The sequence below is a fragment of the Rattus rattus genome, chromosome 3 (assembly GCF_011064425.1).
Source record: "Rattus rattus isolate New Zealand chromosome 3, Rrattus_CSIRO_v1, whole genome shotgun sequence".
Taxonomy (NCBI): domain Eukaryota; kingdom Metazoa; phylum Chordata; class Mammalia; order Rodentia; family Muridae; genus Rattus; species Rattus rattus.
In genome coordinates this window covers 213,394,992-213,467,080 of record NC_046156.1, presented here as the reverse complement: position 1 = coordinate 213,467,080, position 72,089 = coordinate 213,394,992, and the positions used below count along the sequence as shown (strand labels likewise).

The window sequence follows — 72,089 nt, the reverse complement described above, 5'->3', positions numbered from 1 at the left end:
TGATAGAATTAAATAACCACTTGCTTATAAAAAAAACTTAACTACCGTTTAAGCTAAAATATCTGATAATTTTAAGGGATACCTTGAATGAAATCATCATACATATTTTTTTACTTATTTATTATATTTTACTTATAATTTTACATATTGTTTATTATTTTATGAATAATGCATGCATTGTTTTAGAGATTTTTACAAGCTGTATACTTTAACTTAAGTAGCCAGGTCCATGTCATACAGCACTAGAACCAAAAGGACCCATGACTAATTCCTACAAGCATAGAACCATAGAAATCCTTGGCTGGAAAAGTAACTCTCTTTCTCTTTTTATAGGCTTCATACACATCAGTCCTCGGTAACACTACATGAAAAAATGTTCATGACCTATAAGACAGGATTTTGAAACTACTGTTATATGTGCTTATACACAAGAAGGGGATGTGTACCCACAGATAATACAGAAAATAAACGTCCTTTTATGAAAGAAAGAAGAAGCAATTTATACTTTTAAAAATGGAAAGATTTGACAAAATACCATACAAAGATAAACACTACGAACCAAATGGGATTTGGCATAAGTCTAATTTGCTGTATCAACAGAGAGACTTCGCTAGTTTGGGCTAACAGAGAATGGTTTTTGAGTAGAAAGCAAACAAGTGCACTGAGGTAGTACACCAATCACATTTGTTCCAACATTGACCTTATAATAATTAAAAATTGATGCTTGCAACATAATACAGCTGTGCAATCATATTTAAACCTAATCATTTCATAGATAGCGGAAAGTTGCACAAAAAGGTCAAAAACACTTTAATTTCATGACAGTAAATTTACTCTTTATTCCCAAAGTGAAAATGTCTAATTTCTAAAAGAGCAAACCAATAATTACTTATTATAAAGCTATTTTAGTCAATACTTAATTTCGCTCTATTGATTAGTATTTAGACATTTAAATGTACCCTACGGCAAGAATATGTGTTTACAATACTGCTCTCCCTACTGATATTTGTAAGTATTACCAGTATTGATTTGAGACATGTTTCAAAAATGTCAAACTTAATAGTAATCATATAAAGGGAGTTTGACTCTTTTAAAACTGGAATTTAAATTTAAAATATTTGAATAGTGTTATCTTCAAAGATCTCATTGCATCATGATAATTACTTCTGCCACTATAAACTCCAAATAAGTGTTTGGTTGAACTGCATTATAAATCCTACCTCCTCCCAAAACCAACATGGAATAAAAGATAAAAATTATCAACTTTACCGTTCACAAATAGAATAAAATGACTTTTCCTTATTGCATGTGCTTCTGTTATAAATGAATGGCTGGGATATGATCTCCCCCTTAACTTGCACTCAGTGTAACTTTGAGCTCTTTGCAATAAAACAAAATGATGCTTCATCAGGATGTGTCTGGGACTTCCAAGGCAATTTACAAACTTTCCATCATTAAGTCTGAAAACATCACTGAGAGACAGGTATTAATATAACACGTCTCTCCTGGGAAGTACAATGCGCTGTGCATACTGCTACTTTATTAACTCTGCCTTGAGCTGAGAACAAAGGCTGAGACGTCTCACCATGTCCCTCACCCACAGAGATGCATACAGGAAATAGACAATGTGATTCCATGTGGCTTGTTGCTTTCATTTGGGTTTTGATTTTGTCTGGGTTTGGGGCGGAGGATGCTTATGGATTGTGTTTGTTTGTTTGTTTGTTTGTTTGTTTGTTTGTTTGTTTGTTTGTTTTAATACAGAATTTTCTTGGTGGAGCTCACTGCAAACCTCAGACTAGCCTAGAAGTCACAGCTATCCTTCTGTTTCCCAAGTGCTGGGACTACAAGCAAGAACCACTATATCTTGCCTGGTCACATGTTTTAGATTCACTTCTAATCTGAGGCCATTTCTGAAGAAAAGGTCAACTGGAACTTTTAATATATTGTGCCTATATGAATATTTTCAACACGTTTAAATTTTGTAAAGGTGAAGTTGGGATATGAAGTCAGAATTAAACATTTAAAAAGATATTTAGTGCTAAAAACCCCTCAACTTGACTCTGATGCTGCACATTAAAACATTTCTAGAAAGTTCATGCATTGTTCTCTTTTTTTCTTGATTTTTCTTCCTTTTGTTTTCTTTTTTAAGTTTCTTTTTTGTTCTTTTATTGGATTTTTTATTTACATTTTAAATGTTATTCCCTTTCATGTTTTCCTGAACCAAAGACCCCTATCCCATCCCCCTCCCCTTCTTCTGTAAGGGTGTTTCCCTCCACATCCACCCGCTTCCTGCCCGCCCCCCTAACATCCCCTACACTGGGGATCCAAACTTGGCAGGACCGAGGGCTTCTCTTTCCATTGGTGCCCAATAAGGCCATCCTCTGCTACATATGTAGCTGGAACCATGGGTCAGTACATGTAGAGTCTTTGGGAAATGGTTTAGTCCCTGGGAGCTCTGGTTGGTTGGCATTGTTGTTCTTATGAGGTTGCAAGCCCCTTCAGCTCTTTAAATTCTTTCTCTAATTCCTCCAATGAGGGTCCCATTCTCAGTTCAATGGTTTGCTACTAGCATTCGTCTCTGTATTTGACATGCTCTGGCTGTGTCTCTCAGGAGACATCTATATCCGGTTCCTGTAAGCATGCACTCCATAGCCTCATCAATCTTATCTAGTTTTTGTAGCTGTATTTATAAGGACCATATTTGGGGCAAGCTCTAAATGGCTGTTCCTTCAGTCTATGCTCCAAACTTTATTTCCATATTCCCTACTATGAATATTTTTTGTTCCCCCCTTAAGAAGGAGTGAAGCATCCGCCTTTTGGTCATCCTTCTTGAGCTTCATGTGGTCTGTGTACTGTATCTTGGGTAATTTGAGCTTTTGGGCTAATATCCACTTATCAGTGAGTACATACCATGTGTGTTTTTCTGTGATTAGGTTACCTCACTCAGGATGATATTTTCTAGTTCAATCCATTTCCCTGTGAATTTTATGAAGTCATTGTTTTTGATAGCTGAGTAGTGCTCCATTGTGTAGATGTACCACATTTTCTGTATCCATTCCTCTGTTGAAGGGCATCTTGGTTCTTTCTAGCTTCTGGCTATTATAAATAAGGCTGCTATGAACATAGTGGAGCATGTGTCTTTGTTGTATGTTGAAGCTTCTTTTGAGTATATGCCAAGGAGAGATATAGTTGGGTCCTCAGGTAGTGCAATGTCCAATTTTCTGAGAAACCTCCAGACTGATTTCCAGAGTGGTTGTAGAGCTTGCAATCCCACCAACAATGGAGGAGTGTTCCTCTTTCTCTACATCCTCGGCAACATCTGTTGTCACCTGAGTTTTTGATCTTAGCCATTCTGACTGGTGTGAGGTGGAATCTCAGAGTTGTTTTGATTTGCATTTCCCTGATGACTAAGGGTGTTGAGTATTTCTTTAGGTAAAGGATGACTCTGTAACAGAAAGATGCTTGCAGAGGCTACTAAGAGTATCCAACTACTGCTCAATGGTCAGTCACTGTTTTAAGTAAGGACACTGTTTGGATGTAGTTGACTGCCATAATAACTCCTTGAAATGAGTGATAGTTAAGGTACGTGTGGCTCAGAAGACTGAACTTGCCCTATATTACATACTTACTAAGTAGTGGAGCTAGAATACAAACCTAAGAACCCTGCTTCTATGGTCCATGCTTTTAAGAGTTGTTCTCAAACTGGAGAAATCATTTTCAGCTACTTTTAGTCCACATTACACTCAACCTGCTAGCCACTATGGAATGTTTGCTCAAGTTCACAAATTTAAAATACAATGCCTGTTCTTAGGATATGGTCACAGGAGGCAGCACAATATAGTGCATGTAGACCGCTGCATCAGAACAGGTGTCAGAGCAAAAGCTCCCACCTAAACAGTACAAACTGTAAATAATACAGCCTTTCTCCTAAAGCTCTGCTGGGAATAAAATTAATGTTCAAGCCTGAGCATTCAACATGCAGCTATTCAAATCAGATAAGAATGATCTAAGCCACTTTCAAAACACTACAATTCAGAATTACCAATTAATTACTCATTTCAATACTAGAGACAAGCCAAGCTTGTCCATTTTTTCGTTAAATATATATTCTTAGCAATATGTATAATCTCAGTCACCAGAAAAACCTATAACTTAAGTGTTGTTGTATCTGCTTTTACATAGAAAAATAAGCCTTGGGTTAAGAGCTCAGACTGCTCTTCCACAGGTCCTCAGTTCAAGTCCCAGCAACCACATGGTGGCTCACAACCATCTGTAATGGGATCCGATGCCCCTTTCTGGTGTGTCTGAAGGTAGCTACAGTGTACTCATATACATTAAATAAATAAATAAATAAATAAATAATTGTTTAAAAAGAAAGAAAGAAAAATAAACCTTGAAGTATAAATAATATAGTGGTGTTTCTATAATTGTGCCTCAACATAGAATAAAAAGGAATAATAAGAATAACAAGGAATTTTGATAAACTCTTCAAAACTCACAAAAGCATAGAACCAAACAGTCCCTAAAGTTCATATTTATCAGCCTTTAGTGTAATTAGAACAAAGCCTTGGCCAGAGAGAGTAGTTGGAATAGCAAACATGGAAAAAGAGAGAAACATTGCCAAATGTATTCTCCGTGTTTTCATACCAACTGACTGTGCTGTTTCTATAGTAAGAGCTACCATGGTGCATAGCAAAAGAGAGGGGCAGGGCAGGGACCTTCACAGGGCACAGCTTTAGAGGAGAGGTAAGAAAGGAGGCTTCGTTTGAGGCTGGACCAAGGTGCATGATTGAGGCTCTGTTAAGCACATTCACCCCAATAGAGTCTTTTCAAATCCAAACATCCACAAAGGTCAGCTTCCAACCTGCTCATAGAAATGTACCAGAAAGGAGAAAATGCATTAATCTTTTGTTTACCTGTTCCTTAATACATGACCGCTGCCATTTCCTAAACATGAAATGCCCTAGTTATGGGCAGCAAAAATACCTCTTCCTAGATTAGGAAACTATGTCTTCTTTCCCTCTACTAGATGCAAAATAGATACTTTGTCATTTGCATAATAGTCTAGGGTCTGAGCTAATTCCATCATTTCCCAATATCACTTGAAGAATGTCATTCAGAACTGATGGTGATACACGTGTAATGTCATAAAAATAAGGTGTGACTAAATGAATGTAACCCTTCCCTCCCTTGGCACACATAAGCCAATATGGAAGGGAAGGGTAATCCAGAAAAACTACATATTAAAGAGTGACAGCCAAGAATAAGAGCTTTGTTTGGATATAGAAAGCAGTGAGAAATAATCTTTGGCCATGATGGCATAATAAACATTACTAAAAGTACATAGTCACAATCTACAGTCTCCCGATTCCTCAGTCTAACTTGTAATAATTATCACATGTCATAGGCCTTTCTCTTACTCAATCCCAAGAACTCATAGGTTGCACCATCTAGAGCTAATCTCCACATATTCTGTGCATTCAAAGCACACCACCCAATTTTTTGAGGTGATTGTTGTTTCAGCCGATTTCCTCTCCTAGCCTCAGTGAAAACAGGAGAAATGCCTAGACACATTATTGAAGTGATTGGCGGTAAGATGGAGTTGATCAGGGACAAATACAGAAAAGAACAGAGGAAGACAACAGCAGAGAAAGATTCACTGTGGCCCAGTACAGCACATTCTGTTTTCAGAAACACAGGGAGCCCACACCATGGCACAGGTAGGGCTTCCTAAAACATGTGCTCAGAATTCCCTCTGCCTTGCTGCTTCCACCACTTCCACATAGATGACTTCAAAAGAAACGCACCCATCCTCTAACCTGGCTTCTTCCAGCCAGGCCTTCAGTCCTACTCTGTAACTTATGTTGAGTAGTAAGGCAGAGCTTTTCCCCCCATACCTAATCCTGTCTTTCTTCCATAGCCTCACCACCAATGTGGAAACGATCTTTAGAAGGGAACCGTAGTGACCCATTGGCATTTTAGAGTAAGGTGTAATTAATATTAACAATTTAAAAAATGTCAATTTGTCTTGTGTAGTCTCTTTGTCAAATCAAAATACTAAAATGTTTTTCAAAAGACCCATACTGTTCATCCAGTAAACACCCCAGAGGAGGGGAAAGACTAACCCAGAAAATAAGAAAGGTTAAGAACTGGGTGCTCTCTGAGAAGTGGAGTTGTCTCTGGTGTGTGAGGTAAAAACACTATGAAAGGCATATACCTGAGTACCTTAGCTGCTTCAGCATACATTTCTGAAATTAAATTTCCTAAGCACTAATTTTTCTCGACCTCCTTGTTTCTAAGATACACTTGTTGTCCCCAGTACCAAATATAAACCGTCTGGAACTATTCCTTATCCTTCCTTACCACACCTCCTAAAACATCAAATAAGATTGATTTTTTCCCCATTCATTCTCCTGGTCTTCAGAGCTTCTCTCTGGTCTCCTCCCCTACCTGATCCTGACCCAATTTTCCCCTCCCCATCTCCCTCCTACCCAGATCCCTCCCTCCTTCTGCCTCTCATGATTATTTTCTTCCTCTTAATTGGGATTGAAACGTCCTCACTTGGGCCTTCTTTCTTGTTAAACCTCTTACAGTCTGCGGGTTGTATCTTGGGTATTCTGTACTTTTTGGCTAACAGCCACTTATCAGTATGCATCAGTATCACGCACGTCCTTTGAGTCTGGGTCACGTCACTCAGGATGATATTTTCTAGTTCCATAACTTGCCTGCAAAATTCATGATGTCCTCATTTTCATAGCTGAACAGGATTCCATTATGTAAGTGAACCACACTTTCTGTATCCATTCTTCAGATGAGGGACGTCTAGGTTGTTTCCAGCTGCTAGGAACACACCAGAGCACTGCGCCTTTGTCATGTGGTGGAGCATCTTTTGTATATGTGCCCAGGTAGAACTATTTCAATTTTCTGAGGAACTGCCAAATTGATTTCTGGAGTGGTTGTACCAGTTTGTGATCTCACTAGCAAAGGAGGAGTGTTTGTCTCTCACCACAGCCTCTCCAGCATATCCTGTCACTCGAGCTTTTAACTTCAGCCATTCTGAATGATGTGAGGTGGGCTCCCAGCTTCATTTTGATTTGCATTTTCCTGATGACTAAGGACTTTGAACCTTTCTTTTCTTTCTTTCTTTCTTTCTTTCTTTCTTTCTTTCTTTCTTTCTTTTTCTATAAGGCATATTTTTAATGGATATTTTATTTATTTACATTTCAAATGTTATCTCTTTCTCTAGTTTCCCCTCTGGAAGCCCCCTATCCCATCACCCCTCCCCCTGCTTCTATGAGAATGCTTCCCCCTCCAGCCACCCACCCACCCCCACTTCCCTGCCCTGGCATTTCCCTACACTGGGGCATGGAGCCTTCCTAGGACCAAGGGCCTCTCCTCCCATTGGTGTCCAACAAGGCCATCCTCTGCTACTTATGTGACTGGACCATGGGTCCCTCCATGCGTACTCTTTGGTTGGTGGTTTCTTTTTTCTTTTTTTCTTTTCTTTTTTTTTTTTTGCTTCTTTGTTTCTTTTATTCTTTGTTTCTTTGTTTCTTCCTTCCTTCCTTCCTTCCTTCCTTCCTTTCCTTCTTTCTCTCTTTTATGAATCTTATCTTACAGACTAGACTTTATATCCCCCTCCAGGTCCACACTCTGACTGTTCAGCACTCCATGCCTCCTCCCTCCTGTTCCAAGACAATGTCTCCACCCTTTCATGCCTTTCATACCAGACTGCCCTACTCTCTGGGACCTCCAGTCTCTTGAGGGTTAGGTGCATCTTCTCTGACTGAGTACAGACCGGGCAGTCCTCCGCTGTATATGTGTCGGAAGCCTCATAGCATCTGGTGTATGCGGCCTGTTTTGGGGATTAGTGTCTGAGGTTATTTGAGACTTCTCGTTATCCTACGGGTTGCCCTCCTCCTCAGCTTGCTCCAGGTTTTCCATAATTTTTTTTATCTTTATTAACTTGGGTATTTCTTATTTACATTTCAATTGTTATTGCTGGTTGTGGTGGTTGGTGGTTTCTTTAAGTGCTTCTCAGCCATTTGAGTGAGATTCCTCTGTTGAGAATTCTGTTCAGCACTGTACTCCCTTTTTGAATTGGGTTATTTGGTGTTTTGAAGTCTAACTTCTTAAGTTCTTTATATATTTTGAATATTAGCCCTCAATTGGGTATAGAATTAGTGAAGATCTTTTCCCAATCTGCAGGTGGCCATTTTGTCCTATTAACAGATTCCTTTGCCTTATAGAAGCTTTTCAGTTCCATGAGGTCCAATATTTTGATCTTAGAGCCTGAACCATTGGTGTTTTATGAAGGAAACTTTCCCCTGTGCCAATGGTTCAACATTATTTCCCAGTTTCTCTTTTATTAGTTTGAGTGTATCTGGTCTAATATGGAGGTCCTTGATCCACTTGGACTTGCAACTACAAGGGGGAGGGTGTGGCAGGAAGGAGGAACCTCTAGAAAGTTCCAGAGATCTTGGAAGTAAGACGCTCCCAGGACTCAATGGGGATGACCTTAGCTGAAAGGCCCACTAGTGGGGAGATGGAGCCTGAGGAGACGACCTCCAGGAGATAGGAAGTGTCCCTAGTAGCGGGATGGGGTCACCAACCTACCTTCAAAAATTTTGATCCAAAATTGTTCCTATCTAAAGGAAATGTAGGAGACAAAATGGAGTAAAGACTGAAGGAAAGGCTTTCCAGTGACCTGCCCAACTTGGGAATCTAGCCCATGAGAGGGCATCAAATCCTGAAACTATTACTGATGTTATGTTGTGCTTGCAGATAGGGAGTCTAGCACGGCTGTCTCTAAGAGGCTCTACCGTCAGCTGAATGATGCAGATACTTACAACCAACCATTGGAAACCCCTATGGAAGAGTTAGGGGAAGGATTGGAGGAGCTGAAGGGAATGGCAACCCCATAGGAAGACCAACTTTATCAACTAACCCGGACTCCTGGGAGCTTCCAGAGACTAAGTCACCAACCAAAGAGCATATACGAGATTGTCCATGGCCCCCATATGTAGCAGAGGATTGCCTTATCTGGCCTCAGTGGGAGAGGAGCCTAATCCTGTAGAAACTTGGTGTCCTAGAAAAAGAGGTTACCAGGGGGTATGAGGTGGTGGTGGATGAGTGTTGAGGGCATAGGGTAGAGGAAGCACCCCTCAGAGGCTAAAGGGAGGGTGCATGGGATGAAGAACTCTAGGGAACTGGGAAGGTGGACAACACTTAGAATGTAAATAAATAAATTTTTCAAAAGAAAGAAAAGAAACCCCCCCCAAGAAAAATCTTTTTTTTTTCTTTACTTCTCTTGCAACTCTACTGCCTTGTTTTCCCCAGTGTATGATACCTATTGTAGTCTTTATCTTACTATTAACTCTCACTACAGCATCCTGGCATTTCCAAACAACCCATTACCTAGCATGTTTCCTGTAGTTTGCTGGGACTGTGCCTCACCATGTCTATTTTGTTACAAATATTCTGAATCCCCCTTGTGAACAGTCCAAATGCTGCAAATGTACATCTGACTGCCTTCAGTTTTACCTTCTGTCTCCCTGAGTTCCAGCCAAGCCAACACTGAGTACACACACACACACACACACACACACACACACACACACACACACACACAGAGAGAGAGAGAGAGAGAGAGAGAGAATAAAGTATCAGATCACATGCAAAACAATTGACATTCTAGACTATTAACAAAAAATTAGTATTCAACCACAATAATAAACTCATGTTCAGTAATAATAGACAAAATTTGAACTTTTTAAAAGCACTTGTATTTCAAGTATAAACTATTATGTAAATATTTGATATAATGTATCAAGCTGTACAAAAATAACAGGTTTTGGTTCATGATAAATTATTCTTATTGTGCCTATGAGCTCAAAAATATATACTTCCACATCAGTTTGTCTTTGCAGGAAATCAGAATTCTATTAGGGCAGAATGCAGAAGCTGATGCAGAGGCCATGGAGAAGTGCTGCTTACTGGCTTGCACATCACAGCTTGCCCAGACTGCAGTTGTATAGCATCCAGGACCACTATCCCAGGAGCGACACCACCCACAGTGAGCTGGATTCTCCTACATCAGTCATCATCAATCAAATACACATGCTAGGCTTGCCAACAGTCACATCTTGGGGCCCATTTTCTTAAAAGAGTTACCTTTTCCAAAATGAAGCAAGCTTGTGTCATAAAATAGACATAAAACTAGCCAAAACAGCCATCATCTTCAAATATTTTTCAGGGATGGAGTGAAGACAGGAAAGAAGGCAAAAAGGAGGGGAAAAGGAAGGACAGGCTCTTTGGACTGAGTCTGTCCTCATTCAGATTATTGCCTAGTGAACAACGATTGTACAGTTAAGGAAAAAACATAATAATTATACAGAGTCACTATTTTTCCAGATAAAATGACGGAAGTATGCCCAGAAGTGAAACACATCTTCATTACAGTACTTTTCTTAAGGATTTATTTTGATTAGATGATATATAAACCTAAAGTTTGCATCATTTTCTTCATTAAAAGTCCCATGGCTTCTCTTTAAGCACCAGGTTCAATATGCCAGGCAAATTTTAGCCATTTCTTATTTTCTCTTTAAAATTCTCAAAGAATGTGGGTTAGGAAGATAATTCTTTCCTTTCCCATGTTGGCCACTATGACTATTTATTGAAATGACCAGTGTCTCATGCAGCTGGTAGAGCACAACAGCTTGGGCCACAGCTATAGTTATGTTCTTTGGCTCAGAAAACCTGCACAAGTTAAACAATAAAATAAATTTGTAGAGTAGCTTGTCTTAAGGGTAAACAAGCTAAGCTGTGGATCACAAAGTTGTTAATAATTTTTAAAAAGCAGAACAGGAAAACTTGAAACTCCTCTATAGTATTTGAATTATCATTTTCAAAGATATTTTTCATATGTCAGTGCTAAAAAGTTCCACTTACTTTTAAAATCCTATTTAACTCTTAGCCAAATACTGCAAGTGCGGCATGGTTGTTGCCCTGCATTTTAGATTAAGTGCATAACTGAATTAGCTTAGGCAATAGACCCAAAGTGACCCCCTCTCCATCATAGAATCTGGTTATTTTTCTTTTGTTCTGTCTCCTGCAGCATTACATATTTACTCTAGATAATGCATAAAATAAAAAATTGACATTAATTCTCATAACTGGAAACAACCACGATAAATGTTTTGAAATGCTGTAGAACTTTGAGTGAGAAATGTCCTCCCTGGGTTCATGTCTTTGAACACCCATTTGGTTCAGGGAGTTTATGGAGACTTTATGACATAAAGCAGTGCTGGAGGAAGTGTGGCACTGGGCGTCAGCTTTGAGGTTTTATATCTATGCCCCACTTCCTGTTCTCTATCTTTCTGCTTCCTGTTTGTGACTGAATGTGTTCAACCAGCCTCCTGCCCCTGTCATCATGTTTTCCCAACTGTTGTCCTGTTTTCTTTCCCAACCACAGTGGATCCTGGCCATCTGAAAATATGAGACATAATGAAGTCTTCCTTTCTTAAGTTGCTTTTGGTTATAGTATTTTATCATAGCAACAGAAAAGCACCTAATACAGAAATTGGTATCAAGAGTGTGTATTTCTTTCATGAACCTACTATTATTGTTCATTATAAGGATTATGGAATCATTTAAAACCATGTACTGGAAAAGTCAGAGAGTGTGCTCAGAGCTTAGAGAGCTTTTGTGAGGGAGTTGGGAAAATACAAATGTTGAGAGACATGCAGACAATGTGGAGGTCAGGCTTGAGAAGTCTCCCAGCGAAGGAAAGATGCCAGGGCTGCTCATGTGCTATTTCACAGTGAGAATCTGTGACTGAGTGGGAGAAATGACTCAGTGGGTAAGAGCACTTGCTTCTTTTGAAGAAGAGTCAGCTTTGGTTCCAGCACTCATGTTAGGTGCCTCACAACTTCCTAGAACTCCAGCTCCAAGGTATCCAATACCGTCTTTTGGACTCTATGGGTTCCATTAGCCACATGAACATAACCCCACATTCACTCTCTCACACACAATTAAAAATAGAATAAATCTTAACAGAAAGAGAATCTGTGGTTGTTGGTCAATTGGAGTTGAAGAATCAGGAGTGTTTACCAAGAAACCCAGCACAAGTGGAGAGAGGGAGTCTTCAATCCACCCACAAAACCTTCGATTCAAAATTTGTCTTTCCTCCAAGATGTGTCGAGATGAAAGTGGAGCAGAGACTGAGAGGACAGCTAACAAATGACTGGCCCAACTTGAGACCTATCCCATGGGAGCAAGGCAATCCCTGTATTATTGACTCTGCTGTTAAAGCAGACTCATGAGAGAACATGTGATGTTTGAAGGGACCACAGTGGCAGTGCCTACATAGCTAACCATGTAGTGCTTCTTTGGTCTCGCTTCTTTGCTGATCTTTACTTACTTGAGAGAGGCACAAAAGCAAACTTCTCCTGGCATTCAGGCTGTTTCTGGTCATTCCTGCTAACTCATGCCGATTTGGTGGAGATCTGGCTGTTTCCGCTGGATCATGCCACCTCTGTTTTGTATTTCGTGACGCTTTTTGACCCAGACTGTTGGTATCCTGACACTACTGAACTGGACTGCTGGTATCCAGACAAGTGGAGATTAGAACTGCCCCCAAAGAACTACTTCTACACAGATCTATATCCCCGTTGTCCTATTTACGATCTTTTCTTTCCTACCTCCAAATGGTGGGCCAGAAAGGGGGTTGAAGCATTGAGAACCCTTAATAAAGTAGGTTTCGAGAAATCTAAGCCTATAGACAGGTGAAAGACACTACAAGAAGATCTAGAATCAACTAACTTGGTTAGGGGGATGTTGGCCCGGAAACCGGGAAAGAGAATAACAATCGAAATGTAAATAAGAAATACCCAAGTTAATAAAGATGGAGGAAACCCCATAACTTCTAAGGAAATAGAAGCACTCATTAAAGGTCTCCCAACCAAAAAGAGCCCAGGTCCAGACGGGTTTAGTGCAGAATTCTATCAGACCTTCATAGAAGACCTCGTACCAATATTATCCAAACTATTCCACAAAATTGAAACAGATGGAGCACTACCGAATTCCTTCTATGAAGCCACAATTACTCTTATACCTAAACCACACAAAGACCCAACAAAGAAAGAGAACTTCAGACCAATTTCCCTTATGAATATCGATGCAAAAATACTCAATAAAATTCTGGCAAACCGAATCCAAGAGCACATCAAAACAATCATCCACCATGATCAAGTAGGCTTCATCCCAGGCATGCAGGGATGGTTTAATATACGGAAAACCATCAACGTGATCCATTATATAAACAAACTGAAAGAACAAAACCACATGATCATTTCATTAGATGCTGAGAAAGCATTTGACAAAATTCAACACCCCTTCATGATAAAAGTCCTGGAAAGAATAGGAATTCAAGGCCCATACCTAAACATAGTAAAAGCCATATACAGCAAACCAGTTGCTAACATTAAACTAAATGGAGAGAAACTTGAAGCAATCCCACTAAAATCAGGGACTAGACAAGGCTGCCCACTCTCTCCCTACTTATTCAATATAGTTCTTGAAGTTCTAGCCAGAGCAATCAGACAACAAAAGGAGGTCAAGGGGATACAGATCGGAAAAGAAGAAGTCAAAATATCACTATTTGCAGATGATATGATAGTATATTTAAGTGATCCCAAAAGTTCCACCAGAGAACTACTAAAGCTGATAAACAACTTCAGCAAAGTGGCTGGGTCTAAAATTAACTCAAATAAATCAGTAGCCTTCCTCTACACAAAAGAGAAACAAGCCGAGAAAGAAATTAGGAAGGGGAAGCCCTGGGTCCTGCTAAGACTGAACCCCAGTGAACGTGATTGTTGGGGGGAAGGTGGTAATGAGGGGAGGATGGGGAGGGGAACAGGGAGGGGGTTATTAAGGGGATGTTTGCTCGGAAACCGGGAAAGGGAACAACATTCGAAATGTAAATAATAAATACTCAAGTTAATAAAAAAATAAACGGATTGGTTGTTTTTAGAGATCTGGTTTCTTGGGTTGTTTATACATTTTAGATATTAGTGTTCTGTCAGATGCAGAGATGGTAAAAATATTTTCCCATTCTGTAGGTTGCTACAAAAGCCTATACTCAACAAAAGTGTAAAATCTGGATGAAATGGACAATTTTCTAGACAGATACCAGGTACCAAAGTTAAATCAGGATCAGGTAAACCAGCTGAACAGTTCCATAACTCCTAAAGAAATAGAAGAAGTTATAAAATGTCTCCCAACCCCCCAAAAAAAAGAGCCCATGATAACATGGATTTAGTGCTGAATTCTATCAGACCTTATAGAAGACATACTACCAGTACTCTCCAAATTATTTCACAAAATAGAAACAGAAGGACCACTGGGGCATCCAGCCTTGGAATGACAAAGGGCTTCTCCTCCCTTTGGTGTTCAACAAGGCCATTCTCTGCTGCATATGCAGCTGGAGCCATAGTTGGTCTATGTGTACTCTTTGGGTAGTGGCTTAGTCCCTGTGAGCTCTGGTTGGTTGGCATTGTTCTTATGAGGTTGCAAGCCCCTCCTTCAATCATTTCTCTAACTCCTTCAACAGGGACCACAATCTCAGTCCAATGGTTTGTTGCTAGCATTCAGCTTTGTATTTGTCATGCTCTGGCTGAGACTCTCAGGAGAGGCTATATCACACTCTTCTCAGCACGCACCTCTTAGCTTCATCATTATTGTATAGGTTTGGTGGCTGTATATATATCGGCTGGATCCCCAGGTGCCTGTAATCTCTGTTTAAACTTTGTCTTCATATCTCCTCCTATGAATATTTTTGTTCCCCGTTTTAAGAAGGACTTTGGTCATCCTTATTCCTGAGCTTCATGTGGTCTGTGATTGTATCTTGGGTAATTTGAACTTTTGACCAAAAATCCACCTATAAGTGAGTGCATAGCAAGTGGGGTTGGTTTTTTGTTTTTTGTGATTGAGTTACCTTACTCAGGATGATATTTTCTAGTTCTATCCATTTGCCTATGAATTCATGAAGTTATTGTTTTTAATAGCTGAGTAGTACTCTATTGTGTAGATGTACCACATTTTCTGTACCAATTCCTCTTTTGAGGGACATCTGAGTTCTTTCCAGCTTCTGGCTATTATAAATAAGGCTGCTATGAACATAGTGGAGCATGTGTCTTTGTGGTATGTTGGAGCATCTTTTGATTATATGCCCAGGAGAAGTATAGCTGGGTGCTCATGTAGTGGAATGTCCACTTTTCTGAGAAACCTCCAGACTGATTTCCAGAGTGGTTGTACCAGCTTGTAATCCCACCAACAATGGAGGAGTGTTCCTCTTTCACTATATCCTTGCCAGTATCTGTTGTCACCTGAGTTTTTGATCTTAGTCATTCTAACTGATATGAGGTGGGTTGTTTTAATGTGCATTTCCCTGATGACTAAGGATGTTGAACATTTCTCTAGGTACTTCTTAGCCAATTGATATTCCTCAGAATTCTTTGTTTAGCTCTGTACCCCATTTTTAATATGGTTATTTGGCTCTCTGCAGTTTAACTTCTTGAGTTCTTTGTATATATTGGTTATTAGCCCTCTATCAGATAGAGGATTGATGAAGATCTTTTTACAATCTGTTGGTTGCAGTTTTGTCCTAATGACAGTGTCCTTTGCCTGACAGAAGCTTTGCAGTTTTATAAGGTCCCATTCATCAATTCTTAATCTTATAGCATAAGCCATTGATGTTTCGTTCAGGAAAATATCCCCAGTGCCCATGTGTTTGAGGCTCTTTCCCACTTTTTGTTCTATATGTTTGAGTGTATCTGGTTTTATGTAGAGTTCCTTGTTCCACTTGGACTTGAGCTTTGTACAGGGCAATAAGAATGGATCCATTTACATTCTTCTACCTGCTGATGTCTAGTCAAACCATCACCATTGGTTGAAAACTCTACCTCTTATCCACTGGATGGTATTCAGCCAACATCAAACTAAGTAGAAAGAAACTTGATGCAATCCCACTAAAATCAGGAACTAGGCAAGGCTGCCCACTAGTTTGATGTTGGCTACTGGTTTGCTGCATATTGCTTTTACTATGTTTAGTCATGGCCTTGAATTCTTGATTTTTCCAAGACTGTTAACAATAAGGGGTGTTGAATTTTGTCAAAGGCTTTCTTAGCATGTAATGAGATGATCATGTGGTTTTATTCTTTGAGTTTGTTTACATAGTGGATTGCTTTGATGGATTTCCATATATTGAACCATCCTTGCATCCCTGGGATGAAGCTTACTTGACCATGATGGATGATCATTTTGATGTGTTCTTGGATTCGGGTCGCAAGACTCTTATTGAGTATTTTGGCATCAATATTCATAAGGGAAATTGGTCTGAAGTTCTCTTTCTTTGTTGGGTCTTTGTGTGGTTTAGGTATAATTGTAATTGTAGCTTCATAAAAGGAATTGGGTAGTGCTCCTTCTGTTTCTATTTTGTGGAACAGTATTAGGTGTTCTATGAAGGTATGATAAAATTTTTCACTAAACTCGTCTAGTCTTGGACTTTATTTGGTTGGGAGACATTTTATAACTTCTTCTATTTCTTTAGGAGTTTTAGGACTCTTTAGATGGTTTATCTTTTTTTGATTTAACTTTGGTACCTGAGTCTAGAAAATTCTGCATTTGATCCATACTTTTCAGTTTTGTTGAGTATAGGCTTTTGTAGAATCTTTTGATGGGTTTTTGAATTGCCTCAGTTTCTGTTGCCATGTCTCCCTTTTCATTTCTGACTTTGGTAATTTGGATACACTATCTGTGCCCTCTAGTTAGTTAATCTGTCTTGTTGATTTACCCAAAATACCAGCTTTTGGTTTTATCGATTCTTTGTATAATCCTTTTTGTTTCTTCTTGGTTGATTTCAGCCCTGTGTTTGATTACTTCCTACCTTCTACTCCACCTTCTACTCTCCTTGGGTGTATATGCTTCTTTTTCTTCTAGAGCTTTTAGATGTACTGTCACACTTCTAATGTATGCTGTCACCAGTTTCTTTTGGAGCCACTCAGAGCTATGAGTTTGCCTCTTTACACTATTTTCATTGTGTTCCATAAGTTTGGGTATGTTGTGCCTTCATTTTCATTAAATTCTAAAAAGTCTTTTATTTATTTCTCTATTTCTTCCTTGACCAAGTTGTCATTGAGTAGAGCATTGTTCAGCTTCCATGTGTATGTGGGCTTTCTGTCATTTTTGTTGTTATTGAAGACCAGCCTTAGTCTATTGGTGATCTGATAGGATGCATGGAATTATTTCAATCTTCTTGTATCTGCTGAGGCCTGTTTTGTGACCAATTATGTAGTCAATTTTGGGTAAGGTACTGTGAGGTGCTGAGAAGAACCTTTGTTTTAAGATGAAATGTTCTATAAATATCTGTTAAGTCCATTTAGTTCATAACTTCTGTTAGTTTCTCTATGTCTCTGTTTAATTTCTGTTTCCATGATCTGTTCATTGATAAGAGTGGGGTGTTGAAATCTCCTACTATTATTGTGTGAGGTGCAATGTGTGCTTTGAGCTTTAGTAAAGTTTCTTTTATGAATGTAGGTGCCCTTGCACTTGGAGCATAGATACTAAGGTTTGAGAGTTCATCTTGGTGGATTTTTCCTTTGATGACTAAGAAGTGTCCTTCCTTATCTTTTTTGAAAACTTTTAGTTAAAAGTCAATTTTATTCAATATAATAATGGCTACTCTAGCTTCTTTCTTGGGACCATATGCTTGGAAAATTGTTTTCCAGCCTTTAACTACAGAGTAGTGTGTCTTTGTCTCTGAGGTGTGTTTCCTGTATGCAGCAAAATGCTAATTACCTTTTACAAATCTATGTCTATGTCATCTTATTGGGGACTTGATTCCATTGATGTTAAGAGATATTAAGTTATAGTGATTGCTTTTTTCCTGCTAGAATTATGTTTGTGTGGTTCTCTTCTTTTGGTTTTATTGCAAGGAGATTACATTCTTGCTTTTTCTAGGGTATAGTTTCCCTTCTTGTGTTAGAGTTTTCCACCTACTCTCCTTTGTAGGGTCAGATTTGTGGAAAGATACTGTGTAAATTTGTTTTTAACATGGAATATCTTGGTTTCTCCATTTATGTTAATTAAGAGTTTTGCTAGATATACTAGCCTGGGCTGGCATTTCTGTTCTCTTAGGGTCTGTATGACATCTGTTCAGAATTTTCTGGCTTTTATAGTATCTGTTGAGAAGTCTGATGTAATTCTGATAGGTCTAAATTTATATGTTACTTGATCTTTTTCCCTTGCTTCCTTTAATATTCTTTCTTTGTTTTTTGCATTTGGTGTTTTGACTACTATGTGTTGGGAGGAAATTTCTTTTCTGCTTCAATCTATATGGAGTTCTATAGGCTTCTTGTATGTTTATGTGCATCTCTTTCTTTAGGTTAGGGAAGGGTTCCTCTATAATTTTGTCAAAGATATTTACTGGCCCTTTAAGTTGAGAATCTTTGCTGTCTTCTATATCTATTATCCTTAGGTTTGATCTTTTCATTGTGTCCTGGATTCCCTGGATGTTTTTGGCTTAGGAGCTTTTTACAATTTACATTTACTTTGACAATTGTGTTAATGTTTTCTATGGTATCTTCTGCCCCTAATATTCTCTCTTCTATTTCTTGTATTTTGTTGGTGATGTTTGCATCTATGACTCCTCATCTCTTTCCTATATTTTCTATCTCCAGGGTTGTCTCTGTTTGTGATTTCTTTATTGTTTCTATTTCCATTTTTAGATCCTGGATAGTTTTGTTCAAATCCTTCACCTGTTTGGTTGTGTTTTTCTGTAATTCTTTAAGGGATTTTTGTGTTTCCTCATTAAGGGCTTCTACCTTTTTACCTATGTTCACCATTATTTCTTTAAGGGAGTATTTATGTTCTTTTTATAGTCCTCTAACATCATCATGAGTTATGATTTTAAATTCAAATCTTGTTTTTCTGGTGCATTGTGGTATCCAGGGATTGCAATTTTGAGAGGACTGGGTTCTGATAATGCCAAGTGGCCTTGGTTTCTGTTGCTTAGATTTTTTTTTCCCTTGCCTTTTGTCATCTGCTTATCTCTGGTGTTAACTGGTCTTGCTGTCTCTGACAGCAGCTTAACACTCCCTGTAAGCCTATTAATCAGCACTCCAATAGATCTGTTTTCTTTTAGCCATATATAGGTAGAGAGAGCTGTGGGACAGGTCAGCTCAGGTACAGGCAGAAACCAGAAGGGTCCTCTCCCAGACTACTCCCGTGTTTGTGTGTCCTAAGGGTCCCAAACTGGTCCTTTGAAGCAGAAGTGTTGATCTTACCTCTACTCTCAGGTGTGTCAGCACTTGTATCAAATGGCTTTCAGCACCGGTAGCAGGCAGAAACGAGAAGGATACTGCCCCCTGACTGCTTCTAGGTTCCTGTCCCCAGAGGGCTCAGAGGGCACTGGGTAGGTTTCTCTTGGGCAAGGAATATGAGCAGAAATAATTGTGTCCTCTGAGCTCTGAAGATTGCCCACACTTCTGAGAGTCCAGCTTTCTCCCCCAGGGGATTTGGGTACAGAGAACTGTGGGGTCAGCTCTGGGAAACAGTGAAATATATCCATTCTTATCACCCTGAACAAAGCTCAAGTCCAAGTGGATCAAAGACCTCCACATAAAGCCAGATACACTCAAACTAATAGAAGCAAAAGTTGGGAAGAGCCTCAAACACATGGGCACTGGGAAAAATTTCCTGAACAGAACACCAATAACTTATGCTCTAAGATCAAGAATCGACAAATGGAACCTTATAAAATTGCAAAGCTTCTGTCAGGCAAAGGACACTGACATTAGGACAAAACTGCAAACAACAGATTGGGAAAATATCTTTACCAATCCTACATCCCATAGAGAGCTAATATCCAATAAAAACAGAACTCAACAAGTTAGACTCCAGAGAACCAAATAACTATATTAAAAATGGGGTACAGAGCTAAACAAAGAATTCTTATCTGAGGAAAATTGAATGGCTGAGAAGTAACTAAAGAAATGTTCAACATCCTTAGTCATCGGGGAAATGTGTATCAAAACAATCCTGAGGTTCAGCCTCACACCAGTCAGAATAGTTAAGATCAAAAACTCAGGTGACAACAGATGCTGGTGAAAATGTGGAGAAAGAGGAACACTCCTTCATTGTTGGTGGAATCACAAGCTGGTACAACCACTCTGGAAATCAGTCTGAAGGCTCCTCAGAAAATTGGACATAGTACTATCTGAGGACCCACTCCTAGGCATATACCCAAACACATAACATATAACAAGGATACATGCTCCACTATGTTCATAGCAGCCTTATTTATAATAGCCAGAAGCCACATGTCCCTCAAAAGAGGAATGGATACAGAAAATGTGGTACATCTACACAATAGAGTACTACTCAGCTATCAAAAACAATGACTTCATAAAATTCAGAAGCAAATAGATAGAACTACCTGAGTGAGTAACCCAATCACCAGAAAAAAAATCAAAGCAAAATAAATAAATAAATAAATAAATACCCCTGCGGTCCAGACACCGCCCAGATTTGAAGGGACCTGATCAAAAGCTCCCTGCACCCAAATCTAGTGGGAGGGAGAACTAAACCTTCAGAGGGGCAGAAATGCCTCAGAAACCAGAAGAGACTACACTCTGCCCACATTTCTGACTCCAGAGGAAAGTACCTAATGCCATCTGGGACCCCGGTGCACACGGCCCCCGGGAAAAGGCAGAACAGGCCCTCCTGGTTGTTGCCCTCATAGAGAGCTCAAAAGGTAAGGCCAACATTTCTGCTCCAAGCGACCTGCCTGGTGGACTCAGGATGCAGGCCCACAGGAACAGCTGAAGAGCAGTAGAGAGGAAAGACTACACACCTGAAAACAGAACACTCTGTTCCCATAACTGGCTGAAAGAAAACAGAAAAACAGGTCTACAGCACTCCTGACACACAGGCCTATAGGACAGTCGAGCCACTGTCAGAAATAGGTAACACCAGAGACAACCTGATGGCGAGAGGCAAGCACAGGAACCCAAGCAACAGAAACCAAGACTGCATGGTATCATTGGAGCCCAATTCTCCCACCAAAGCAAACACTGAATATCCAAATGTCACGCCCACCTCGGCTGGCAAGGAAGACGCAACATGGTTGGATTCTTCTCAACAGCCTTTACTGCAGGACACCTTCATTGTTGATACGGGGACCACGAGCAGCAAATTCGCTCGCCTTATATACACAACAGTATGTTAATAATCTCTCAGGGATTGGTGGGGCACGGGTCACTCCACTATCACCCCACTATCACCCCACTATCACCCCACTACTTGTCCTCCAGGTATTGGCGGAGAACGAATCACCCCACCAGCATGGTAATGCCCCCCTCATTAGCATATTATCGGCCAACTGACACCAGGTGCAAAACCCGCGCATGCGCAGTACTATTGTTCACCACAGGAGGGCGCCGGATCATACAGCTGCCCTGACAATGCGCATGTGCGGTAAGTTGTTTACATTCAGAAGGGGCTGGCTGTCGGCGCCATCTTTGTTTTGCCGCGCCGTTCCCTACATCCAAACACACCAGAAAAGCAAGATCTAGATTTAAAATCACATTTGATCATGATGCTGGAGGACTTCAAGAAAGACATGAAGAACTCCCTTAGAGAAATGCAGGAAAACATAAATAAACAAGTAGAAGCCTATAGAGAGGAATCACAAAAATCCCTGAAAGAATTCCAGGAAAACACAATCAAACAGGTGAAGGAATTAAAAATGGAAAAAGGAGCAATAAAGAAAGGACACAGGGAAACAACCCTGGATATAGAAAACCAAAGGAAGAGACAAGGAACCGTAGATACAAGCATCACCAACAGAATACAAGAGAAAGGAAAGAGAATCTCAGGAGCAGAAGATTCCATAGAAATCATAGACACAACTGTCAAAGATAATATAAAACGGAAAAGGCTACTGGTCCAAAACATACAGGAAATCCAGGAGTCAATGAGAAGATCAAACCTAAGGATAATAGGTATAGAAGAGAGTGAAGACTCCCAGCTCAAAGGACCAGTAAATATCTTCCAACAAAATCATAGAAGAAAAGTTCCCTAACCTAAAGAAAGAGATTCCTATAATCATACAAGAAGCCTAGATTGGATCCTGAGTGAAGTAACCCAATCACAGAAAAACACACATGGTATGCACTCATTGATAAGTGGCTATTAGCCCAAATGCATGAATTACCCTAGGTTCACAGAACACATGAAACTCAAGAAGGATGGCCAAAATTCGAATGCTTCACTCCTTCTTTAAAAGGGGAACAAGAATACCCTTGGCAGGGAATGTGGAGGCAAAGATGAAAACAGAGGCAGAAGGAACACCCATTCAGAGCCTGCCCCACATGTGGCCCATACATATACAGCCACCCGATTAGATAAGATGGATGAAGCAAAGAAGTGCAGGCCAACAGGAACCGGATGTAGATCGATCCTGAGAGACACAGCCAGAATACAGCAAATACAGAGGTGTATACCAGCAGCAAACCACTGAACTGAGAACGGGACCCCCGTTGAAGGAATCAGAGAAAGGACTGAAAGAGTTTGAAGGGGCTCGAGACCCCATATGAACAACAATGCCAAGCAACCAGAGCTTCCAGAGACTAAGCCACTGCCCAAAGACTATACATGGACTGATCCTTGGCTCCAACCTCATAGGTAGCAACAAATAGCCTAGTAAGAACACCAGTGGAAGGAGAAGCCCTTGGTCCTGCCAAGACTGAACCCCCAGTGAACGTGATTGTTGGGGGGAGGTGGTATTGGGGGGAAGGATGGAGAGGGGAACACCCATAGAGAAAGGGAGGAGGAGGGGTTAGGGGGATGTTGGCCCGGAAACCGGGAAGGGGAATAATAGTCAAAATGTAAATAAGAAATACTCAAGTTAATAAAGATGAAAAAATTAAAAATAAATAAATAAATAAATAAATAAATAAATAACCGTTCATGGTATGCACTCAATGATAAGTGGATATTAGCCCAAAAGCTCGGATTACCCAAGATACAATGCACAGACCACATGAACCTCAAGAAGGATGGCCAAAGTGCTGGCACTTCAGTCCTTCTTAGGAAAGGGAGCAATAATATTCATAGGAGAAGATATGGAGACAAAGTTTGGACTGAAAGAAAGGCCATCTGTCCCTCGCGCGACCTCGCCGGCAGGAAAACACGCGGGGACATACGAATCCTTGCTGCATCCAAAACTTTTATTAAAATCTTAAGGAGAAAGCCCTGACCCATGGGCTGCTTATATAACCTAGCGGAAGCATCCACCTGATTGGTCGCTACCCATGATCTCATTAGGGCACGCCCCCGGAGTGGGCAAAGACCTGGCACGAAGGCACTCTTGCACATGCGCACACAGTTAACTTCCTGAAAGGAGGTCGGCTGGCGCGGCGGAGGCCAGTGCCATCTTGTAATGGCGAAAGCTATCCTGGCCTTCCACGTGGGGCGCAGTGGAAGCCAGCTCCATCTTGTGGTGGCGAATGTTATAGCGGCCCTCTACAACCATCCCAAGAATGTCCCAGCTGAGGATCCAGCCCATATACATACAGCCACCAAACCCAGACAATATTGCTGATGCCAAGAAGTGCATGCTGACTGGAGCCTGATATAGCTGTCTCCTGAGAGGCTCTGCCAGAGCATGACAAATACAGATGTGGATGCTCACAGGCAACCATTGAACTGAGAATGGGGTCCCCATTAGAGGAGTTAGAGAAAGAATTGAAGGAGCTGAAGAGGTTTGCAACCCCATAAGAACAGCAGTACCAATCAACCAGAGCTCCCATGGACTAATCCACTGCCCAAAGAATTCACATGGACAAACTCATGGTTCCAGCTGCATATGTAGCAAAGGATGGCCTTGTTGGGCACCAGTGGGAAGAGAAGCCCATGGTCCTGACAAGGCTGAACCCTCCCAATGTAGGGGAATGTCAGAGCAGGGAGGCAGGAAGGGGTGGGCGCATGGATGAGGGGAAACTCTCATAGAAGAAGGAGGAGGGCATGAAATAGGGGGTTTATGGACAGGAAACCGGAAAAGGGGATATCATTCGAGATGTAATTAAAAACATATCCAACAAAAAAAAAGGATAAAAATGTTGCAATGTGGAATACAAATGGAAAAATAGGTCACTAGGTGAAGAGTGGGCCTTTGAATGCTATATATGTGATGGTTGATTCTTACATCACTATCCATATCCTTGTTCACCAGAAAAGAATGTCCTCTGCACATGTTGCTGCCACCATGAAGTGGACAATGCCAGTGTGTCTTTCCCTCTCTGAACTATGTACTTTTAAAATGGCTTAAAGGGCCAACATTGTGTTATCTGTACTTTACTAGAATTTTTTTCTTAAATGCTGCATAGAATTTGTTTGCAAAAGAAAGGAATGTGACATTGATAAACATACACTTTTGGTTTGTTTCGTTAATTTGTAAGAACAGCTTTTTATTAACTGCTCAGATTCCTGGCACATGACAAAGTTCAGTAAAAGAAAGTACACTTTCACAATTGCTTTTGGCCATATCTGCCTCTGATGGCGACTAGTCATAAAGAATGGCCCCTACAGTTCCAGTTACCAGGTAAAAGGTCTCCTCTAAGGAGTAAAGCATTTCCAACCCTTGTAGTATTCTCTGTTCTAAGAGTGTAAACAGCTCCCACTAAGGCATCTCCATACTTTAGTCTCAGGTAGAAAAACTCTAATGCCATGGATTATTACATATCAAGATGATTCATGAGGATATTTTTTAAAAGACTACCATCTACTATTCAGATGTGTAACAATTGTCCCAAAATAAAATAGTTTTTATTGCATTTCTCCTGTTATCATATAATTCATTCTAAAGCAATTCTGCAGGGTTTCAGTACTTAGAAAGTAAGATTCTCACTTCTCCAGTAGAAAAACATAATTAGCTACAAAGAATGAAAAGCATAATTCATAATCTTTTATTTGATATAGTCATGATTTTATGTTATAATGCTATATTTCTATTCACTTATTCATTGGTCTATTTGAATTTGATGATTTCTTTAAAAAAAATCAACCTATTCCTGATTGTGTGAGTTTAAATAAATCATGACATGATCCCAAGAACTTGGCAAGAACATTAGTGATTTTACATCTGGCATCACACCCCAGCTGCATGTTGACGGGATGAAAGCTTTTCTGTTGCTTTACCTTGCTTCATTAGTGAGTATGTGGTGATGCATGCATTGCCACATGTGTGCAGGCTCTGCTTTCCATATGGAGAAGCACACAGCAATGCCATGAAACCCAGACATCATTGACTGTCGTATTGAACTTTCAGAAAATAATGGGATTTTTTTCCCCGAAATGTTTTCTTCTATAAATGAATGTATGGGAGATTTTGTCCATAGAGCTATATGGTTAGCAGATATATATAGGAAGAACCTGTTGCAACATTTTCTAGGGAAAAAACGACTTCATCTGTCACAGACGAACATATGTACAGTATGGTACCCATCTTCAAGTCATCATACAGTAAAAAATCAATAAATTCCTTGCCAAATTCATGTCCAACACATTTTCTATTTAGTTTTTGACAACTATATTACTTACTGGGAAAATATCTGGGCTGTGAGCTTTATATTTATCTAACTAAAGAAATCTTCATGATGTCCTCACTCTCATAACTCTGTGCCTTACATGAATTTTGTAAATTTAGATGGTATCTCTTCACATAAGTTATCTGTTGCTCTGTAACAAGTTGCCCAAAATTGAGGGGTGTAAACAACAATAACAATTATTATATCATGGTTCTAAGGCATTAAGGTAGTGGTCTATCTAGGAGCTCAAGACTGAAAGCTCTCAGTCATAGTGCAATGTCATGGTCATGATCATTCAAAGGTTTCATGGTGACTGCACTATCAGCTTCAGTTGATTCTGGCTACTTTCTAAAGAATAGTCAATAGAATGTCTCTGCCTAGGCCCTAAGGAAGAGAAAAAGATGTATATGTTGAGCTGTCTGTGCCTGTAGCCTGAGGAAAGAAAAGTGGATATGTGTGCTGAACAGGACAAAGAAAACTTGCACTAAGCAGAGTGTACTTAAGTTTTTTTTCAAACCATTTTCCTTTAAAAGTTAGTGTGTGTGCATGTGTGTGCTTGCACACATACGCATATCAAATCCATGACAATTGATACAACATTACAAAGTCTGGAATGGGAGTAACCAGCTGTTTCTGGTTGCTTTGAAGCCTTCTTGACATAAGGGAATTCATATCTGACCAAAGTAATGTCCTTAGGGAGGTCATAAAGTCCAGTGGAGAGCTTCTGCTTTTCAGTTTTTACCTATATATGATGTGCTTGTCAAATTCTCTTTTAAACATGTTTGCTTATACCCATAGCTCAGTGCTGTTTCCAGGTGGGTGGGACACTTATTTTTGCAGTGACTAACACTTACTACAAAAAACATAAATCTTATCATTGTGGTAATAATAAATGGCAAGCTGGGTCCTAAATGAGACACCTACAGCACCCTCTGCAAGGTCAAGGAACATCATGGAGAAAAAGAAAAGTTGGCATTAAAGCCATAGGAGGAGTGAAGCATTGTGGAGAACTTTCTTCCAGGTTCTTGCATTCTTGAGCACTCTGCAACTGTAGTCATCAACATATGATGTATGAGACAGTAGAAGCATCAACAGTTTTTCATGGGTGGGAGCGAAAAGGGGGCATGGTGCTACATCCCCCTCTGAGAACGTAAATGTGCTTAGTGATTGCTAGAAGAGAAAGAATGCTCTCTTCAATAACGTAGCTGCTGATAAGAGGTCAATGCTCCTGCAAATAACCCCTCACCCGCTGTCACCTGACTGTGCTTCTACACTTAGGATATTCAGGCACTGTGTCGAGCACTGAATGAAAGGAACAAAGCTTTGACTGGTGGATGAGTTCGCGTGATTTCTCAATCAGGCCTAGTTAGTAGTATCAGGGGTGAAGGCCTTCTCCAAGATGGTTTTCAATGTTACAGCTCTCCTTTATCAGAGGAAAGTGAAACCGTTCTCTCAGATGATATTCCATAAAATAGCAGCTCTCTTTATTTGTGGGTAACAAGGGCTATATAGTCATTGGGAATTTCAACAAGAGTATACATTATTGCCTAGGGCTGAGGTGCTGGGAATGCTTTATTTGTAGAAGAGAGATTCCAGGTGCTTAAACCTGCAATTTGGCTAAGAGGCTACATGGCTTCCTCAAGAAGGACGGAAGTGGAGGTCATAGGGCTCCATGCCACAGGTCATGTAGGCCAAGACTAAGTGAGGAGGGACCCTTATTCCTACTGCTCTAAAGATTAGATTTTGGTCTCAATATGTGGTTTTCAGGGTTTGAGCACTTCGTGACCACACTGTTGTTCCGGGCCTATTCTCCCCAATTGCACTTGCCTCACAACTCGTGTTTCTGTAAGCAACTCTAGTTAAACTCCACAAGAGAGGGTGGGAGGGTTAGAAATGGAAAAATAAAAGGAGGAAAGGAGACAGGAGAGGAAGGAAGGGGAGGGGAAAGAAAAGAAGAGGAGGGGAAGGGAGAGAAAGGGAAGGAAGGGAAGAGTGGGAAGAGAGGAAGGGGAAGGAGACTGGATAGGAAGCAAAAATGGAGTGTACAATACTTGACCCTTTTTTCCGGCTCTTACCTCCTCTTTTCCCTTCGCTTCCATATTCCCTGATGTTGGAGAGGGTGATATCAAAGGAGTAAGGGGGAGCAAGATAAAGATGTGAAGAATATATCATTTTTGTTCCTCCTACTGTGATTCCTTGAGAAGCAATGTAAGGGAGAAATGCTGTATTTGGCTCACAATTCTGTGTTACATCTTTAGTACAGGAAGATACTCTGCATGCTACCAAAGGAAAAAGGCAAACACAACTCAGCCACAAACCCTTAGATCTACAATGGTGTCCTGCCTGCAACTTTTGCTAGGGCAATAGTGGCACAAAGCTTGTGAAAGTAACCAACCAATATCTGATTTGATTTAAGACCCACTCCTTGAGATGGGACCCATACTTCATACTGAGAGTTCATACTTCATATTTGAGATGGGAGTTCATACTGCTCAGATAATCAAGTACTTGAGACTAGATTGCCCAGAAACATAGGGAAAAGCCAAATATAACTGTTTGAAACAAAGGAAGAAAAAAAGAAAGAAAATAAATTACACCTAATGACATTCTGACATTTTGCTATACTCATCAACCAGTGCCTTGCTCAACTATCAACATAAAAGATTCTTCATGCAGCAAATGCGAACTAATATAGAGACCTACAGCCAGTCACGAGCACTCAGCTCTAAATGGTATATCTCCCTTCAAATCCCTTCCCTCGGGTCTCGTGAAATCCCATGAAAGAGGAAGCAGAAAGAATGGAAACTCTGGATGAGATGGAAGACACCAGGAAAACAAAGCCCTCTAAATCAACAAAATCAACACACATATGAACTCATAGAGACTAGGGCGGCATGCACAGGGCCTACATGGGACTGCACCAAATAGCCTCCTAGAACCTAGAGGAGAAGTGGACACATGACTGACCCCAAATCCCAAAGCTATGCCCAATTGATAACCACTTGTGAATATAAATTTAGTTTACTCCAAGGGAGTCTCGCTGGGGAAACAAACTATTCTTAAGGGTAGGCTGCGTGTCCAGCAGTAGATGGTCAATAGAAAAAAAAAAACTGGAAAGCAACTTTGGAGGTTCCTTGTCTCATAATGTTATATCAAAGCTTTTCCTGTTTTAGGGTTTGTTTGGATTTGGGGCAGGGGTAATTTTAACATATTTTCTTATATGTTTTTACTTATGTTTTTTATCTCTTTGTTCCCTGCAAATTTGTATACATATTTTGACTTCCAGTTCAGCATTTTTATGGAATTCCTGACTGCAAAGAAGTGGATCTCTGTTTTTTCTGCTTTCACTTGGACTCTTTTTCTCAAGTTTTGTACCTAGTCCAATGTGTTAGTTTTAGTTTTATCTTACTATTTTACATTTTATTTTATTTATTTTATTTCTTAAAAGCCTGTTTGTTTTCTAATGATAGAAAGGGGATCATCTGAATGGGAGGAGAAATACAAAGGAACTGGGAAAAGTGAAGAAAAAAGAAACCATAATAGGATATATTATGTAGGAAAAAATATTCATTAAAAAATAATTAATTAATTTAAAATCATACATATAAACCTTTTCATACCACCTCCTATTCAACCAGAGGCCATGATGGCTACCAAAACCCCAGGTAGGCCACCTGCCTATGAACCCACTCACACTCTATTTGCCCCTCAGTTTATGCAAAATACACCCCTCTTTGCCACCATGTCTAATTCCCAAACATGGATGGAGATACCCTGCTCAACCAAAGGCCACATCAGCCACCAGAAATCAAGTCCTGAACATGACAGTCCCCTGCTCAAGCACAGGCCACATCAGCCAGAAAAACCAGTGAAGAAACAGAAACCAAGTAACAAAACAGCCATCTAACAAACACAAATTTGATCGACATTCAGACCTAAAATCACCCCAACCCCAAATGCCTAGATATCAGCTTAAGAACACAATCAACACCAGCCAAGCTAATATGTCATGACTAGAACCCAGATATTCTACACAGCAAGTGCTGAATATTCCAACACAACTGAAGCATAAAAAATGACCTTAAAACCAAATTTATGAAGATGATAGATATTGTTAACAAGGAATTGAATAAATCACATAAGGAAAGCAGAAGGAAAAGACAAACAGCTGACGAAAACAAAACTGTCCAAGGTTTGAAAACAGAAAAAGAAGAAATAAATAAAATACAAATTGAAGAAAATCAGGAAATGAAATATTTAGATAAGCAATCAAAACTACAGACATAAGCATCACCAAAAAAATACAAGAGATTGAAGAAAGAATCTCAGGTGTTGAAGAAAAAATGGGAAAAAAATAAATACATTAATAAAAGAAAATGTTAAATCTAAAGAAACTCTTGAAATAACAACCAGGAAATCTCAGACACTGTGGAAAGAACAAAAGTAAGAATAACAGAAATAAGAAGAAAATTTCAGCTCAAAGAGAAAAAAAAATATCTTCAACAAAATCGTAGATGAAACCTAAAAAAGGATATGCCTGCAAAGGTACATAAAGATTGCAGAACATCCAACAGATTGGACCAGAAAGACACCCTTCTTACTATATAATAATTAAAATGCTAAATATACAAAACAACAAAATTAAAAACTGCAAGGAGCCCAACCCAAAGCTCCCTGCTCCCAAACAGTGGGGGAGAGAGAGCTCATCACCCAGACAGGTGGGCACTCCTGAGACTGCAGGGCAGGAGAGTTCTCCAGTACGGCCCACTCTTGCCCACATCCCTGGCCCAAGAGGTAACTGTATAGGGCCTGTGGGAACAGGAAGATAGGGGCACTCAAGCTGCAGGAGCGCTGCAGTCCAGACTTCACCTGAATCTGAAGGGACCCGATCAAACAGCACTCTGCACCCAAATTCCATGAGAGGGAGAGCTAGACCTGCAGAAGGGTGACACTCCTGGGAAGCCTACTATCTGCTCCCATTTCTGACTCTAGAGGAAAATGCCTAGCACCATCTGGGCCCCCTGTGCACAGGGACCCCAGAGAAGGCAACGCAGGCCCTACTGGTTGCTGCCCTCACAGAGAGTTGAAACACAGCCCCAAGGAGCGACTTCAGGCCCAAGACCAGAGGTAAGACCAACTTTTCTGCTCCAAGTGACATGCCTGGTGGACTCAGGACACACACCCACAGGAACAGCAGAAGAACAGTAGACAGGAACGACTACACGCCTGAAAGCAGAAAACTCTGTTCCCATAACTGGCTGAAAGAAAACAGGAAAACAGGTCTACAGCACTCCTGACACACAGGCCTAAAGAACAGTCTTGCCACTGTCAGAAATAGCAGAACAAGGTAACACCAGAGACAATCTGATGGCAAGAGGCAAGTGCAGGAACCCAAGCAACAGAAACCAAGACTGCATGGCATCTTCGGGGTCCAATTCTCCCACCAAAGCAAACACTGAATATCCAAACACACCAGAAAAGCAAGATCTAGATTTAAAATCACAATTGATCATGATAATGGAGGACTTCAAGAAAGACATAAAGAACTACCTGAGAGAAATACAGGAAAACACAAATAAACAAGCAGGAGCCTATAGAGAGGAAACACAAATATCCCTGAAAGAATTAAAGGAAAACACAATCAAACAGGTGAAGGAATTAAAAGTGGAAATAGAAGCAATAAAAAAAGCACAAAGGGAGACAACCCTGGATATAGAAAACCAAACGAAGAGACAAGGAGCCGTAGATACAAGCATACAAGCATCACCAACAGAATACAAGAGATAGAAGAGAGAATGTCAGGAGCAGAAAATTCCATAAAAATCATTGACACAACTGTCAAAGATAATGTAAAACGGAAAAGGCTACAGGCCCAAAACATACAGGAATTCCAGGACACAATGAGAAGATCAAACCTAAGGATAATAGGTATAGAAGAGAGTGAAGACTCCCAACTCACAGGACCAGTAAATATCTTCAACAAAATCATAGAAGAAAACTTCCCAAACCTAAAGAAAGAGATGCCCATAAATATACAAGAAGTCTACAGAACTCCAAATAGATTGGACAAAAAAAAGAAACTCCCCCCGTAACATAAAAGTCAAAACACCAAATGCACAAAACAAAGAAAGAATATTAAAAGCAGTAAGGGAAAAAGGTCAAGTAACATATAAAGGCAGACCTATCAGAATCACACCAGACTTCTCACCAGAGACTATGAAACCAGAAGATCCTGGACAGATGTCATACAGACCCTAGGAGAACACAAATGCCAGCCCAGGTTACTGTATCCTGCAAAACCCTCAATTAACATAGATGGAGAAACCAAGATATTCCATGACAAAACCAAATTTACACAATATCTTTCTACAAATCCAGCACTACAAAGGATAATAAATGGTAAAGCCCAACATAAGGAGGCAAGCTATACCTTAGAAGAAGCAGGAAACTAATCGTCTTGGCAACAAAACAAAGAGAAGAAAAGCACAAAAACATAACCTCACATCCAAATATGAATATAACAGGAAACAATAATCACTATTCCTAAATAACTCTCAACATCAATGATTTCAACTCCCCAATAAAAAGACTTCAATTAACAAACTGGGTACGCAATGAGGACCCTGCATTCTGCTGCCTACAGGGAACACATGTCAGAGACAAAGACAGACACTACCTCAGAGTAAAAGGCTGGAAAACAACTTTCCAAGCAAATGGTCTGAAGAAGCAAGCTGGAGTAGCCATTCTAATATCGAATAAAATCGATTTTCAACTAAAAGTCATCAAAAAAGATAAGGAAGCACACTTCATATTCATCAAAGGAAAAATCCACCAAGATGAACTCTCAATCCTAAATATCTATGCCCCAAATACAAGGGCACCTACATACGTAAAACAAACCTCACTAAAGCTCAAAACACACATTGCCCCTCATACAATAATAGTAGGAGATTTCAACACCCCACTCTCATCAATGGACAGGTCATGGAAACAGAAATTAAACAGAGACATAGACAGACTAAGAGAAGTCATGAACCAAATGGACTTTATATTTATAGAACATTCTATCCTAAAGAAAAAGGATATACATTCTTCTCAGCACCTCGTGGTACTTTCTCCAAAATTGACCATATAATTGGTCATAAAACAGGCCTCAACAGATACAGAAAGATAGAAATAATCCCATGCATCCTATCAAACGACCACGGCCTAAAGCTGGTCTTCAATAACAATAAGGGAAGAACGCCCACATATACATGGAAGTTGAACAATGCTCTACTCAATGATAACCTGGTCAAGGAAGTAATAAAGAAAGGAATTAAAGACTTCTTAGACTTTAATGAAAATGAAGGTACAATGTACCCAACCTCATGGGACATAATGAAAGCTGTGCAAAGAGGAAAATTCATAGCTCTGGTGCCTGCAGAAAGAAACAGGAGAGAGCATATGTCACCAGCTTGACAACACACCTAAAAGCTCTACAACAAAAAGAAGCAAATACACCCAGGAGGAGTAGAAGGCAGGAAATAATCAAACTCAGAGCTGAAATCAACCAAATAGAAACAAAAAGGATCATAGAAAGAATCGACAGAACCAAAAGTTGGTTCTTTGAGAAAATAAACAGGACAGATAAACCTTTAGCCAGACCAACGAGAGAACACAGAGAGTGTGTCCAAATTAACAAAATCAGAAATGAAATGGGAGACATAACTACAGAATCAGAGGAAATTCAAAATATCATCAGATCTTACTACAAAAACCTATATTCAACAAATATTGAAAATCTGCAGGAAATGGACAATTTCCTAGACAGATACCAGGTACTGAAGATAAATCAGGAACAGATAAACCATGTAAACAACCCCAAAGCTCCTAAGGAAATAGAAGCAGGCATTAAAGGTCTCCCAACCAAAAAGAGGCCAGGTCCAGATAGGTTCAGTGCAGAATTCTATCAGACCTTCATAGAAGATCTGATACCAATACTATCCAAACTATTCCACAAAATTGAAACAGATGGAGCACTACCGAATTCGTTCTATGAAGCCACAATTACTCTTAAACCACACAAAGACCCAACAAAGAAAGAGAACTTCAGACCAACGTCCCTTATGAATACCGATGCAAAAATACTCAATAAAATTCTGGCAAACCGAATCCAAGAGCACATCAAAATAATCATCCACCATCATCAAGTAGGCTTCATCCCAGGCATGCAGGGATGATTTAATATACAGAAAACCATCAATGTGATCCATTATATAAACAAAATGAAAGAACATAACCACATGATCATTTCATTAGATGCTGAGAATGCATTTGACAAAATTCAATACCCCTTCATGATAAGGGTCCTGGAAAGAATAGGAATTCAAGGCCCATACCTAAACATAGTAAAAGCCATATACAGCAAACCAGTCGCTAACGTTAAACTAAATGGAGAGAAACTTGAAGCAATCCCACTAAAATCAGGGACTAGACAAGGCTGCCCACTCTCTCCCTACTTATTCAATATAGACCTTGAAGTTCTAGCCAGAGCAATCAGACAACAAAAGGAGATCAAGGGGATACAGATTGGAAAGGAAGACATCAAAATATCACTATTTGCAGATGATATGATAGTATATTTAAGTGATCCCAAAAGTTCCACCAGAGAACTACTAAAGCTGATAAACAACTTCACCAAAGTGGCTGGCTATAAAATTAACTCAAAATAAATCAGTAGCCTTCCTCAACACAAAAGAGAAACAAGCTGAGAAAGAAATTAAGGAAACAACACCCTTCATAATAGCCCAAATAATATAAAATACCTCTGTATGATCTTTTACTTGATCATCCATTGTAATCAAGTAGGCTTCATCCCACGGATACAGGATGATAATAACTTCAAGCCTCTGAAGAAGAAATCGAAGAAGGTCTCAGAAGATGGAAAGATCTCCCATGCCCATGGATTGGCATGATTGACATAGTAAAAATGTCCATTTTACCAAAAGCAATCTACAGATTCAATTCAATCCCCATCAAAATACCAATCCAATTCTTCAAAGAGTTAGACAGAACAATTTGCAAAGTCATCTGGAATAACAAAAAACCCAGGATAGCTAAAACTATCCTCAACAATAAAAGGACTTCAGGGGGAATCACTATCCCTGAACTCAAGCAGTATTAAAGAGCAATAGTGATGAAAAAAAAAAAAAAAAAAAAAAAAAACTGCATGGTATTGGTACAGCGATAGAACAATGGAATAGAATTGAAGACCCAGAAATGAACCCACACATCTATGGTCACTTGATTTTGACAAAGGGCCAAAACCATCCAATGGAAAAAGATAGCATTTTCAGCAAATGGTGCTGGTTCAACTGGAGGTCAACATGTAGAAGAATGCAGATCGATCCATGCTTATCACCCTGTACAAAGCTTAAGTCCAAGTGGATCAAGGACCTCCACATCAAACCAGATACACTCAAACTAATAGAAGAAAAGTGGGGAAGCAACTGAACACATGGGCACTGGAAAAAATTTCCTGAACAAAACACCAACTTATGCTCTAAGATCAAGAATCGACAAATGGAATCTCATAAAACTGCAAAGCTTCTGTAAGGCAAAGGACACTGTGGTTAGGACAAAACGTCAACCAACAGATTGGGAAAAGATCTTTACCAATCCTACAACAGATAGAGGGCTTATATCCAAAATATACAAAGAACTCAAGAAGTTAGACCGCAGGGAGACAAATAACCCTATTAAAAAATGAGGTTCAGAGCTAAACAAAGAATTCACAGCTGAGGAATGCCGAATGGCTGAGAAACACCTAAAGAAATGTTCAACATCTTTAGTCATAAGGGAAATGCAAATCAAAACAACCCTGAGATTTCACCTCACACCACTGAGAATGGCTAAGGTCAAAACCTCAGGTGACAGCAAATGCTGAGCGGATGTGGAGAAAGAGGAACACTCCTCCATTGTTGGTGGGACTGCAGACTGGTACAACCATTCTGGAAATCAGTCTGGAGGTTCCTCAGAAAATTGGACATTGAACTACCTGAGGACCCAGCTTTACCTCTCTTGGGCATATACCCAAAAGATGCCCCAACATATAACAAAGACACATGCTCCACTATGTTCATCACAGCCTTATTTATAATAGCCAGAAGCTGAAAAGAACCCAGATGCCCTTCAACAGAGGAATGGATACAGAAAATGTGGTACATCTACACAATGGAATACTACTCCACTATCAAAAACAATCACTTTATGAAATTCATAGGCAAATGGAGGGAACTGGAAAATATCATTCTGAATGAGGTCACCCAATCACAGAAAATACACATGATGTGTACGCATTGATAAGTGGATATTAGCCCAAATGCTTGAACTACCCTAGATACACATAACGCACAAAACTCAAGAAGGATGACCAAAATACGGATGCTTTACTCCTTCTTTAAAAGCCACTACCCAAAGTCTCTACAGGGGCTGACTCTGGGCTCCAACTGCATAAGTAGTAATGAATAGCCTAGTAAGGGCACCAGTGGAAGGCTTAGCCCTTGGTCCTGCCAATATTGAACCCCCATTGAACGGGATTGTTGGGGGGAAGGTGGTAACTGGAGGATGGAGAGTGGAACACCCATATAGAAGGGGAGGGGGAGGAGTTAGGGGAATGTTGGCCTGAAAACTGGGAAAGGGAATAACAATTGTAATGTAAATAAAAAATATCCAATTTATAAAGGTGTAGAAAAATAAAAAAAATGAAAAAAAAATTAAAACTGCAAGGAAAAAAAGTAGGTAATATAGAGAGGCAGACATATTAGAATTACACCTGACCTCTCGATAAAGAAAACAAAAGCTAGAAGGGCCTGGAGAGATGTCTTATAGGCTCTAAAATACCACCTACATCATCCCAGACGTGTACATCCAGCAAAACTTTCACTCACCATAAACGAAAACACAAGATATTTCATGATGAAGACAATTTATACAATATCTATCTATAAATCCATCCTAATAGAAGATACTAAAGGAAAACTCCAACCCAAAGAGGTAAACTAAACCCATGAAAGTACAGGAAATAAATAATCTCAAACAAATAAAAACCAAAAGACGGAAATACACACATGCATATACACAAAAGAATTAACTTAATTTGTCATTGATATCTCTCAATATCAATGGACTCAATTCCCCAGTCAAAAGACACAGACTAACAGAATGGATATAAATAAAGTATCCATCTGTGTAGTGGGTTAGCATGATGCTGCTTATATTCTAATGTTAGTACTGGTTGCTCAAGATGGAGACCCAAGTGATGCTATGTGACCTTGTCCCCAAGTTATTTCTGATTGGGATATAAAGATGTCAACAGCCAATAGCTGATAAGAAGGGATATAAGCAAGTATTTGTTTTTTGGGTTCCAGTTCTGGGGAGGGGAGATCAGAGGAGACTCATGACGGGGAAAGGTGAAAGAGGAAGGAGAAGCTGCTATGGGTTAGGCAAGTTTGTGAAAAGGGTTAGGCTAGTTTGTGAAAACGTGCTCCTGAGGGCTGGCCAATTGGAGTTAAGAGCAGGCCAGATGAAACATAGTAAGTAATGACTCAGGGTTATAGATAGGAAAGTAGGCCCAGTTCTTGTGCCTATTAAGGCTTTTTGTAAATATAAGGTTCTGTTTGTCTTTTATCCCAGATCTAAATGGTTAATGATATGGTAGAAATCCTAGATTGGGATTAATCATTTCCACAATATATCTGCCTGCTGCATACAAGAAACACATTTCACCATCAAAGATAAATATTAAGTTAGAGTAAAGGGCCAGAAATAGATGTTCTAAGCAAATTGATTCAAGAAGCAAGATGATGCAGCCATTCTATTGTCTAAAAATCTATTGTCAAATCATAATCAAGTGAGCTTTATCCAAGAGATGTAGAAATTATTCAACATACAAAAATCTGCCATGTAATCTAACATATTAACAAACTGAAAGAAAAATACCACAGTGTCATCTCATTAGATACCAAGAAAAGTTTTGACAAAATCAAACACTCCTTCTTGATAAAAATTGTGGGGAGAGTCAGGATGAAGGAAAACCTCAACACAATGCAGGAAACAACATATACAGCAAGCCTATAGCCAACATCAAAATAAATGGAGATAAACTCAATGTCATTCCACTAAAACCTGGGACATAACTGTCCACTCCATATTTATTCGGTATAGAATTTGAAGGTCTAACTACAGCAAGAAGACAACTGAAGATGATCAAGGCTAGATAAATTAGAAAAGAAACCATCAAAATACTGCTTTTGACAGATAATTTTATATTATATATATTCAACCTCAAAAATTCTATCAGGTAATTTATACACTTCACTGAAGTGGCTGGATACAAAATTAACTCATAAAACTCAGTAGCCTTCCTATATACAAATGACAAATGGATGGAGAACAAAATCAGGGAAACAACACCTTTCACAACAGACTCAAATAATATAAAATATCTTAGGGTAACTCTAACCAAGCATGTATCCTAAAAACTTCAAGTGTTTGAAGAAAGAAATTGAAGAAGATATTAGAAGATGAAATGATCTCCCATACTCAAAGATTGGTAGGATTAACATAGTAAAAGTGGCCATTGTGCCAAAAGTAATCTACAGATTCAATACAATCCAATCAAAATTCCCAGACAATTCTTTACAAACTTTGAAATTCTCAACTTTACATGGAAAAAAAGATAAGACAGCCCTTCCTGGAAAATAAAAGAATCTCCAAATGTATCATCATCTCTGAACTCAGACTGTACTACAGAGATATAGTAATAAATACTGCATGGTATTGGCATAAAAATAGACAAGTTGATTGATGGAATTGAATTAAACACTAAGACAAAAATTCACAAAACTATGGACACCTGATTTTTTTATTTAAAAAAGGATATAATGCAAAAAAGAAAGCATCTTTAAAAATGATGTTGGTCTAACTGGATGTCTGCATGTAAAAGAATCCAAGTAGATCAATTTCTATCGTCCTGCACAAAACTTCAGTCCAAGTAGATTGAAGACCTCAACATAAGCCCAGATACACTGAGGCTAACAGAAGAGAAATTGGGGAAGAGCCTTGAACACATTGCCACAGGAGACAACTTCCTGAACAGAACATCAATTGCATAGGCAATAAGATTGACATTTAGTGAATGGGGCCTCATGAAACTGAAAAGCTTCTGTAAGGCAAAGGACACCATCAATAAGACAAATGGTAGCCTACAGAATGAGAAAATATGTTCTCAATGCCACATCTGATAGAGAAATAATCTAAAATATATAAAGAACTCAAGAAACTACATCAACAAACCAAATAATCCAATTTAAAAGTGAAGTACAGCTCTAAGTAGAGAATTCACAATGAAAGATCTCAAATGGCTGAGAAATGTTTGAAAAAATGTTCAACACTCTAATCCATCATGGAAATGCAAGTCAAAACTACTTTGAGGCGCCATCTTAAGCCTGTCAGAAATGATAAAGTTAATAACATTAATGACAGCTCATGCTGGTAAGCATTTGGAGCAAGTGGGAATGTAAATTTATACAGAGTTCCTCAGAAAACTAAAAATCAATCTACCACCAGACCCAGCTATATAACTCTTGGGCATGTGCCTAAAGGACATTCCATCCTACCACAAGATCCTACCACATTTACTCAACTATGTTCGTAGTGTCTTTGTTCACAATAGTCAGAATATCATTCGGAATTATTGTATTGACTTTTTTCTATCTTAGGTTTCTGGGCTATCCAGCCTCCAATTCCTTGTCATCCAGGAAGTGTGGTGCATACACTTCCTTGTGTCATGGGCCTTGAATTAAACCAACCATTTTTTGGCAATTCCCACCTCTATTGACCCAGTCCATCCTACAAGCAAGAGAAGAAGAATTGTTGGGATCAGTGGGATCAAGGACACCAGAAGAACAGGGCCCACAGAATCAACTGAGCAGGGGCTCAGAGAGACTGAACTGGTAATTAAGAATCTACAGGGTCTACATTATTCCCTTCAAATACATGTTCTGGTTGTTTGCTTGGTGTTTTTGTGGAACTCCTAACAATGGAAATGGAGGTGTCTCTAACTATTTTACATGCTCTTGGGACTCTTTTTCTCCTAATGGGTTGCCTTGCCCAGCCCTAATATAAGAGTTTGTGCCTAGGCTTACTTAGTCATGTTATTCTGTATTTGGTTGATATCCCTGGGAGGCCTGTTCTTTTCTGAAAAGAAACAGAGAAGGAGTGTCTCTGGCAGAGAAAGGAATTGGGGAGGGACTTAGACGAGTAAATGGAGGAGATACTATGAGAAAAAACTAAATAATAAAAGCATACACACAAGTAAAGAAAACAATGCACAGTGGCATTTTAAAATTAAAATATACAAAGAACTCAAGAAGTTACATTGCAGGGAAACAAATAACCCTATTAAAAAATGGGGTTCAGCCCAGATGCCCTTCAACAGAGGAATGGATACAGAAAATGTGGTACATCTACACAATGGAATATTACTCAGCTATCAAAAACAACGACTTTATGAAATTCGTAGGCAAATGGTTGGAACTGGAAAATATCATCCTGAGTGAGCTAACCCAATCACAGAAAGACATACATGGTATGCACTCATTGATAAGTGGCTATTAGCCCAAATGCTTGAATTACCCTAGATCCCTAGAACAAATGAAACTCAAGACGGATGATCAAAATGTGAATACTTCACTCCTTCTTTAAAGGGGAACAAGAATACCCTTGGCAGGGAAGAGAGAGGCAAAGATTAAAACAGAGACTGAAGGAACACCCATTCAGAGCCTGCCCCACATGTGGCCCATACATATACAGCCACCCAATTAGACAAGATGGATGAAGCAAAGAAGTGCAGACTGACAGGAGCCGAATGTAGATCGCTCCTGAGAGACACAGCCAGAATACAGCAAATACAGAGGTGAATGCCAGCAGCAAACCACTGAACTGAGAACTCGACCCCCATTGAAGGAATCAGAGAAAGGACTGGAAGAGCTTGAAGGGGCCGAGACCCCATATGTACAACAATGCCAAGCAACCAGAGCTTCCAGGACTAAGCCACTACCTAAAAGACTATACATGGACTGACCCTGGACTCTGACCTCATAGGTAGCAATGAATATCCTAGTAAGAGCACTAGTGGAAGGGGAAGCCCTGGGTCCTGCTAAGACTGAACCCCCAGTGAACTAGACTGTTGGGGGGAGGGCGGCAATGGGGGGAGGGTTGGGAGGGGAACACCTATAAGGAAGGGGAGGGGGGAGGGGGATGTTTGCCCGGAAACCGGGAAAGGGAATAAAACTCGAAATGTATATAAGAAATACTCAAGTTAATAAAAAAATAAATAAATAAATAAATAAAAATGGGGTTCAGAGCTAAGCAGAGAATTCACAGCTGAGGAATGCCGAATGGCTGAGAAACACCTAAAGAAATGTTCAACATCTTTAGTCATAAGGGAAATGCAAATCAAAATAACCCTGAGATTTCACCTCATACCACTGAGAATGGCTAAGATCAAAACCTCAGGTGACAGCAAATGTTGGCGAGGATGTGGAGAAAGAGGAGCACTCCTCCATTGTTGGTGGGATTGCAGACTGGTATAACCATTCTGGAAATAAGTCTGGAGGTTCCTCAGTAAATTGGACATTGAACTGCCTGAGGATCCAGCTATACCTCTCTTGGGCATATACCCAAAAGATGCCCCAACATATAAAAAAAGACACGTGCTCCACTATGTTCATAGCAGCCTTATTTATAATAGCCAGAAGCTGGAAAGAACCCAGATGCCCTTCAACAGAGGAATGGATACAGAAAATGTGGTACATCTACACAATGGAATATTACTCAGCTATCAAAAACAATGACTTTATGAAATTCATAGGCAAATGGATGGACCTGGAAAATATCATCCTGAGTGAGGTAACCCAATCACAGAAAAACACACATGGCATGCACTCATTGATAAGTGGATATTAGCCCAAATACTTGAATTACCCTAGGTGCACAGAACACATGAAACTCAAGGATGACCAAAATGTGAATGCTTCACTCCTTCTTTAAAAGGGGAACAAGAAAACCCTTGGGAAGGAATGGGGAGGCAAAGTTTAGAGCAGAGGCAGATGGAACACCCATTCAGAGCCTGCCCCCACATGTGGCCCATACATATGCAGCCACCAAACTAAATAAGATGGATGAAGCAAAGAAGTGCAGGCTGACAGGAACCAGATGTAGATATCTCCTGAGAGACACAGCCAAATGCAGCAAATACATAGGCGAATACCATCATTAGACCACTGAACTGAGAACGGGACCCTCGTTGAAGGAATCTTAGAAAGGACTGAAAGAGCTTGAAGGGGCTCAAGACCCCATATGAACAAAAATGCCAACCAACCAGACCTTCCAGGGACTAAGCCACTACCCAAATACTATACATGGACTGACCCTGGGCTCCAACCTCATAGGTAGCAATGAATAGCCTAGTAAGAGCACCAGTGGAAGGGGAAGCCCTTGGTCCTGCCAAGACTGAACTCCCAGTGAACGTGATTGTTGGGGGGAGGGCGGTAATGGGGGGAGGATGGGGAGGGGAACACCCATAGTGAAGGGGAGGGGGAGGGGCTACGGGGATGTTGGCCCAGAACCGGGAAGGGGAATAACAATTGAAATGTAAATAAGAAATACTCAAGTTAATAAAGATGAAAAAAATTATACTTCTACTCCAGAGAATACTAAGTCCCATTTAGAGAGATGGCTCATTTCTATTTAAACTCTTAAGTTGTTTTATTAGAGAAAAAAAAGTCCTCTCTACCCAGATGATTTTACCTTGTGACAAGTTGACAACCAAATCTAACCATTACAAGCATAATTACTATCATATATACATGTATGTGAATGCCAAAATGAAATCCATTATTATAACTAAGATATATTAATAGAAAACTAAATAAATGTGCTGGATAAACATACTCCATTTTAAACCGAGCATACATCTTGGGTGATAAGTTCCAAGTAACTTGGACTCAGTGACCCTCACCCAAGAATGTACAGCCATGACTATCTGCTTGCGATAGGATTAAGTGTTATCTGCTTGCGATAGGATTAAATGTTCCTTTTGCTTCTGTAACTTACACAGATGTCCCAAGACTATTATGCGTTCCCCTAACCCGTTCACTTGGCAGTACAGAGCAGGTTCTGCTTGCTTGTGGAGATGTTGAAGTCTTCTTGTAGTTTTGCTTTTAAAAACACCCTCCCTTAACCAGTAGGTGGTGACGCATGCCTTAAATTCCAGAACGTAGAAAGCAGAAGCAGGCAGATCTCTGAGTCTGAGGCCAGCCTGGACTGCAAAGCAGGTTCCAGGACAGCCAGGACTATACAGAGAAACCCTGTCTCAAAACAAACAAACAAAAAAGATTACTCCACTTTCACAACATGCTCGAGATGTGGCATTAAGCTTGGCATCCTGCTAGCAGGTAATTAATAAATCTTTTCATCATAATTGGATTGAGTCTATGGTCTTTTCAAAGAAGTCACAAACTCCATAACAAATAAAATCTATCAGTGTCTGGAATGAGATGCTTACCTGGCTATTGTAACTTTTTTTTTTAATTTTCACAAATCACATTTAATTAATAAAAGTAATATATTTATTTTTATTTTCTGAGATTGTATCATTTTCTTATTCCCATTCTCCCTCAAAAATCCTCCCAATACCAGTCCTTGCTCTCTTTCAAATCATTAATTGTTCTTACACGTGTGTGTGTGTGTGTGTGTGTGTGTTTGTGTGTGTGTGTGTGTGAACATATATGTTAAACATAGGGAAATCATGTTGCCTGGTACTTGAAACCTAGCTAACTACTCCAGACTAGTAAAGTCATGGATCTAGAGAAAATTCTACAACTACCACTTTACTAAACCAGTAGAAGTCATAAGTAGATTTTAAATATTTGATGTTATGCCCATAGGTAAGTATAGCCCTCACCCCTTGTGGTGGTTTAAATAATAATGGCTCCCAGGTGCTCATATATTTGAATAAAGTTTGTGAAACTGTGTGGAATGGATTAGAAGACCTTGTTGGAGAAGATGTGTCACTGGGAGTGGGCCTCAAGGTTTTCAAAACCTCATGTCATTTCCAGTTAGCACTGGCTCCCACATGTGGATCTAGATATGAGCCCTCAGTTCTTTCTCCAGTGTCTTGCCTACCTCTGCTATGCTTCTGGCCATGATGGGCATAGACTATAAGCCTCTTGAACCTTGGGACTTAAATTAAATATGTTCTTTTCTAAGTTGCCTTAGCCATGGTGTCTTATCACAATGATAGAAAAACTAAGACACCTCTCATCAAAAATAAAGTATGTTTTAGATAAAACAAAGACCATTACAAAAAAAAAATTAGAACAGATGTGGTATAAGTGTAGAGCGTTGTTACATTTAATACTGCCTAACATTTTTGCCCTATAGTGTTTGGAATACTTACCAAAAAGTTACATAGCAAATAAAATGGACTTGCTTATAACCTAGATGGCTATGATCATATCAGGATTAGTTCCTACAAGTATCTGTAGGAAACTGCCATTGGGTTCTTCAGGTGATGTATATGTGTGACTGTAAAGTAGACTAATTTTACATTGCCTTTGTTGACTTAGTTTTAAAAGTTTTTTGAGCCATATTCTATTTGTCATATACTATGTATTATGTAAATATGTGTGGCATGTATATTACAGACCGACATTATATAATATAAAAGTGAAACAAAAGTTTGAAAATCAAAGAGGAAGGTCCCAGTGCCTATCCTGCAACACATCTCCTGCAGAATATATCACTAAACTGTTCATCAGATCTATAACTTTATTCATCAGATCTATAATTTTATTCTTCAGATCTATAACTTTATTCTTCAGATCTATAACTTTATTCTTCAGATCTATAACTTTATTCTTTCAAAACGTGTCTGAGCAGCTGTTGTCTTAAGATACTTTGTGGAAATAAAGTATGCTAACCAAGGCCTTTGCCTTCATGGAATGAATACCTTGTTAATGTAATAAGATAAGACTATGTTCTCTAGTACTAATCACTGCACAGATTCACAAAAGAAGAAAAAAGGAAGCTAGAAAGAATGAGAAATAAATTCAAATGCTAGCTCAGCAAAGCATTATTGAATAGTGACATTTAAGATGACTCTACTGGGATGAACAGTTTGCAATAGTACTAATGAAACCAGCAAAAGCAAAAGGCAAACAAATATCAGCAACCATGAGATTCTATTACAAATAGCTACCACAGCCCGGGTCCAAGTGAGAAATGCCAACCTTTGGTGGTTCGAATAGGTATGGCCACCATAGACTCATGTTTAAATGCTAGGTCTATAAAGAGTGCTACTATTAAGAGGTATGACCTTGTTGGATGAAGTGTGTTACTCTGGAGGCAGGCTTTGAGGCTTCCTATGCTCAAGCTACACACAGAATATCCCACAGCCTTCTTCTGCTGTCTTCTAGCAACTGTCTGCCTTCACACTGTCATTCTGCCCATCATGATAATAATAGACCAAACCTCTGAAACTGTGAGTCAACTTCAGTTAAACATTTTCCTTTATAAGAGTTGCTACATTCATGGTGTCTCTTCATAACAATGAAACCCTTACTAAGAAAGAAATTGATAACAGCAGTGGGGTATTGCTGTGATAGGCCTGACCATTCTTTTGTTTGGAGAAATATAGACTTTGGGACTTTAGGTTAGGAAAGGAATGAAATGCTTTAAATGCCAGTAGAAGCATGGAAGACCCCTGTGCTGAGGATGATTTAAACTGTGGAGGTCTGGCTCAAGAGGTTTCAGAGAAATTTAGTATTTTTCTTGGAGACCATTCTTGTGATATTTTAGTGAAGAATGTGTCTGCTCCTTATCTGAAGAGTCTTTCTGAGGCTGAAATGGACAGATTTAGATAAATTGTACTGGCAAAGGAAATCTCAGAAGAGTCTAGCATAGACTCTGTCCTATTGTTCACTCTTGTGAGGAATGTTTTGATGAAAGAAAGCAGACTAGGGAAGGAAAAATATGAAGTGTGGTTCAAGGATTATAGGAGAACCAGGAAGTGGAATGGTGCTAAATCTTGTGTTTTAAGAGATAAAGACATTGACACCCGAGGATCCCGGCCCGCAGCAGCTCTCTGCTCCCAGAACCCGTGGGAGAGATACCTTACCGCCTGGTCAGGTGGGCACTCCTGAGGCTGCAGAGCAGAAGAGACCACCAACACTGCCCACCCTTGCCCACATCCCTGGCCCAAGAGGAAACTGTATAAGGCCTCTGGGCTCCCGTGGGAGAGGGCCCAGGTGAGGCAGGAGCCCTGCCTGAGACACCGCCGGAACCTGAAGGAAACAGACCGGATAAACAGTTCTCTGCACCCAAATCCCGTGGGAAGGAGAGCTAAACCTTCAGAGAGGCAGACACGCCTGCGAAACCAGAAGAGACTGCTCTCTACACACATTGCTGATTCAGAGGAAAACACGGAGGCCATCTGGAACCCTGGTGCACGGAGGCTCCCGGAAGAGGCAGCATAGATCTTCCCGGTTGCTGCCACCTCAGAGAGCCTGTGGGCAGCACCCCTGTGAACTAACTTGAGCCTCGGGACCACAGGTAAGACCAACTTTTCTGCTGCAAGTGACCTGCCTGGTGAACTCAAGACACAGGCCCACAGGAACAGCTGAAGACCTGTAGAGGGACAAAACTACACACACAAAAGCAGAACACTCTGTCCCCATAACTGGCTGAAAGAAAACAGTAAAACAGGTCTACAGCACTCCTGACACACAGGCTTATAGGACAGTCTAGCCACTGTCAGAATTAGCAGAACAAAGTAACACTAGAGATAATCTGATGGCGAGAGGCAAGCGCAGGAACACAAGCAACAGAAACCAAGACTACATGGCATCATCGGAGCCCAATTCTCCCACCAAAACAAACATGGAATATCCAAACACACCAGAAAAGCAAGATCTAGTTTCAAAATCAGATTTGATCATGATGCTGGAGGACTTCAAGAAAGACGTGAAGAACTCCCTTAGAGAACAAGTAGAAGCCTACAGAGAGGAATCGCAAAAATCCATGAAAGAATTCCAGGAAAACACAAACAAACAGTTGAAGGAATTAAAAATGGAAATAGAAGCAATCAAGAAAGAACACATGGAAATAACCCTGGATATAGAAAACCAAAAGAAGAGACAAGGAGCTGTAGATACAAGCTTCACCAACAGAATACAAGAGATGGAAGAGAGAATCTCAGGAGCAGAAGATTCCATAGAAATCATTGACTCAACTGTCAAAGATAATGTAAAGCGGAAAAAGCTACTGGTCCAAAACATACAGGAAATCCAGGACTCAATGAGGAGATCAAACCTAAGGATAATAGGTATAGAAGAGAGTGAAGACTCCCAGCTCAAAGGACCAGTACATATCTTCAACAAAATCATAGAAGAAAACTTCCCTAACCTAAAAAAAGAGATACCCATAGGCATACAAGAAGCCTACAGAACTCCAAATAGATTGGACCAGAAAAGAAACACCTCCCGTCACATAATAGTCAAAACACTAAACGCTCAAAATAAAGAAAAAGAATATTAAAAGCAGTAAGGAAAAAGGTCAAGTAACATATAAAGGCAGACCTATCAGAATCACACCAGACTTTCGCCAGAAACTATGAAGGCCAGAAGATTCTGGACTGATGTCATACAGACCCTAAGAGAACACAAATGCCAGCCCAGGCTACTGTATCCTGCAAAAACTCTCAATTAACATAGATGGAGAAACCAAGATATTCCATGACAAAACCAAATTTACACAATATCTTTCTACAAATCCAGCACTACAAAGGATAATAAATGGTAAAGCCCAACATAAGGAGGCAAGCTATACCCAAGAAGAGGCAAGAAACTAATCGTCTTGGCAACAAAACAAAGAGAAGAAAAGCACACAAACACAACCTCACATCCAAATATGAATATAACAGGAAGCAATAATCACTATTCCTTAATATCTCTCAACATCAATGGCCTCAACTCCCCAATAAAAGACATAGATTAACAAACTGGATACGCAACGAGGACCCTGCATTCTGCTGCCTACAGAAAACACACCTCAGAGACAAAGACAGACACTACCTCAGAGTGAAAGGCTGGAAAACAACTTTCCAAGCAAATGGTCAGAAGAAGCAAGCAGGAGTAGCCATTCTAATATCAAATAAAAATCAATTTCAACTAAAAGTCATCAAAAAAGATAAGGAAGGACACTTTATATTCATCAAAGGAAAAAAATCCACCAAGATGAACTCTCAATCCTAAATATCTATGCCCCAAATACAAGGGCACCTACATAAATAAAAGAAACCTTACTAAAGCTCAAAACACACATTGCACCTCACACAATAATAGTAGGAGATTTCAACACCCCACTCTCATCAATGGACAGATCATGGAAACAGAAATTAAACAGAGGCGAGACAGACTAAGAGAAGTCATGAGCCAAATGGACTTAACGGATATTTATAGAACGTTCTACCCTAAAAGCAAAAAGGATATACCTTCTTCTCAGCTCCTCATGGTACTTTCTCCAAAATTGACCATATAATTGGTCAAAAACAGGCCTCAACAGATACAGAAAGATAGAAATAATCCCATGCGTGCTATCGGACCACCACGGCCCTAAAAGCTGGTCTTCAATAACAATAAGGAAGAATGCCACACATATACGTGGAAACTGAACAATGCTCTACTCAATGATAACCTGGTCAAGGAAGAAATAAAGAAAGAAATTAAAAACTTTTTAGAATTTAATGAAAATGAAGGTACAACATACCCAAACTTATGGGACACAATGAAAGCTGTGCTAAGAGGAAAACTCATAGCACTGAGTGCCTGCAGAAAGAAACAGGAAAGAGCATATGTCAGCAGCTTGACAGCACACCTAAAAGCTCTAGAACAAAAAGAAGCAAATACACCCAGGAGGAGTAGAAGGCAGGAAATAATCAAACTCAGAGCTGAAATCAAGCAAGTAGAAACAAAAAGGACCATAGAAAGAATCAACAGAACCAAAAGTTGGTTCTTTGAGAAAATCAACAAGATAGATAAACCCCTAGCCAGACTAACGAGAGGACACAGAGAGTGTGTCCAAATTAACAAAATCAGAAATGAAAAGGGAGACATAACTACAGATTCAGAGGAAATTCAAAAAATCATTAGATCTTACTATAAAAGCCTATATTCAACAAAACTTGAAAATCTACAGGAAATGGACAATTTCCTAGACAGATACCAGGTACCGAAGTTAAATCAGGAACAGATAAACCAGTTAAACAACCCCATAACTCCTATGGAAATAGAAGCAGTCATTAAAGGTCTCCCAACTAAAAAAGAGCCCAGGTCCAGACGGGTTTAGTGCAGAATTCTATCAGACCTTCATAGAAGACCTCATACCAATATTATCCAAACTATTCCACAAAATTGAAACAGATGGAGCACTACGAATTCCTTCTATGAAGCCACAATTACTCTTATACCTAAACCACACAAAGACCCAACAAAGAAAGAGAACTTCAGACCAATTTCCCTTATGAACATTGACGCAAAAATACTCAACAAAATTCTGGCAAACCGAATCCAAGAGCACATCAAAACAATCATCCACCATGATCAAGTAGGCTTCATCCCAGGCATGCAGGGATGGTTTAATATACGGAAAACCATCAACGTGATCCATTACATAAACAAACTGAAAGAACAAAACCACATGATCATTTCATTAGATGCTGAGAAAGCATTTGACAAAATTCAACACCCCTTCATGATAAAAGTCCTGGAAAGAATAGGAATACAAGGCCCATACCTAAACATAGTAAAAAAGCCATATACAGCAAACCAGTTGCTAACATTAAACTAAATGGAGAGAAACTTGAAGCAATCCCACTAAAATCAGGGACTAGACAAGGCTGCCCCTCTCTCCCTACTTATTCAATATAGTTCTTGAAGTTCTAGCCAGAGCAATCAGACAACAAAAAGGAGATCAAGGGATACAGATCAGGAAAAGAAGAAGTCAAAATATCACTATTTGCAGATGATATGATAGTATATTTAAGTGATGCCAAAAGTTCCACCAGAGAACTACTAAAGCTGATAAACAACTTCAGCAAAGTGGCTGGGTATAAAATTAACTCAAATAAATCAGTAGCCTTCCTCTACACAAAAGAGAAACAAGCCGAGAAAGAAATTAGGGAAACGACACCCTTCATAATAGACCCAAATAATATAAAATACCTCAGTGTGACTTTAACCAAGCAAGTAAAAGATCTGTACAATAAGAACTTCAAGACACTGAAGAAAGAAATTGAAGAAGACCTCAGAAGGTGGAAAGATCTCCCATGCTCATGGATTGGCAGGATTAATATAGTAAAATGGCCATTTTACCAAAAGATCTACAGATTCAATGCAATCCCCATCAAAATACCAATCCAATTCTTCAAAGAGTTAGACAGAACAATTTGCAAATTCATCTGGAATAACAAAAAACCCAGGATAGCTAAAACTATCCTCAACAATAAAAAAAGGACTTCAGGGGAATCACTATCCCTGAACTCAAGCAGTATTACAGAGCAATAGTGATAAAAAACTGCATGGTATTGGTACAGACACAGACAGATAGACCAATGGAACAGAATTGAAGACCCAGAAATGAATCCACACACCTATGGTCACTTGATTTTTGACAAAGGAGCCAAATCCATCCAATGGAAAAAAGATAGCATTTTCAGCAAATGGTGCTGGTTCAACTGGAGGTCAACATGTAGAAGAATGCAGATCGATCCATGCTTATCACTCTGTACAAAGCTTAAGTCCAAGTGGATCAAGGACCTCCACATCAAACCAGACACACTCAAACTAATAGAAGAAAAACTAGGGAAGCATCTGGAACACATGGGCACTGGAAAAAATTTCCTGAACAAAACACCAATGGCTTATGCTCTAAGATCAAGAATCGACAAATGGGATCTCATAAAACTGCAAAGCTTCTGTAAGGCAAAGGACACTGTGGTTAGGACAAAATGGCAGCCAACAGATTGGGAAAAGATCTTTACCAATCCTACAACAGATAGAGGGCTTATATCCAAAATATACAAAGAACTGAAGAAGTTAGACAGCAAGGAGACAAAATAACCCTATTAAAATGGGGTTCAGAGCTAAACAGAGGAATTCACAGCTGAGGAATGCCGAATGGCTGAGAAAACACCTAAAAAAATGTTCAACATCGTTAGTCATAAGGGAAATGCAAATCAAAACAACCCTGAGATTTCACCTCACACCAGTGAGAATGGCTAAGATCAAAAACTCAGGTGACAGCAAATGCTGGCGAGGATGTGGAGAAATGGGAACACTCCTCTATTGTTGGTGGGGTTGCAGACTGGTACAACCATTCTGGAAATCAGTCTGGAGGTTCCTCAGAAAATTGGACATTGAACTGCCTGAGGATCCAGCTATACCTCTCCTGGGCATATACCCAAAAGATGCCCCAACATATAAAAAAAGACACGTGCTCCACTATGTTTACCCAGCCTTATTTATAATAGCCAGAAGCTGGAAAAGAACCCAGATGCCCTTCAACAGAGGAATGGATACAGAAAATGTGGTACATCTACACAATGGAATATTACTCAGCTATCAAAAAACAATGACTTTATGAAATTAAGTAGGCAAATGGTTGGAACTGGAAAAATATCATCCTGAGTGAGCTAACCCAATCACAGAAAAGACATACATGGTATGTACTCATTGATAATGGCTATTAGCCCAAATGCTTGAGTTACCTAGATGCCTAGAACAATGAAACTCAAGGCGATGATCAAAATGTGAGTGCAGATCGCTCATGAGAGAACACAGCCAGAATACAGCAAATACAGAGGCGTGTGCCAGCAGGAAACCACTGAACTGAGAGCAGGGACCCTGTTGAAGGAATCAGAGAAAGAACTGGAAGAGCTTGAAGGAGCTCTCGACCCCATATGTACAGCAATGCCAACCAACCAGAGCTTCCAGGGACTAAGCCACTACCCAAAGACTATACATGGACTGACCCTGGACTCTGACCTCGAGGGTTGCAATGAATATCCTAGTAAGAGCACCAGTGGAAGGAAGCCCTGGGTCCTGCTAAGACTGAACCCCTAGTGAACTAGACTGTTGGGGGAGGGCAGCAAGGGGAGGGTTGGGAGGAACACCCATAAGGAAGGGAGGGGGGGAGGGGATGTTGCCGGAAACCGGAAAGGAATAACATTCAAATGTATATAAGAAATACTCAAGTTAATAATAAAAAAAAAAAAAGAGATAAAGACATTAAAGATACTGAATAGAATTAAGGGAGTAATGGCCGCAAGGCAAGATCTCATCCAGCTAAGCTTCTATCTTGTGAAAAAGAATTAAAGAAAAGCTTAGGTTTAGGCTTGGTTTTTACATGCTTTTAATCCCAGCACTCAGGAGACAAGAAGCATTCAGGTCTTTGAGGTCAAGGTCAGTCTACACAGCAAGTTCCAAGACATCCAAACTTAGATAGTGAAGGAAATCATTAAAAACAGAATGTTGATGAAGATGTAATAAAAAAGGGGGGCCATGTTCCAGCCCCAGCAAGCAAGAAAACTTAGAAGATTCCACCTCATGGCTCTGGCTTTAGAGTCAAGAAGAGAAGGAAGGGGTTATGTAGTCTCCTTTTGAGACTAACAAAAGCCTCGGAGGTGTGGCATGTGGCAGGGGTGCCCCTGCATGGAGGCCCTGAGAGGAATTGTGGGAAGCAGTGAGAGGCTATTGTGTGACTTCATGTTGAAGCCTGTATTGCCTTGGAGATCCCAAGAAATGACAGAGCCGTTGAATACCTGCCACGGAAAATTGCTAACAGGGAAGAGAATCAGTCAGAGAAAGAACTGTGTTACAGTCAGTAAATTTGAAAGGAGTTAGGAATATGAAGAGCATTTTGACATCAGATGTAGAAACGCAGTTTAGAGTTTGTCCAGAGGATTTTCAGCCTTGCTTTAGTCCAGCATTTCGTCACCATGCCCCTTTCCTGTGTTTTGGGACAGTATGTCCTCTCCTGTTATATGCTGTGAGTGTGTGATCTGGTTTTGTTTTTTTCTGTTTTGATTTTAAATATGATTACAGTTAAGAGATTGCATGAATCTCAAAAGAGACCTTGAAGTTTGGACTTTTAAACATTGTTCAAACTGTCAGACTATAAGGACCTTTGAAGTTTGACCACATGAATTTTGCATTATGTTGTGGCTGCAAGTCTATGGGAGCTAGGGAGTGGAATGTGGTGGTTTGAATAGGTAACACTCCCCCTGCCGCCCGTAGATACACGTGATTGAATACATAGAAGACCGTAAGAGAGTGGCACTATTAGGAGGTGTGGTCCTGTTGGAGGAGTAAGTGTGGCTTTGTTGGAGGAAGTGAGTCTTTGTGGTATCAAGCTTTGAAGTTTCCTATACTCAAGATATGCCCAGTACGGCCTAGAGTCTCTCTGCTGAGTGTAAGTCAAGCTGCACAACTATCAGCTCCTCCAGCATCACCTCTGCCTGCCGGCTTCCATGCTTCCCAACATGATGATAATGGACTAAACCTCCCAAACAGTAAGCCAGCCCCCCAATTAAATATTTCCTTTATAAGAGTTACCATGGTAACGGTGTCCTTTCACAGCAATAAAACCCTAACTCACTACCTCAACCCAACAGACCTCGAAACCATGTCTAAAATAAACCTACATTGACCGTCTTCAGCTCTTGTTTGAAGGTTGTTCAAACAACCTTAGGGTTGTTTGTTTCTTAAGAGTAGACCCTGGCTGTGGACATGCCTTCTGAAGGCCAGACTGGGTGTCAGACTCTAGCAATCCTACTTAGGGTGTAATTGTGAAAGAAAACTTCTAGCACCTGGAAGAAAGATGCTGCTGAATAAAAAATACACTAAGATGAGTCACTGACATGGAGGTAAGCGAAAATGAAGAAATATCTAGAAGTCTGTTGGTAAGGCTTAATGAGCTTCAGAAAAATATCAGTGGAAGCTGAGGGTACGTAAGGGGGCATCAGACATCAGACATTATTCAAGGAAATAAAGGGACATGTGAAGGGAAATGAGAAAACAAGGTGCACTTGGGTGTTGAAGCACTAATCTTGATAACACTATAGGCTGTAGCAATGCAGAACAGAGAATCTGGACCTGATGGTAAGAAGCTCTAGCTGAGATGTTAGGCGAACTATTGAAGTGGTGTGTGTTTCTCAACTGCTTGTGATAAATGGCCAGAGGCAAGAGCCAAGCTAAAGAATGGGCTACTAAACACAAAGCGGCCAAGACTTGCTGAGTGTGAAAACAGAGACTTCTCACTCCCAGCCTTTTAAAATAAAATCTCTATTGATAAATATTTCATATAACATGCAATTTTTCCCATTTACATAATTCAGTGGGTTTTCGTATAGCATATCCATATCACTGTGAAACCATTACCAATTTTGTTGTTATTAGTGTTTAACATTTTTATTTTTTGAAAATTTCATCTTATGTAAATATTGTATTTGGTGTAATTCACCCCCTGCAACCTTTCCTCTCACCCCAACTCCTGCTCCCCTTCCCTGCTCCTTCTCACTTCTCCAGGCACTTTAAACAATTAGGTATTCAAAACTTAAAGAAGCACCCGAACAAAGATGATAGCCCATTCACTCTCAGGAAAATGATTCTAAAATGTAACGGGGTGCAGGGTGTTAAAAGCTTTAGAAGGATTTGAAGTGGCAGCTTCTCAAACTGTTGAGTCATTCCGAAAGCTCTTCAGGAATAAGAAGGGGTACTTCGAAGATCCTCTCAGTTAACAGATGTCCTGTGAGAATCCTAAAGATGAGTGCCCAATACTCTCATATTGAGCTTATGTTTGAAAAGGGCTTAAAATGAAGAAACAGAAGGGCGCATGTGTCTTAGGCTTATAGTATGACGCATTAAAACACAAATGCAAAGCCCCGTAAGAAAATTAGAGTTGTGTTTGGCTTAACTGTGAGGTATGTATGGTCTGGAAACTGTGTTATTAGGTGATTTCACCATGAGTTAATTTCACTCTATGCAAACAGCAGCATAAGATAAACCTAGATGGTGACGCTTACTGCATATCTAGGCTGGATGGTGTAATGGGCAGTTCAGCCTATTGCTTCTAAGGTATGGTGAACAGCACTTGATTCATAAGTCAAGCAGAGAGGAAATGATTTAATTGAGAGATGTAGGGCTGGAGCTTTAGCGTCGTGATATGGCACGTACTTACTGTGTGTGAGGTACTTAGTTCCATCCCCAGGACCTCAAAGCAAGCCAAATGTACTGTGAGGCTAGGGGTAGCATTGTACTTGTTTACAGAAAGCTTTTTTTTTATTGTAAGTAAAAGGAAAGTGTCCTTAAATCACATGAAAAAGTATTTTGCCATTATCAAAGATTTTAAACTCTGCAATCCCCATAAACTATACTGTTATACTACTGGCAGAACAGTAGGGCTATTGGCAATGTCATTGCCACAAACACAAGAGTAGCACATTGCTCTATAATGTTGCAATAACTATGACTTCCTAAGCAGTAGGATTATTTTAATTCTATCACAAGCTGTGGGATTACCAGCATAAATGCAGTCTAGTGCTAAACGAAATGTCAATGTTTAGAGCATGAATTCTGGCAAATCCACTGCCATCTTAGATTTAAAGCATCAGATAAGTACTTAATAAAAGATGGCTCAGAACTTCTACCATTGTACAGACAGGAAGTACAGTAAATGGGCTGATGACTGGAAAGGCTAGGTTTCATTGAGGAATGGAAAACCCTGAGTGCAGAGTAATAGCCTAAAACATGTCAGATGTGCATGAGTCTTCATCTAAGATAGAGAAATATTTGGCCATCAATAATGGCAGTATCCTTGATATTCTCCTCTGTGTGTTGTGCCACTATTGTATTCTGGAGACATAGGAGGAAGGCCCATCCTTTTTCCTATGTTTTATTAGTGTATATTAATTATACATAATGATGTGATTTATTATTATGCTTATATACAGTTCATAATGTATCTCTACCATGCCTCTCTCCATGTCATTCTCCCTCTCCCTTTTCAAACACTTGCTAATCCCTTCCTATTCCCAGAGAGGCCTCTTTAACTTCATATATTTGTGGGGGAGGAGGGAGAGGAGAAGGAGAGAGGAAGAGATTCAGTGAGTTTCAGGAATATGTGGATCAGCTTGTTTACAGAAACATGAGTATCTTATCAGTGACTTATTTTCCAAGTATGAAATATGACAAGTCCTGCTGTCTTTAATCTTTAGGTAAATTAAATTTGTAAATAATTTGATAAAGTACTGGACAGTGTCATAACCCCACACAAAATCAAAATGTTTTATTTTTTAAGATTTAGCACCTATTTTAAAAATTTCTTTTAATGAGATCATCCTTTGTGGATCAGTATGGCCTCCAACATCTGAAGGGATTACAGACAGGTACTACCACACCCAGCAGCAATGTATTTACTCTTTTAAGTTTATAGATCTTATGACAACAACCAATTTCCTTATCATCATATAGAATATATTTTTCTCTTTTTTTCTTCTCTTTAAACATCGAGTATACCAAAGCAAAAGAAAAAACATGGCACTGAAGGTCTTTTTGACAACCAACAGACAACAACCCTATGGGTGGCATGAAGCAAGGTAGCTTATGTATGAGTAAGAGCAGACTGTCTGCCATAGATCATTACACAAACACAGTGGAGCTGGAGTGATGCCAGCACTCCTCCGAGAGACTGGGCACAGGAGTCTCAGAGTTGTACACAGAGCAGAGAAAGGAAAGCAATCCTAGGCTGTGTGGTGGATGATGTCAGATGTTTCTCATCCTTGAATACTTAACTGTCTGTATGAAGACAATGAAAATGCACCGGAAGTATGATCTAGAGATACTTGAACAACAACTCTCTCCAACTTAGCTCATGGTGTCTTCTTTTCAACCTTGCTATATTCAGAGGCACCTAATTATATCACCATATGCTTTGAAAAGAACATTTTCCACTGCGTTTAAACAAGCATATGGTGGAATATCATTCAGTGTTATCTGTTGAATGAAGTTCAGAAGAATTGAAGCAGACTATAACACTTCCAATCTATACGGAGATTGAAGATTTTTATATGTATCAGCAGAATAGGTGGATTAATTATTGCTTTGACATATTTCTGCACGTTTGATTAATTAAAGAGTGTCTTGAGACAATGTCATTTTATATCAATATTTGAGTGTACATGGGTTAATTTAGTAATGGATTCCATTTTAATTGGATTTGAAATTGGGGTATATCTCTCTAAGGATCTTTACTAGTCAGGGTAGTCAAAAGTATTAATTAATACACTTCAGAACGCTAACTTATTTTCCGAATGTCTTGTGATTCTTCGGAGTTGGGAGATTCACAGTAGTCCTGCGCCCTGATACTAACTTATGCCATGCATTTTTGTGTAAATAAAAAAAAGAGTCAAATATAAAATTATGGAAAAAAGCTTTAAAATATAACGTGCCTTCTGTTGGTGATTTTTAAATTAGTTTGTGAAAATACGTATGAAGTATCCAGGGAATTTTAATTTTGTGATTTTTGGATGCATAGACCCGCATTCTTTACTCTTGTAGAGAAAAAAAACAGATTCTTATATATACAAGGAAATTACCCTTCCTTTGAGCTACGTCCCTAAACCTTGTTTTGGTTTTGGCTTTGGTTTTGGCTTTGGTTTTGGTTTTAGTTTTGGTTTGAGCCAGGATGTCAGTTCTGGCCAACCACTGTCTCGTTAGATGGTGCAGACTGGTCTCAAATTCAGTCTCACTACCTCAAGATCCTGAGTGACAAGAACATAGCTGAGTTCCTCCAGATCCACGCAGGTCAATTTTCAGAAAGATACTATTTAGACCTAGAAAATTACCAATTAAAACCACTTAAAAGATTATCTAAGGATCTCATTGAGAAGTATGTGTGTCAAAGTCATGTAAGAATTAATTGTGGCTTCTCTATTCAGAATCTGTGCAACTTTAGCCAAGGAAATGTGCCTTGTGGGTTTGGTGCCATATTGTGGGTATGATGTAACACGATACAAGTGCCATGGTCATTGCAGCCTATCTGTAATACCCAGTCTTTAAAACCTTCAAGAAGAAGGAGCTTATGTCTGTTTGCTGATTTTCTTGTATTTATTGAGCTACCATAAAATATCCAAAAACTCAAAGTGTAAGATAACTGCACATCCTTGGGTTCTTCAACATAAAGCATTATTTTTTTTTCAGCTTTGGAGGACATGACACTTTAAATGTTTTACTCTTTCACAATTTCACATGAATATATAGTCGGATCATATTTTCCCATCATTATTTCATCTTCTTCATCCCATCAACCCCCCTTTTCCCAGCAAGATTTTACTTCCTTTCTTGTCTTATGCATGTGTACATTTATGTGTGTGTGCATGTATGTACATGTGTGTACATGTGTGTGCATATGTATGCATGTGTGTGCATATCTGTGCATGTATATGCATGTGTGTGAGTGTATGTGCGTGTGAGTATATATATGTGTGTGTGTGTGTGTGTGTGTGTGTGTGTATGTGTGTATATCTATGTATGTGTGTGTTTGTGACTTCATGTAGCCTCTCCCATTAAAAATTATTTACATGTTTGTGTGTATTTCTGTGTAAGTTTAATATCCCCAAGAACTGGAATTAAAGACATTTGTGAGCCACTGAGTGGTTGCTTAGAATCAAACCTAGGTCACCAGAAGGCAGCAATTGCTCTTAACCCACAGCCACGAGCAGTCTGGCCCACTGAGTTTAATTAAGATTGCCTGCATAAAAATGAGTGAGAAATTATTTAATTGAGCAAGAGCAAACTACCAGAAGCTTATTCACTGAGGATCAGCACTCCCTTACCCAGTTAACTTGAGCACCCCCCATCCATAATGGAATGTTGGTGAACCCAGTGTACTGCGAAACCATTCACCGACGCTGTGAGTTCATGTGTGAACATGAAATTAATTTAAAAAAAAAAAGAAAAAAACTTTTGAAATGTCAGTCCTAACAATGAGCACAACCCAACCCCATTATTCTCCAATGCATATCATGTGGTTCCCAATGTAATCTCAGAGAGACCCCTTGAACTTACACATGTCCTCCAAGAATCTCTTCCTGGAAACTCCTATATAAGAGACTATTGGCCTACAGCCTCCCCATCATGGGTCTGGAGCCGTCAGAAGAAAGCACTCACTGAGTATCCAGTCTTCCTCTTTTGATTTCTTCCTGTCTGTAGGTGAAAGAAGATGCTGGAGCATTATGTAGAGTCATATAGAGCAAACCCTTAGGTGTGCTTGGTGTGACCTATAAAGCAGTACATGATTTGGATACCTTCTGCCTTTCTAGCTCCATCAACCCTTGCAAGTAAAGCAGCTACCCTTGTCATTGACACTCGAGTTTGAGTAGGCACCTTGACTCATAATTCAAGGCTGTGTCACCTGAGGTTCCTATAGAAGACACGTGCTTTGTGAAGCCAACAGTCTCTAAAGCCTTCCTGCACTGGACCCAGCATTATTCCACATGCTATACAATCCCATGATTCCTTCGACAACAAGTTTCACTTTCTTACTGTAAATTTCAGAGGTCCATCCCCAGTCTGGCTCAAGTTCCTCTGTGAAGAATTCTAAAGGGTGCGACACTTTCTTCATATCCCTACATTCAATCTTGCAATCACTGATAAGGTCATGTGAATGATTTGTCTTCCCAACTCAGTTTCATTATCTATGACTATGTATTTTGAACATTCTTATCTTATTAATTACATCATTTTACTTCAGTTACAAATAACAGGAGCTGGCTCTGGCTGATTTTAAAGGAATGGTTTTAACACCTATAAAGAACCAGCATACAAAACTGAGAACCCTGGTAGATGGGATGGTGGTGATGGAGGAATGACATCCACTGTTGAAATCCATAGACCTACACATCACAAAGCTCACAGTATCACTCTAACCTGGACAAGAATAAAGGAGTCCACTCGAAATTCAGAACCAAGTCCGTTTCATGGAAATAAACATCTTAATCCCAGATGCCAGACTTTACCACCTCCACCATCAAGACAGGAAATATAAAAAAGCCAATCTTGTCACTCAAGGCCATTGCTTAAAGTAGACCCTGGATGCTGGATGTCAATACTTCCATAGCAATCAGTTGCCTAGGGTCAGGGTTTCTTCCTATGACTTCTTAAGGCACCAGATATCAATTCAGAGTCTTAAGAAGATGCAAAAATTGGCTGAGCCCAAATCACACAATAGCTGAAAGGGAGGCTAGAAAAATGAGTGTTTGTTTTGGTTTCATAATAAGGACAAATTCTGTCCCTAAGCACATTGATAAGTTAGAGAATTGTGTTATGAATGAAGATGAGTTCAGGATCTAAAATTCAAAATATGAACTAAAATCTATTACAAAATTATTATGCCAATGGTAATTCTCTCAATAAATACTTGTCGAATTTATAGCATATTTATTTATAATCAATTTTTTCAGAAAATCAGTCCTCTTTTTTAAATCTCAGTGTTATTTAATGAAAACAAACACCATCCTGTCATGTACAGGGTGCAGCGGCACTCAGTATTCACCATAGTCAAGGAAAAGCACCAGGAAAATACTCAGGGTGTCGTCACGCCCACACTCCAGTCATAATTTAAAGGTATTTCTCCATGATAAAGCTACAAAGGTTACATACCAAGGCAAAACTATATGCTTTGCATGGTTGCATAAAAAAATAATTCAATTGATGCTAATCCCTGATGCAAGGCACTTCAAAGCACTTGAATGAAGTGCCCATGTAAACAGCAGTGCACTGCACCTTTCAAAACAGATGATTGTACACAGCCTGACCCAGACAGAAGGAAAAATAAAGTCCATCATTGCTACTGCTAAAGGCATGGTAAACATTCTACCAAGAAACGGCTTCTCTTATTATTCATAGAACAGGCTACATAACCTCTGTGAAATGCAAAACCCTCATGGACGTTTCATCCTGCAAAACCAGCGAGCTCCAGGGGTCCCATCAAGACAGAGTCCTCGAGAATAGTCAGGAGTGAACGCACCATGCATTTCTGAATACCCACGTTTAATATCCACCAGCACTGGTGGGCTCTCTGTAGCCCCATGGAAAATGCGTTAGCAACCACAAAGGCACAAATTCCAATCAACTTTTTCATGAGGCTCACTTAGTCCACAGTATTCAACAGTAGTGACAATAATTTTTAAACCATTCACTAATGGTTAGCTTTACCTAGCAAGAAAAGTTCTCAATCAGCACATCCCATGTACACAGCACCAGTTCAAACAGGACTGTCAAACACCTGCCACTCACATTGCTCACTGGAAAGTTCAGTTCCTATCACTTTCCATGTCAAGGAGAAAATTAGAACAGTGATGAACGCTGATGTGGACTCGTAAGACAGATGAGTGACAGGCTGTACAAGTCCCACTGTGTTCTCAGGAACCTTCCAGCTCAGCAGAAGTGTCTGCCTCAGAGAAGAGTAACACACGAGAGGCACAGGCCAGTGGCAGGGCTCACGCCCCACAGGCATGGCCATACTGTGCTTCTCTTACCAAGCATCTGCCACACATGCGACCGGGAGAGTAAGGGGCTTCTGAGTCCACCCCCAGCTTCCACTCCGCAGAGGGTTACTCAGCTTCAAACATGGGGACTGGCAGATCTGCATTTTTACCAATTTGGTTCTTACCAGCATGCCCTTCCTAGGCATTTAAAGGGATGAGGGCATATCTAGGTATGCACAAGGAAGAACAACTATAAATAATCAAACTATTGCTTTTTTAAAATTACAGATAAAGAAAACCAATTTCTTCATAAGTGAAATATAGTATATAAAAAGCTGGGATGAGGGGCTGGAGAGATGACTCAGCAGTTAAGAGTACTCACTGCTCTTCCAGAGGTCTTGAGTTCAATTCCCAGCAACCACATAGTGGCTCACAATCATCTGTAATGGGATCTGATACCCTCTTCTGGTGTGTCTAAAGATAGCTACAGTGTATTCATATATAATAAATAAATAACTTTTAAAAAAGCTGGAATGATGGATAACTCAAATACAAAACACCCTATTTTTTCTTTCCAAGCTACACAGATTCACACAGTTGACTCTACCATATAACTGTTCCTTATAGAATTATACCACTAGCATAAAAGTACTATTGGTACTAAAACTCTTCAGTTAGCAAACTGAGGTTCTATGTCCTGACAAGTGGGAATATACCCAAAAGATGCCCCAACATATAAAAAAGACATGTGCTCCACTATGTTCATAGCAGCTTTATTTATGATAGCCAGAAGCTGGAAAGAACCCAGATGCCCTTCAACAGAGAAATGGATACAGAAAATGTGGTACATCTACACAATGGAATATTACTCAGCTATCAAAAACAATGACTTTATGAAATTCATAGGCAAATGGATGGACCTGGAAAATATCATCCTGAGTGAGGTAAACCAATCACAGAAAAACACACATGGTATGCACTCATTGATAAGTGGATATTAGCCCAAATGCTCGAATTACCCTAGATGCACAGAACACATGAAACTCAAGAAGGATGATCAAAATGTGAATGCTTCACTCCTTCTTTAAAAGGGGAACAAGAATACCCTTGGGAGGGGATAGGGAGGCAAAGTTTAGAACAGAGGCTGAAGGAACACCCATTCAGAGCCTGCCCCACATGTGGCCCATACATATACAGCCACCCAATTAGACAAGATGGATGAAGCAAAGAAGTGCAGGCCGACAGGAACCCGATGTAGATCTCTCCTGAGAGACACAGCCAAATACAGCAAATACATAGGTGAATGCCAGCAGCAAACCACCGAACTGAGAATGGGACCCCCGTTGAAGGAATCAGAGAAAGAACTGGAAGAGCTGAAGGGGCTCGAGACCCCATATGAACAACAGTGCCAAGCAACCAGAGCTTCCAGGGACTAAGCCACTACCCAAAGACTGTACATGGACTGACCCTGGACTCTGACCTCATAGGTAGCAATGAATATTCTAGTAAGAGCACCAGTGGAAGGGGAAGCCCTTGGTCCTGCCAAGGCTGGACCCCCAGTGAAAGGGATTCTTGGGGGGAGGGCGGTAATGGGGGGAGGGTGGGGAGGGGAACACCCATAAGGAAGGGGAGGGGGGAGGGGGATGTTTGCCCGGAAACCGGGAAAGGGAACAACATTTGAAATGTAAATAAGAAATACTCAATTTAATAAAGATGAAAAAAAGGAAAAAAGAAAAAATGTTTAAAAAGAAAGAAAGAAAGAAAGAAAGAAAGAAAGAAAGAAAGAAAGAAAGAAAGAAAGAAAGAAAGAAAGAAAGAAAGAAAGAAAGAAAGAAAGACGAAACTGCAGCACCGAGCCAGAGCTGAGGCATCTTCACTAAGCATGGCTTCCGTCTTCCTGCTCTCTTGTCTCACAATTATTAAAAGAAGAGATCTGCTCTGCAAATGACTGCTCCATCCGCTGCCCATTTGGATCTGATTCTCCTCTCAGTTCCTCACTGTTAGCTGTTGGCCCATTTAAAGCAAAGCCGCAGGGTTCACCATTACACGGGTTTTCACCATAGGCGCCGCCATATGCTGCCTCATAGCCTGTATCATACCTTTCTTCCTTAACAGCTGTCCTCTTGGCATCCTCTTGCACAAGCTGTAGGTCAAATGTATATTGCACTTCCTGAATGTCTGGGTTCTGTTCAATGCCTTTCAGCTGATCTCTTAAGTCCTTCAGCTTAATGTAGTCATGAACTTTGTTTTGTCCTGAGCTCGAGGAAACGGAGTGCATCTGGCACTGGAAGGCAGCATGACATGACGTAGCAAAGAGTTTCTGCGTCTGAGATCTTGTGGAGTTGAAGCCCAAAGTTCTTAACCTTTACTCCAAAAACTTACTTTACTGAATATTTCATAAATACATTTTCCATTAAACACCGCTATTCGTGGCTGATATTTCTGCAGTTTCTGGACTAGGATGTGCTCTCCTTCCCGAAATTCTTCACTAGACAGATCCTTGCTGCCTGGCATGGTCCGTTCCACCATGTTGGTGAATCTAATGCCTTATTTCCCGGAAAAGGTGTGGTCATCCAAGTGATTCAGCTGCACCACACTCAGACCAGACAGGAACAGACCCTTACAGGAGGGCCCAGGGTAATGATTCCTTTTGTAAGCAGCCATTACTCCTGGGTTAATGCCAATAATCACAATATCCAGATTGAAGGTCAAAGTGTCAGGAAGAGTCTTAGTCAGAAGTCCAGCTTCAGAGACGCCGTTGAAACAGTCCGCTTTCCTTTTCACTTTAAATGCTTTTGTGATTTTCTCTTGCTTTTCTTTTGATTTTATGGACTTGCTGAATTTCCTTGATGCAACAGGATTGGATATTTATTTGGTTTTTTTGTTTTGTTTTGTTTTTGTTTGTTTTTTGGGGGTTTTTTGTTTGGTTGGTTTGGTTTTTTTGTTTTTGGTTTTTTGGGTTTTTTGGGGTTTTTTTGCTTGTTTGTTTGCTTTTGTTTTGTTTTGTTTTGTTTTTTGTTTTTGGCTCCACTGGGTCCTGGGGCTCTGCTGCCCTGGTTTTCCTTCTCCTCTTTGGAGCCTCTGGTACAGGTTCCTGGGCCGGAGCTTCTGTTGGAATCTGCTGTCCAGTCACGGCTGCCATGTTAGGAGCTTCTGCCATCATTTGCTGAGATGGAAATGAATGCAAAGCTTGACCTTGCTCCAGAGAATAGCTCATCCACACTGCCTCTTTCCTGTGCAAGCTGCTGCTTGCTTGCTTGTTTGCTTTTTTCTTCTTTCCCCAAGTTGAACTTTATTTATTTATTTATTATTGGATTTTTTAATTTACATTTCAAATGCTGTTCATAATCCCCCTATCCTATACCCCTTCCCTTCTTCTATAAGGGTGTTCTCCTCCCCATTCTTCCCCTCCCCCCCCACATTCCCCAACACTGGATGATAGCAGCTCTTGAAGAGGAAATGAATAATTTTTTTTAAAGAAATCAAGGAAACCACATAGAAACAGGTGAAGGAAATGGATAAAACTATTTAGGACCTAAAAATGGAAATAAAAAAAAAAAAACCTGTGGGAGTCCTAGAGATGGAAAACCTAGAGAAGAGAGCAGAGACTATAGATACAAGCATCACCAATAGAATACAAGAGATGGAAGAAAGACTCTCAGATTAGGAAGAAAGGTAGAAAATGGCTTCCGGTTTCCCTCTGTGCCCAGAGCTGACACTATGCCACAGCTCTCTGTACCCAGATTCTGCTAGGAGAGAGCTGGTCTCCCAGGTGTGCTGACACACTTGAGACCACCATTTCTGCTCAGAGGGACTGGCCGGGAGACTTCAGGACACAGGAACCAAAAAGCAATCTGAGACAGGATCCTTACAGTTTCCGTCTACACCCAGTGCTGACCTTGTGCCACAGCCCTCAGTACCCAAATCCTGCTGGGAGATAGCTGGTCTCCCAGGAATTCTGACACAAAGACTTACAGAGAGTCAAGTCACTGTCAGAGAAAGCAAAACAAGCTAACACCAGAGATGACCAGATGGTGAGAGGCAAGTGCATGAACCTAAGCAACAGAAACCAAGGACATTTGGCATCTTCAGAACCCAGTTTTCCCACCACAACAAGTCCTGGATACCCCAACACAACAGAAAAACAAGATTCTGATTTAAAATCACATATAATGATGATGTTAGATGACTTTAAGAAGGATATAAATGACTTCCTTAAATAAATACAGAACACAAATAAACAGGTAGAAGGCCTTAAAGAGGAAACACAAAAATCCCTTAAAGAATTACAGAAAAACACAAACAGGTGAAGGAGTTGAACAAAACCATCCAGGATCTAAAAATGACAATAGAAACAATAAAGAAATCACAACAAAAGACAACCCAAGAGAGAGAAAACCTAGGAAAGAGAGCAGGAGTCATAGACAAAAGCATCACCAACACAATACAACTGATGGAAGAAAGACTCTCGGGGGCAGAAGATACCATAAAAAACATTGACACAGCAGTCAAAGGAAATGCAAAATGCAAAACTCTCCTAACCTAAAACGTCCAGGAAATCCAGGACACAATGAGAACAGTAAAAGTAAGAATGGTATAAAAGAGAGTGAAGATTCCTAACTTAAAGGGCCAGTACATATCTGCAACAAAATTATAGAAGTGCATTTCCTTAACCTAAAGAAAGAGATGCACATACACATACAAGAAGCCTACAGAACTCCAAATAGATTGGACCAGAAGAGAAATTCCTACATCACATAATAGTCAAAACACCAAATGGACAAAACAAAGAAAGAATATTAAAAGCAGTAAGAGGAAAAGACAAAGTAACATATAAAGGCAGACCTGTCAGAATTACACCAGACTTCTCAATAAAGACTATGAAAGCTAGAAGATCCTGGGTAGATGTTATACAGACCCTAAAAGAACACTAATGCTAGCCAAGGCTACTATATCCAGCAAAACTCTCAATTATCATAGATGGAGAAACCAAGGTTTTCCATAACAAACCCAAATTTACACAAAATATTTGTACAAATCCAGCCCAACAAAGGATAATAGATGGAAAACTCCAACACAAGGAGGGAAACTACACCCTAGAAAAGGGAAGAAAGTACTGTTCTTTCAACTAACCTGAAGAAGAGAGCCACAAAAACATAGTTCCACCTCTAACAACAAAAATAATGGAAAAATCAATCACTGGTCCCTAATACCTTTCAACACCAATGGACTCAATTCCCTAATAAAAACATATAGACTAACAGATTGGATATGTAAACAGGACCCAGCATTTTGCTGCATACAGGAAACGTAACTCAGTGACAAAGGCAGGCACTTCCTCAGAGTAAAAGACTGGGAAATTTTTTTCCAAGCAAATGATCCCAAGAACCAAGCTGAAGAAGCCATGCTAATATTGAATAATATTGACTTTCAACAAAAAGTTATCAAAAAATAAGGCAGGGCATTTCATATTCCTAAAAAAAATTCACTAAGATGAACTCTCAATATCTATGCTCCAAATGCAAGGGCAACCACATTCATTTAAAAAAAATTACTAAAAGTAAAAGCACACATTGCACCTCACACAATAATAGTGGAGACTTCAACACCCCACTCTCAGCAATGGACAGATCACAGATCATGGAAACAGAAACTAAACAAAGACGGTGAAAATAACAAGTTATGAACTAAATAGATTTAACAGATATCTATCAAAAATTATATCCTAAAACTAAAGACTATACCTTCTTCTCATGGTACCTTCTCTAAAACTAACCATATAATCAGTCACAAAACAGGCCTCAACAGATAAAAGAAGATAGATATAATCCCAGGCATCCTATCAGATCACCATGGACTAAGGCTGGTCTTCAGTAACAAACATAAGACGGAAAGCACACAGACACATGGAAGCTGAACAATGCTCTGCTCAATGATAATTTGGTGAAGGAAGAAATAAAGAAATAAATTAAAGACTTTTTAGAATTTAATGAAAATGAAGGCACAACATACCCAAACTTAGGGGACACAATGAAAGCAGTGCTAAAAAAAAAAAAAAAACCAAAAAACTCATTCCTCTGAGTGCCTACAAAAATACATTCAAGACAAGTAGATGGCAGGAAATAATCAAACTGAGGGATAAAATTAACAAAGTAGAAACAAAAAGAATGATATAAAGAATCAACAAAACCAGAAGCTGGGTATTTGAGAAAATCAACAAGATAGATAAACCCTTAGTCAGAATAATCCGAGGGAACAGAGACAGTATCCAAATTAACAAAGTCAGGAATGAAAAATGAGACATAACAATAGAAAATAAGGAAATCCAAAAAAATCATCAGATCATACAAAAAAACCTATACTCAACAAAACTGGAAAATGTGGATGAAATGGACAATTTTCTAGACAGATATCAGGTACCAAAGTTAAATCAGGATCAGATTAAACCATGTGAACAGTTCCATAACTCCTAATGAAGTGGAAGCAGTCACTAAAAGTCTCCCAACCAAAAAAACCCCAGGACCAGATAGGTTTAGTGCTGATTTCTATCAGACCTTCATAGAAGACATAATACCAATACTATCCAAACTATTTCACAAAATAGAAACAGAAGGACCACTATCCAATTCATTCTATAAAGTCACAATTACAGTTATACCTAAACCACACAGAGACCCAACAATGAAAGAGAATTTCAGACCAGTTTCCCTTATGAATATCAATGCCAAAATACTCAATAAGTTTCTTGCAAACTGACTCCAAGAACACATCAAAATGATCATCCATCATGTTCAATTAGGCTTCATCCCAGGGATGGAGGAATGGGTCAATATACAGAAATCTGTCAACATAATCCACTATATAAACAAACTCAAAGTTAAAAACCACATGATCATCTCATCAGACACTAAGAAAGCATTTGACAAAATTCAACAGCCCTTCATGTTAGAAGCCTGGGAAAGATCAGGAATCCAAGGCCCATAACTAAACATTGTAAAAGCAATATACAGCAAACCAGTACCAACATCAAACTAAATGGAGAGAGACTTGAAGCAATCCCACTAAAATCAGGGACTAGACAAGGCTGCCCACTCTCTCCCTACTTCTTCAATATAGTTCTTAAAGTTCTAGCCAGAGCACTTAAACAACAAAAGGATGTCAAAGGCATACAAATTGGAAAAGAAGTCAAAATATCACTATTTGCAGATGATATGATAGTATACTTAAGTGACCCCCAAAATTCCTACAGCTGATAAACAACTTCAGTAAAGTGGCTGGATATAAAATTAACTCAAATATATCAGTAGCCTTCCTCTACTCAAAGGATAAACAGGTTGAGCATGAAAAAAGGGAAATTATACCCTTCACAATAGTCACAAATAATATAAAATACACTTGAAGCAAGCAAGTGAAAGATTTGTATGACAAGAACTTCAAGTCTCTGAAGAAAGAAATCGAAGAAGATATCAGAAAATGGAAAGATCTCCCATGCTCACAGATTAGCAGGATTAATATAGTAAAAATGGCCATCTTGCTGAAAGCAATCTACAGATTCAATGCAATCCCTATCAAAATCCCAAGTCAACTTTTGAAAGAGTTGGAAAGAACAATTTGCAAATACATTTGGAATAACCAAAAACCCAGGATAGTGAAAACTTTTCTCAACAATAAAAAGAACTTCTGGGGCAATCACATTAGCCCTAACCTCCAGCAGAAATAGAAGATCTGGTTGCTTGATGTTGACAAAGGAAGTAAACCCTATTCAATTTAATGGCTAGTACAAAAATGGTGCTAGTTCAACATTGTAGAAGAATGTAATTGACCCAATATTATCTCCTTGTACAAGGGATGCAATCCAAGTGGATCAAAACCTCCCCACATAAAACCTGATACATAGTTTAGTAGAGAGAAAGGGAGAGACCTGAACACACATAGGCACAGGAAATTTCTAGACAGGGCAACAATGAAAACATGCTCTAAGACCAGAATCAACAAATATGACCTAATTAAATTGCAAAGCTTTTGAGTAATAGACGACATCAATAGAACAAGAAACAGAAACAACGTTGTGAAAAGGTCTTAATCTACCACATTCAATGGGGGATAATATCTAATATATAAAAAAGTTCATGATTGAGGTCCAGAGAATCAAATAATCACAATTTTAAAATGGGATGCAAGAGCTAAACAAATAATTCTCTCAACTGAGGAATACCAATGGCTGAAGCACCTAAAAATGTTCAACATGCTTAGTTGTGAGGAGACGTGCAAAATCAAAATAAACGAGATTCCACATCACTTATGATCTGAATAGCTGAATCACAAACTCAGGTGACAGTAGATGCTGGCAAGATGTGGGCTTATGCAAGGGAATAATACAAAAATATAAAGGGACATACTCCACTAACACACCTATGGCAACTCATTTATAATAGCCAGAACATTAGAGAACTCAGATTTCCTTTCAACAAGAGGAATGGATCACAGAAAATGTTGCCAAGCGCAGTACTAGTGGAGCTATCCAAAGCAATGACTACATGAAATTCTTAGGCAAATGGATGGAACTAGAAAATTTCATCCTGAGTGAGGTGACCCAATCATGCGAAAAGAGCCGAAACCTCACTGATAAGCTGGCTGTGAATGAAATGTTTAGGACTACCTAAGAAAATTCACGGATCATATAGGCCTGCAAGAAGGAAGGCAAAATGTGGATGCTTCTGTTTTAATACTTAAACTACAACAAAGCTGGCAAGGAGAAATACTGAGACCAAAGAGTGGGTATATTTTGAAAGGCCTCGTCAGAGACTGCAGGATCCATGCAACCACCAAACACAGTCACTATCCATGATTTCCAAGAACATCCTGAAAGACAGATATGAATGTCTTCTGGGAAACCATGCAAAGCCCTACTGATACAGATGGGATGGTTTGGCCGTCATTAGATTGAACAAAGTGAACTCCGATGGAGAGTTAGAAAACGGACTGAAGAAGCTGCAGGGCTTTGCAACACCATAGAAAACCTTAATTTCAACCAATCAGACTCCTCGGCTCCCAGGAACCAAACAAGCGGAGCCATGGGGAGAGGGACCCATTGTCCCTCATATATAACAGAAGGATGGCATTGTAGCAGCATCAATGAGGCAGAATCCATGGTCCTGTGAAACTCGTTTTCCCAGTGTAGTGTAATGCCAGGGTGTTGAGGTTGGAGTGGGTGTTTGGGAGTGGGCACATCTTCATAGAAACAGGAGGAGGAAAGGATAACATTTGAATTCATAATATGATATCAAGAAAGAAAATTTAAAAAAAAAAGTAGTGATATTCATTTGATAAGTAGGAAGTTTTAAGAATCAACAGTTCAAGGACACATGAAAGACTCTATAAACCTGAAGAGTTTTATTCTCTCTGAAATGAGCATATGCAAAAGCACCTCTGACAGTCTATAAGGTACAACAAGGAAGTTGCTGGTATGATGATGCAAATATAATACACAATTTTAAAAATAGACACTTTTCCCTGTGCATAACTTGTTTTTATATGGCCTTTATTCTCGATATATTTCATATCTTTCAAAATTGACTATAGTAAAAACTTTGATAGTTTGGCTCCAGGGATCCGACATCTGGCCTCCAGAGGCACCTAAGTGAAATAGAACAAATATCAGACTGCCTTATAACACAGACACACACACACACACACACACACATATTTTAAGTTATTTATTCACTTTACATCTGTTCACAGCTCTCCCTCTTCTCCTCCTAGTCCAGCTCACAACCTTTACACACCAGAATTATTCAGTGGAATTTAGTATAAGTGTTTTAAGTATGACTTCAGATTTGTAGGTAATGGCTTCACTGATAGTATGAACAGCATAAAAATTCATTTAAAGAATGGACACACACTGTATCTAACCATGCATGCTTACTTTTTCTAAGAGCCCAATTAGACAACAGCATTAGAGGTGTTAATGAAATGATCTTCAAGACAGAAAATTTGAGACAGACACGGCAGCTCATTAGAAAAGTTGCTTTCCTTGATTTCAAAGATTGGACCCCCAACATAGGTGAATGTTGGGGGAAAGGGAGAGAAAGAAGGGTGGATGTGGAGGGTCCATATAAAATAAGGGATGAGGAAGGATGAGGACTTGTGCATCCTGGGACCCTTACAAAGGAATAACATTTGATAAATCAAAAAAAGCCAAAAAAGAAAGAAGAAAGAAAAAAGTTTATATTCCTGAAGGGTGTTTTAAATACCAACATAAGTATAAATCCTCCCAACTCTTAAGAATTTCACGTAAAACTCTAAGTTTATAATTTCTTTTCATTGAAAAGATACGCATATTTTCCATGGCATGTTTCTGTCAAACCTCAAAGATTACTCCACCTCCCCTCCATCAGATTTTGAGATTTTGACCTTTCATCTATTCCTAATAAAGCCTTTTTAATCATGTGCAACAGAAATGCCTTTGATTTAGTTGCTATCCTGAAGATCTGACCTTGTATCGAAGATTGGAGAACAGTGGTTTGGGAGTTAGGAGAAAATAAAACGGCCGGGACTGGCAGTGAGTGCAAAGTGAAACCAGAGAGGCTGGTCTGGATGCGTATATAAGGAAGAAATTTGTGACTTTTGTATATTTTGGAAAAGGCTAATAAATAACAAGAAAGAAGAGGAGAGAGGAAAAGGAGGAGAGGAAGTAGCAGAAGAGAAGGAGGAAGAGTAGGAGGAGGAGGAAGAAGCAAGGAAATTAGAATAGAACAAGCAAACACAAGAAATGGGAATCAACTAAAAGCCCACAT

The 72,089-nt window shown here is 39.6% G+C and overlaps 1 pseudogene; it reads right to left on the bottom strand.

Annotated features, from left to right (window-relative positions):
• Positions 1 to 63,169: 63,169 nt before the first annotated feature.
• LOC116895706 lies at positions 63,170 to 64,501 on the bottom strand (annotated as a pseudogene).
• Between the last annotated feature and the right edge of the window lie 7,588 nt (positions 64,502 to 72,089).